This window comes from Strongylocentrotus purpuratus, unplaced genomic scaffold (genome assembly GCF_000002235.5).
Source record: "Strongylocentrotus purpuratus isolate Spur 01 unplaced genomic scaffold, Spur_5.0 spur5_scaffold_12, whole genome shotgun sequence".
NCBI classification, from domain to species: domain Eukaryota; kingdom Metazoa; phylum Echinodermata; class Echinoidea; order Camarodonta; family Strongylocentrotidae; genus Strongylocentrotus; species Strongylocentrotus purpuratus.
In genome coordinates this window covers 10573646-10645734 of record NW_022145597.1, presented here as the reverse complement: position 1 = coordinate 10645734, position 72089 = coordinate 10573646, and the positions used below count along the sequence as shown (strand labels likewise).

The 72089-nt window shown below is 38.2% G+C and overlaps 2 protein-coding genes across 2 annotated transcripts; one reads left to right on the top strand and one right to left on the bottom strand.

Annotated features, from left to right (window-relative positions):
- Window positions 1-20883: 20883 nt before the first annotated feature.
- On the bottom strand, window positions 20884-43200 carry LOC115922622 (organic cation transporter protein-like). The gene is made up of 11 exons (XM_030981805.1): window positions 42746-43200; window positions 30850-31000; window positions 29395-29646; window positions 28626-28856; window positions 27228-27424; window positions 26008-26331; window positions 25441-25575; window positions 24653-24738; window positions 23784-23904; window positions 23096-23168; window positions 20884-22049 (listed from the first exon to the last, which is right to left on the bottom strand). The coding sequence occupies exons 2-11, from the start codon at window positions 30964-30966 to the stop codon at window positions 21837-21839; spliced, it is 1749 nt and encodes a 582-aa protein (XP_030837665.1). The 5' UTR covers window positions 30967-31000; window positions 42746-43200; the 3' UTR covers window positions 20884-21836.
- Window positions 33425-37033, top strand: LOC115918529. The gene is made up of 3 exons (XM_030981806.1): window positions 33425-33777; window positions 34810-35004; window positions 36039-37033. The coding sequence occupies exons 1-3, from the start codon at window positions 33429-33431 to the stop codon at window positions 36824-36826; spliced, it is 1332 nt and encodes a 443-aa protein (XP_030837666.1). The 5' UTR covers window positions 33425-33428; the 3' UTR covers window positions 36827-37033.
- Window positions 43201-72089: the final 28889 nt, after the last annotated feature.

Genomic DNA, 72089 nt, shown 5'->3' with positions numbered 1-72089 from the left:
ACGATGTAGGGCGGAGAAGGTAGGCCGAGACTGTCATCACGATTCTCTCTTAATTTTTCTGTTTATCTCCGCCTCTCTGGCATTAATAATAAGCCTTACTAATCTTATTCACTTTCTCTGGTGTTGACATTCACAAACTAAGCGAAATAACATAATTTGATTAACCAATTGACTACTGGATTCTCACATAAACCTTTGTTTAATATAGGAACCACCCGGCTCCAGCAGGCAATGAGTTAAATTGCGTACTCTAAACCAATGTTGGATGAATCTGGGTGAAAGAGGTATACATGTAAATATCATTTTAATGTCAAGATAACGTGTGACATATTACGTTGAAATATTCCTTTCTTTTTGTATACATACGGTTTACATTTAAAACACGGGTTTCTTCTCAATCGTGCGATAAATGAAACGGTATTCTCAACGTATAGGTTTCTTTAGTTCTTTGGCTTTCTCCTTTTCTTCCTCTCTCGTATGTTTTAAAATATGAATCGCTCTTACTGTCTCCTTCATTCCTCTTCTTCCTCTTCTTCTTTGATATCTTCCTTTCACCTTCTATTTTTTCTCTCTTTTAAACACACACGCACGCACACAGGCACATCACGCACTTTACGTTTCACACATTACAGCCTCTCATCTTTTCTCTCCTTCCTTTTCTTCTTTAAAATCTTCTTCTTCACCCTCTATTCTGTCTCTCTGTCTCTCACACACGCAACACGCACATCACGCACTTTATGTTTCACACATCAGAGCTTCTCCTCTCCCCCCCCCCCCCCCCCGTCTAACTTTCTACTTGTTTCACCGTCTGCCTCTCTCTCCCTCTCTCTGTTCATCTTTCTCCTTCGCTATTTCCTTCTTTTTCCCTAATTAATAACTAATAGCATTTTAATTTGACTACATTCTTTTATTTACACTTGGCCTTTGGGACAAAATAATTCGCCGTCGGACAAAATGAAGTCATTTTAATTCAATTCAATTAATTTTATTTACATAACTCAATCAAAACATGATAAGAAAAAGTTGACATAAATGAATATCAAATGACATGTTTAGGATACAATGACACAATGGTCTCATGATTTCATATTTCATTGTCTAGAATTCTTAGGATGATTTTTGGTTTTCCTGTTGCAATTACAAGCATGATAACTGAGGTACATAACTTATCATTGTTATTGTTATTATCAGTTTTATCATAATGATTGTTGTTATACTTATTCTTAATGTTATTAGTAATATAAAACATAAGTATAATTGCTATTAATTTTCATTATTTCAGGATCGAGTATGATGTGATTGAATATGAATTGTGATGCATCGAATTTTAAAAGATTGATCCATACTTTATTTATCCGCCTGATAGGATTTGATCATCTGAAACCTGTGATTTTGCTGCGCTTTGCTGGGCTGTTATTACCCGAACCCTGCTTTTGATTTAAGTTAAATGTTAATGTAATTAATTTTGTTCTTAATGATACATTTGTGAGTCGATAAGTTGTCGTTTGGATGAGATATATAGAAAACGATCATGGATGCACACAACACATATGTTTTGCCGTAGGGGTAATATATTTTGTTGGGTCGTCCTGTTGTCCGTGTGGTGTTTTTATTTTGTATTTTTGTTAATTCATTTCAATACGGTAATACAAAGTCCGTATAAAAAAGAAGACGACATTGCCAAAACAACAAAGTAATTACAAATTATTTACAAAGGATAATGAAAGCTAAATACAAGTTATGCACAAATTATTTGTACAAAAACGAAATAATTGTAGTGTGGGCCTTGTCAGTGTGACTAAGATAATTATGAGAGAGGAATCTAAAGAACAGAATATAATGAAAATTTAGGGTAGATGGTTAACTCAAGAAGAAAATATAACACTAACATGACATGAAGATAATTGATTGATGATTTTGATATCAAGCTAAATGCTCCTTTGAAAACGTCCTTTGAATTACGTATGGTCTGGCCTGATTTTCAGAAGCAAGGTACTCAATATGAATTAAGAACGAATACGTGTACCTAAACAATGGTGACAATAAAACATGCAGTGCAGCACTATACTCTCAAACACAAAATGCCTGAAACGCGGCATATATAATTCTGCAGACGATTTGACAAGCATGCTCGCCGTTGCCACGGCAACTCCCGCCATTATCATACCTAAAAGCTAAAAAACGTATTTTCGTGGAAATGACACGGAATATATTTGTCCAATGCAGTTTCCCGAGTGATACTTTCATGAATAATGTGCGGCTGTCCTCAAATCAGAGTAGAATGGATTTTTAGCCCCCGGAACGTGTCGGTCGATAATTAAATGAAATGAGAATTCATCACGACATTGATTGCTTAATGTGTTTTCGTGATAGCATAATGGGTGACGCGATAAGCTAAACGCAGTGTTTATGCAGCTCTATTAAACACCAATTCAACGCACCATTGAATCAAATCTCATTTATAGATATATTGTAAAACCCCCGTGGGAAATTGGGTAAAACTAATAAATAACAATATATAAAGAAGTCAGATACAAACTAGAATGATATGAATAATGAATAAAATGATTTAATATAGACAGGAATAAAACAAATTTAGAAGGGCAGTAGAAAAATGGACAATTTTTAATCAAAATTATCAGCTTTATTCAAGGCATATACATGAATAGTCAAATTTACTTGTCTTATACAAGATTGTATATATTATGAAATTGAAGACATAGCGTACAAAATATATGAATAATGTTTAATTAACCTACATCTGCCCTTTGATATAATTATTTTAGAAGCACAAGGCATTTTTTTTGGTTTTGTTTCAGCAAGTAGTCGGTCTGTGCTTATCCAATCTACGTATATCAGATCACAAGTATATAGCCCCCTCCCCTTCCTTGAACATGCTAAATCCTATCTGTGCAGTTTCGTTAAAGCTCAAACAATTTTTCTGATAAATGTAACAAATAAGTCTTATAGCGAATATTTAAGGGGCATTCTAACGTTCCCAAATTTTGTTAGATTCTTTTCTTTCGAATCTCGCGATTAAGTGAGTTTAAAAAGAAAAAAGAAAGAAACAAGATTATTAAATCTATATCTTAAACTCACTAATCGCTGTGTGTCTGAATGCCCCTGTTATAAGAAAGTAGTAAAATAAATTCAATAAAAGTCGTCTCGACATCAGAGATTTGATGAGGTTCTGTCAAGGCAGCGTATTATTTATCCCCTTATTTTGAAATATCAAAAATATTTTGCGACGTAACGTATTAGGGTCATACGCTTCCAATAACACATGAGCTATAAACGTGAATACACGTAGGGCATTTGCTGCGTGCTGTTCCCAATAATTTACACGGTTAAAACACATACAAACAGAAAGGCAGGCTGTTTACTGTTTTATATCTAAATGCACCTTTAGTCACTATTGAAAGATGAAATCTAACTTCTTTGCTATGATGTAAACCTTATTGTCAGTGTATGTTAACTTTTTTTCTTCTTCTAAACCTTGCAGTGAGCGAGCTGTATGGAGCATACTCAGCTTTAACGCTTCAACTTCTCGATGGTTCATGAATTAAATTCGTCTTGGACATCCATTTCTAACGAGTACGAAGTTGACATTGACGATGAGGACTGGTTCTCCGTCGTTACAGAGGTGTACGTTGTTACGATCTACTACGATCTACCGCGGTCTGCTGCGATCTAAGAACGAGAAATCCTGAGGCGTTTTTAATAAAGTTCATCGGTCTGTTGAAGAAGGAGTATGCATCAATATTTGATGTAAAATCTGTTTATGTTGGTGTCTTCAGAATGATACCGTTTTCGAGCGTAAACCTAATTGGAAACCCAAAATGCCCATTGGCAAAGGCGATGGAAAATTACCCTGATTGTTTTCACATATTTCATGAGAAAGGCGATTTGTTAATAGAAAGCTGTTTGAGATGATCAACTTCAATTACTGATTTTAAACGATTTTCGCTTTATGGGTTACCCGGATGGAGAGTTCGTTGTTTTCTTCTCGATCTTGGTGATGTTGATGAGCCGTGATTGAATGAGCAGTACAGGATTAACTGCGCATGCGTGTGGTTAATTTTTGAATTGTGTTGAGTCACGCTGAGAAGGACCCCCGATTCAACGCGGGTCATGTGATCATATCATGAAAGTGAGCTTTCGTTGGACTCATGTCATCATGTTGATATGCAAATTTCTCGCCCTTTCTTCCTCGCCCCCCGCGATGGCAGACCTCGTGTACAATCCCAGGACAGATGTCAAACTGTGCGGTCGTGGAGGGCGGCCTTCATGGCTCTGTGATCCATTTCATATTCTTTCAAGGGAGGAGGGTGAGTGATTGATATCATCAGCAATAGCAATATTTTTTCAAAGATCATTTTACCTTATTAGAAATTTAGATATTAGTTGGAAGTGCTTTTGCCGCTATTGTAATAAATGCCGTAGAAAGTCCCACCCATCCCCTCAAAATGATTATGAAAACAATTATCTCTGAATGAAAGGTACTACATCAGTGGTGCAAGCAATATACATGTGTGTATATATATATGTTTTGTTGTTGTCGGGGGGGGGGGGGGGGGTTAGCAAGTACTTGTACGTACTTGGAACGCATTCATAGCATTGGGAAACACATAATGAGTACTTCTTTACAAACATTCATCGCGATAGGTCAGGAAATTTGTCAAAATGGCTCTGATTTGGCGGATATAATATTTTCTCAACAATTTTCTTTACAATGGAAATTAAACATTTATAGTTGTGCCTCTGCGACAAGTCTCGATACATCTTCGGATCAATTTATCTAATAAATGTATACTCAGTATAACATTCATTCCACGCTTCCATTTGTTATTGAGAGACAATTGTTTATCTCATAGGTATGAAGCGTAAGAATTAAAATACAAGTTGGCATTCAATTCAATTCATTTATTATAAACACAGCTTTGATATTTGATGCTATTTCTTTGTCAATGCCTACCAGAGTTGTAATTTCTTTGTTTCATTTAAGACATCGGAGCATTTTGCTTAAGGGGTTACTGGTCATGTTGGTAACGCGCTTAAGATAGATAGTGTAATATTTGTAATCCATTTAGCATTTACATTTTGCTTGACAAGCCTTTATCATTTCCGCATTACGTAAGGCAAGTTTTCCTATATTCTACGCCAAATAAGTAAAACACTCATACATTTTCACGACCATGCCAATATTATGCCAAATACAAGGTCCATCGAAGATGTAAGCTAAAAGGCAATATTCATTCTTTATCAGTTTCACTAGAAATGCTTGAATAGTGCATTGACATTAAAATATTCCAAGATAGCCATTGCTGCTAGGATCAAGCTTCCGAATAATGCCATGTTTTTACTCCTATTATAACCTTCTTGTCATTAATTGGTGGTCAACAAACACACAATATATATCTGGCTTTCAAAGAATTGTTTTGAATTATGAATGATGTTGTGTGCTTATTTTACTGCTAAAAATTGTGTGCTGACGCTATTTTTACTGCTAAACCTCCTTGTTATTAATTGATGGTAAACAAACACACAAGCTATATCTGGCTTTCAGCGAATTGTTTTGAATTATGAATGATACTGTGTTCTGACGCTATTTCCTTTGCTTCTATTCCCGACTCATGCAGCTGATGAGTTGGACTTTGCTCTGGAGGAAATACGTACGACGACGCCATGTTCCTGTGAGCTAGAGCAAGCTTGCAACGTGACGAACAATGGCTTCACCGTTTCAATCGCCATATTGCCTTATTTACCGTCCACCAGGCAGTGAGGAAGATACCTTATAATTCATATTTACTATTTTTAGATAAACTGTAGATTTACTCTCTAAGGCAGTGCAAATGATACCTTTATCATTCGTAATGGCTATTTTTAAGTATAGATGTACTCTGTAAGGTCAGTATCCTACGAAGTTTTTAAGCTGACAGGTCTTTTTAAAAATTTCTTGATGAAAAAATGATGTTTCATTCACTTTCGGTGAACTTTAAGGTAGCTAGATGATTTTAACAAGAAAGTGAGAATGTTAATGTTGCTATCTATGATTGTCTTCTCTATTATTCATACATACAAATTGAGGCTTGCTCATTTAGACTCTTAAATTAAAAACCTGCTCTTTTCAAGTATATATATATATTCATTTAAAAAAGAATTTCATTCTTCCTCAACATGTTCAATGTAACATACAGGTGTTTCTATAACGCGATTGCAAGGACTTTCGGGGGAAATAGCTTAAGGGCAACTTCAATACCCTAATTGTAATGCCCATAGAAATCATTTTCGATTCTGTTACATATATCACTGTTATGTTCGCACATTTTTAAAGGTGACGTTCAACGAATTTGGGATTGCATTAAAGGGATTGGGTAACTTTGTCTCAGATTCCGAAACAAAATTCTGGATTTAGCTCATGCTGCATGACTTTTACAAGTCGATCACCTATTTGATTATCAAGGTATTCATGATTGGAAATCGAAATCAAATTTTGCGTTTTCCTAACGGTTTTCAAAACACTACAGCCTATTGGAAAAAACGAGTATGGTAAAACTGGTCACTCAACGATTTTTTACTCTTTTGAAGCACTTCTTAATCATTTTGAAGCGCAATTTTTTAGGGCTTCAATATTACACCATATCACAGACACCGATAACACGTATATAGGGCCGTGTATCTCAGATTTAACATTGTTAAACGATCCTTTATCAATTATTGTCAGGCTCGTGGAAACAAGAATGCGTGTCTGGACTTTGACAAGGACTCACTGTTTTTGTTGTTTTTACTTACATCTTGTTTCTTTTAGGGACCCGGTGACGGCTCAGAACTATGCCGATTATCTGCGCAAGAACTCATGGCTGTTCGGCAAATGCGGAGATGACATTGTCATAGTAGTTTCTAAGCAAGATAAACAAGTGAGTAGACTGTAACTTTTTTATATTTATGTGAGTAGACTGTAACTTAAAAGTAAAGACCAGTTTTGGAAGCGCCCCCTCTCAAAAATGAAATGAAAGCTCTTATTACCAATCATGTGAAAGAATATGGTTTGACTAATACGTAATGATACAAATTTTGTCGGGAAACCGCCTACTAATTGATATATTTGGTAAATTATTATATCTATCCGGACTGGATAGATAAAGCGTAGTCTCATATACATCTGTATGTGTACAGTGCTTGTAGCTTTAACATGACTGGGCCAAATTTCTTATCATTTTGATGATTCCAGAACCTTGCAGTACACACCAATACTTACTGTATATACTGGATGATTATCTTATCTGATCGATTCGACAACGTTTCTTTCGCAATGCAATCGCATGACCAGAACTGGTCTATGAATTTAAACAAACATGCGGCCAATAAACATTGAAAAGGGTGTTTGAAGGGGGTGGCAAGAGGGATGATAATTCGTCCCAGTAACAATGTTTTCTCAGAATTTGATATGGTAAATCGTACCACCTTTCCTAGAATTTGTTAAAAGCAAAACCAGGATGATTCTGATGCTAAGTTCTCATTGTACTAAAAACGCCCATTTTCATTTTTATGATGTAACGTGTATGATGAAACGTGTATTGGACTAGTAAAACTAGGTAACCAATCGTACATAGTTAAATATCATGTTGTTTCCATCATAAGAATTAATCAAAAAGATTTTCATTGGATCTTATCGTAAATAAAATTGAAAGTAGTTAGCATAAACCTTACGTTATGAACCATTGCCGAATCAATGATGGTCTTAAGACAATAATTGTACTTTTCCTCTTCATTGTCTTGATTTATTTCACCCGTTCCTAGCAGGTTTTTCTGTCCTCTCCCCATTTTATATATTGGGGGGGGGGGGGGGGGGGGGTGGGGGGTGTATTTTTATTTTATGATAGTTTTCCCCAATTATAGGCAGGGCAACAATCATTGAACTTTTAATCCAATTGTTCATTGTTGATCGTAAAAGTTATGTGTCGACTTTATCAGATCATTTACAATTGTCAAATCGAACATTTATATCATACCCCCTCATTGTCTGAATAAACACATTTTGAGTCACAATTTATTTATACCCTGCTGCTAGTATTTGACGCCTTCTCCATTATGTATACTCTTTTTTATTAACAGGACATTGTCCCTCTGTTAAAATGTCTATTGATGAATAATGTTGCCTTAGAGGCCGCATTACATGAAGTTGCAGACATGCCATTGGCAAAGACGTTGGCCGAGATTATAGAACCATTATATTGCTATCACAAACAAGTCCTGTTAATACATGTACCATTAGTGAAATCAAGATATAAAAATGCGCATTGAATGGTGGTTTCGGTAATGCAGAAGGCTGGAAGCTATTTTCATCAAATTCAAGCCAAACGAATAAAGAAGAAGATGACAAACGAAACAAAGCAAAGAAAAGAAGAAGAAGAAAAAAAATGGCACACGGAAAATGTTCGTGTATATGTTATCTGATATTGGCCATGAACAAAAATGAAGAAGATGTAAGGTCCGTATATTATTTAGACGCTGATATATTTTTCTTCATTTTATGACAAATTAGCGTACACCAACAGTTGTAATAGTATAAGTAAAAACGAAATAGACGGACTTTAATAGACAGCTCCTAATTACAGTTTATCCACTGAAATTCTTTAATATTTTTGAAGGGTTAATTGGAGTGGGTCGGCGGGCAATGAAGAAAATGTTATACAGTCAGACCAGTCGTAGTGGTCACCTCTCTATATAGGCCACGTGCCTAAAGTTGCCATGCATCTTCTCTCCCTCGAGAGACCGAAATGTGTGTTGTAGAAGGTGTTTAAAAAAAAAATCTGTCTACAGTGGTCACTTTCTGCAGGTTTGACTGTATTCATCAGTTTTTACAACTTAAAATAAAAAATCTCCTTTTATTATCCTGATTATTATTATTTTTTGAGGGGGGTGGGGGATGCGGCAAAAAAACCCATTACTGGGACTAAAGTTTTCTCCTAATACAATCACCTGTCTTTGATTTTTTTTTATTATAGTAACCCGTTGCCTACTAGAACTGATCGTCTTGCATTGCAGCTCACGAGAATAGGGGCTTTTAGATTTGCACGTCGACATAGTGGACGTCGGTGCCTTAAAAGGACATCAGACGTAGCAGTCCACTATATCGACGTGAAAATATAAAAGTCCCTACTGAGATTATTCAGTAGTCAAAGGGTTAACCTGTCTGCTTTTCTTGCAACAGGTGTATGCTTCCACTGGACCTAAGGCGGCGTTAAAACTGAAGTCATTGATCACGGAGGACATCTACTCCGACACCAGGCAATACTTCGAAGACGAGGACGTCTTCACCGGGCTGAAGCTGATGGTGGAAAGCTTCCGAGCTGTCCTGCAGGACTCCTACTCCATCACGCCCGACTTTCCCCTGTGGCCCATCGTGCAGATGTCCATCGGCGCCATGTTCGTCCTCGTCTGCTTCTGCAGTATGTACCTGTGTCGGAAGCTGTTTTCGTAGCGCGGACTCCATCGACTGCACGGCCATCAGGTATCGATTCCTGCCCCCTTAGACTGACTGACCTCTAGCACCTTTGAAGTGTAAGGAGCAAGAGCGTGAGAGTCGCATCTCAGCCGCTGGAGCTTAATTGGTGCTATAACGCCTTGTCGGGCGACGACGGACATACACCGTAGATACCACGCCATTGTGATGCGGTTGCTATGGTGACCCATCCGCTGCACCTGAGCTGCGCCCTAGATCGCTACGCTGACACAATTATGGCGTGTTTGGGGTGAACTGCGACCAAGCGAAAAGCACGGAAACGGATTGATTTTTTTAAATCCTTTCCGCAGTGCTAATGCGATCACCATGGAATGAATTCTGTCTAATCGTCCACGGGTTTGTTATGCGGCGATTTCTCATGCAGGTGGGCGCATACTAATTGAACATTTTAAGCGCCTGTTTAGCTGTTCACCTCGTGCTAAATCATATATTCCAATTATCCATGGTGCCTACAAATATTACATTTTCCATCTTTGTATTTTGAGGGACTCGTTATGAATGAGCTCAATGAATCATTAAATTTATGACGTCGGTGCATTATTATTTTGATTCGTAGCATGATGTTGTTCAATTTAACAGATGACGTATTTAGCGGTGAAAACATCTCGCTGCGTGTCAATAAAACGATGGAAAAACAATTTGTAAAAGTATTTAATGATATCAGTAAGGTGAACGTTGCTTCAGAAGATGTCACAGCCTAGCCTAATTATTGAGAGGCCACTGATTGCGATTCGTCACTGTGGAATAACGCAACGAGCTTCGAACTGACATTCCACGAAGAAGAGTTACCACCCAATACCTCAGTCGTACCACCTAACCGACTCCACAGCGACTCAAAGCCGACTGCACAACGAGTAGAAATCGTGGGACCGATTCTTATCTTTTTTGTGTTCGGTTATGGTGTCGGTCTCGTTGCACTGACAAGGGTATAGTACCTTATAGTCTCACCGTCTAGCCGACACCAAACATTTTAAAACCGACTCAACCAACCAATTTTTTTAAGCTATTCGGTTTAATTATATTTGTGGTTTGGTCTGTTTTCGGCCTGTCGTCAGTCCCGTCGATGTGACTTGGATATACTAATTTTCAATGCAATATTAATCCTCAAGTCACCGATTTTGTCGGGTATAAACACCATGACTGGTATTATCATTATGCAAATAATCGAAAGATGTGAATGATGAAATCTTTAATGTGATATATATGTGATATGGTATCTAGCTTAGATAAAAGAATAACAGGGGGGCGTTTCATCAAAATTTGTCCACCGACAACTGTCAGCACTCACTGAATTTGACCAATCAGAGGGCTGGAAAATAGTCGGTGACAATAAAATTGTTGGTGAAAATGATATTAGTCGGTAAAAACCACCAACTATAAAATGTTTCATGAAACGCCCCTAGACTGTCAGTCAAGCCCAACGTCGATTTTTCACTATCATCCTAAACAAAATGCCTTTTTAATATAGTTGATATTCTGGTTAGATCGTCTTGATGTTTTTTCCAGACCAGTGGATGAATAAATGTAGGACCGACATCAGACATATTTGAATGAGAACATTGGCTAAAGGGGCATCTTGTTTGAAGACATGTAATTTCCCTAGTGCCAAAACATGTGGTGCACAATCATGCTTGTGCGCCTCCTTTCGGCAGCGCCTGGCAAATATGGACAACCTGTTATTTTGTATCATGACGGAAAATCAATATTGGACCTTACCGACATTGTCTTATACAACCCTGTTCGATAATTTTTTGACATGTAGCATTGCAACTGAAAATTCCCCAGCGGAATATTGTTCAACAGTTGATATCAGTATACGTATTTGCAATATCAGTATGAAAGAGTCAATATTGTATTCCCATATGTTTAGTGCAATAAAACGATAAATGTACTTTGTTACACCAAATGCATAATTGCACTCGAATAATGCCTGCAAATATTACATGTTACATTGTTAGGTTCGACGCTCGTATTTTATTGATTGACTTCATAGTTTATTAGATGTAGATGAGGAGAAAAATGTCAGTATTTTAACAAGATTTTGTGGGAATAATTTAGTATCTGATATTTACCGTTACTTTCGACCACAGTTTTTGAGACCAGACCAGGCTTGCACACTTGCATTTAGGTCTCAGGTACTGCAACCATTGATCTTAACAGCAACCTTTTTTGGAGTGGGGCTAATTTTGATTATTTTACAGCAGACTGCGGTGTTTAAACCCGTCGCACTCTATAGGCGTCATTTCAATTAGGTTATTGCTTGCTCTGTTGAAGTTTGTGAAGGAAGATATCTCTTACAAAATTCATTGTTATAACGGTACAAATTTGCATTCTCCTTTTTTTCAGCGGCACATGGCGCGTCAAGCACCGCACCAGTCGCTGGCAGAGTCTTACGTCAGACGAAATGACGCATCGTGTGTAACGGGCACACTTGGTGACGTCATCGATTTTTATGACGTGTTTGATGATCAGCAGTAATATCCTAACCTTCTGAAAGAGAGTATGCAATTAGACCTAAATGTATACCAATATAAATTGAAAACTTATGCCAGATATTTCATTAAAACGTGTCTTATCCTTTATAATTGCGTTTTTTTAATTTCCGATATAAGCCAGTGATGCTAGGTTAGGATAGCTTTAGGCGCAGGCGCCAGCACTCAAACTACACTGCTCTATCATTCAATGTGTAGGTCTTTGGATATGGTCCTCCCTTTGATGCGAAAGCAAGACCATCTACAAACCTGGATACACATCATTACCGGTGTTCGTTGAAGAACATTGGACCAAAATTGATCCCTGAGGGATTACGGCGCATCAGTTATGAGGAAATGCATGGCTCAAGACTTAACCATCTTTTTGGCTAGTTCTGTGATTTATGTCTTATTGTAGGTCGATTGAGGTAACATTTCCCTTAAAATGTCATCTTCAGGCCTACTTTATTATGCCGAATAGATATTTGAAGATGTCACAGTGCATTTACCTCTCAATAAATTTCAAACCCATAAAAATACATGAAAAGGCCTGTAGGCATTTGGTTTGTTTTATTTGTCTGAATATGTAAACAGTTGTATCAGTACAAATATGTGATTGATTTTCTGAATAAGTTGATCGTCATGCCTCTCGATAAAACAAACAATTCATCCTCTTTCCGATTGAGGCGTATATATGGACGGACGTATGTCACCTAGAAAACCATTGATCTTGTATTTATTTAAGAGTTTTGGTAAAATTGTGATTTGATCAAGAGGCTTTTGAAGAAAAAAATATTTTAGTCATGGCCGTTTTACGTCCAAATCTTGAGAGCAGGCGTTTTGTTAAATTGAGAGTTGAGTTGAACATCCGACCAAATGAGACACAGGACTATAGAGGACAAACGTTTTCGACTAAATTGTCTCTGTACGAGATTAAGTGTTAATATGTTTGCCATAGTTACATGCCGGTCAGGATAAGCAGGATGGAGATGGTGTACGTAGTACGTAAGTCTATCATTTAGGATTGAAGGGATCCTCTGAACTTCTAAAGAACTATGGAACACCCGCTGCTATACCTCGCGCGGGTGCTCAATCTTTCACATGAAAATCTTTGACTTTTCATTGATTCGTGCCTTTCTATGGTTCAAAGTAGTTGATATCCTTCAGTTTATATACTTCATCTTCAGTTTGATATATTTATTGATATACAAAGAGGAAGGAAGGGAAGAAATAAGAAGATGTAGAAAGACAGGAAATGATAACAAGATGAAGGTAATAATTGAGATAAAGATTAAGGGAGACATGGCAAAGTTGAAGATAAAAAAAAGAATTATAAACATATATTATTATACTTAAAAAACAGTTGTATTTTTTCCCTGAAAAGGGGGATGATTATGATGATGTCTCAAGGTTTGGAGAGCTAATTAATTCCACCACCCTCCTAATTATTGTTAACGGAAATTAATAAAGCATTGATTAACAATATTTAATGATTTTGGAGGATGTAGCTAATTGGGTCACGTCTCATGCTCACCCAAGCAAATGGAACATGACGAGTCAAAACACACATGAGCATACATGCAGGATAGCCATGCCAATGTTATTGATATTAGCATAATATCAAAATAGGTATCCAAAGACAAGCTTGTAGTATAAACACCGGGAGGGTTGATTAAAGTCCCTCGCGTTCTCTCAGGATTTCACCGATGACTCCGGGATCGCTTAATTGCAGTAGACACCACCGTCGCCCTCCCATGAAGATAGTCATTAATCTTCGTACCTTAATAACCACCCCTTCACGGCGGGTGACGGCTGTATCATCCGACTCTTCCCGCTTCCACACCTATGGTCTCTCACTTCCCATCCAGTTTCATCATCATCAAACATTATCATAAATGTTCCCTATGCTACATTTATGTTCATGCACTTTTATAACTAACAAGATCACATAGACTTTCGAGAAACCAACCCACTTAGGGGAAATTTCAATTCCAAATTGTACATTTATATCCCAAAGAAATCATTTTCTGATCATGTAGGACGTCTCGGTGATTTTCCGACATTTAAGTTGGTGATATACAAGACTGTCAAAATTGCCATTATAGGTTGATTTTCGAAAGACTTTGCGATCATGTTTACAAAGACATGAACATGGTGAAAATGGGAACTAAAATTTAACTCCCAGAATGATCCATAGCCCACTACAATTCGCCCCGTGGGCTACAGACAATTATTCCTATTACATAGTATGTAAATTTTATCGGTCGCAATGCATTTGTAAAATCTCTTCTTCCCATAATACTACGAATTCTTCTTTTGAATGATCTCCGACACCCTTTTCCGTTTTATTACCCGTCCGAAAGTTAATCTTTCTCTGCTTCGAATCCTTATCAGTCATATATTCCTTTCCCACATCCCACCCTTCTCATCTCAAAAGGCAAGTCAAATCTCTTTACCCCAGGTTATAAGCTGGTATCACTTCGTCTTCTTGCAAATACAAATGCATTATTGAAAAGATATGCCGTCGCTACAACAAGGAAATGATGTGAGATGTCGTAAATGCAAACAAAATGCTTTCAGGGTGCGTTATGGTTCGCAGGAATCTAATCCTCTACCGGAAAACGTAGCAGACATGGCAGAGTTATGATCTATTAGAACAGGGTTTGTGCATAGTAGGTTTCCCAATTTCAAACCAAAATCAATAATAAATTTGATTCCTTTTCCCCCCATTTTGTAATGGATCAGCAGTCATCATCATGATCATGTACATGTATGTTTAGTTTGTTTGAATTACTGAATTCATTGATCTTGATTCTTTCGTAGGTATTACAGTTGTCATTTTCAGACCGCAAGTTTATGCAAAATGCAATATACGTACATTTATACAAACTATAGTGACGCTGCATTCATGTTATCTAATTGCGTATTAAACTCACTTGTTGCTGTGGTTACCGACTGATTGCGATATAGCAAGTGTATGATTGCTCCGTGGATATATCCGCGTTTGCCACGAGATAAACACTAACGGCAGAGAAAAAATAAGAGGATAAGCAGCGGCAAAATATTCACCCCTACATGATATTAATTCATATGTAAAAAAGAGTAAACAGTTAGGTGAGGGTAGGAATAACTTCAGAATACCATTTTAATCGTGAAGCAGAGCGATAGGGGATATTTTGATTCAATGCTTACATTTGTTTGACTACATATTCGTTTCATATGGGAAAATACCTTAACATTATCATGATATTGTAGTTTCTTTAATAAAAAATGATAGAGAAGCTTTTATTTATCCTTTTTTTTCTTCACTCAAACTATTTAGTTAAACAGGTTATTGTCAGTATGTCTGTTAAAATGTTCACGTGCTTAGTTTGATACACTGTCGTCACATTTTCATATTTCTACGAGTGTAATTTATTTACTTAAATTATGAAGGATGTGAATGTTTCAGATTTGGGAAAGTCCATGATACTGTCCCTTATGTCACTTATGACATCTAAAATTTTATTATTATATCTAATGATTGTATAAGTTGATTAGCCCTTCTTGTTAAGAGTTTCTTTAGACCAAATATGAAGGACAAAATTATGTTAATATATGTTCAGTCTCTGCAATAACTTGTGACGTATGGGATACCAAATGCCATGGACTTACCCATTTATCATAATAATGCAAAATAAAATTTGTTGAAAGGTCAGGCAAATTTTTTTAAAGCAATACTGGACTCAAGAACTTTCTGCCCCAGCGTTTATTACACAGCGCCATCTCAATGTCAACTTATTAGCTGTGCGTAATAATATTGATAATATTGGGTTCTTGTATATTTAAAGCTTATCTGCCATAGTTTACAGGAGGGATTAGAGCGCCCTGCAAGGTCACTGGACAGGTGGTTATCTCATCAACTCAGCTCTCAGTTAACATAAGAAAAAGAGGATCATGGGGACCAATGGTCACCGATTAGGCATTGTATGTTGTAAGAGGGCGCAAGTAGCTACAAGTAGTGCAGTGGGCCTTTAAACGCATTATCTGTCAGACTTGACACTCCTGGCGCTCCCCATTATTTCCCTGGCTCTAGCATGGTACGTGGCCATTACGGCGCTCTAACACCACCTGGGTTGAGTGTGGCAAATGTTTATCGATAGGGACTTTTCGATTTGCAAGACGAGCACGTGGACTGCGACGTGTGACATCCTTTTAAGGCCCTGTCGGTGCCTTAAAAGGACGTCACACGTGACTGCCAGTGCCTTAAAAGGAAGTCACACGTCCACGCAAATAGAAAAGTCCCTAGTGTCTTGCCAACTGAGGACATGAGTGCCGCGGCGGGACTCGAACCGCGGACCTTGTGAATTGTGATCCACAGTCCGGTGACATATCCACTCTACCACGACACCCAATACCTAGTTCCAACTTTATAGCAGAGAGGGGAATCGATGCGAGAACCAACAGCGCAAGTAGGAAAGCGGTGCTACAAGCTGACCCGAGATGGCGTTAGATGGGGAGTCGCAATTATTGCTTCTCGTACAGTATGGCTTTACTACACTGGTATTTAGATTTCTCAGTTCCATCTGCTTATCTTCCAAATACAGGACCAAATTAGTGTAGTACTCGGTGTTGTTATTGAGGTTTTATTTTATAGCTGGCTAGACTAAAATGTTGTTGTATCTTTTCATGTAAAAACACATTCATTATGTAGTGATTTTTATTGCATGTATTTCTTTGGAGATCTATGTCATCTCTTTTGTCGTTATATTTGTATCGTTATTTGCTAAGATCCTGCTTAGAATAAATCTTCTTGTTCATTCTTGCGTGTAGAGGCCAATGAGAAATCCAGATTGTGTTAAACAAAGGAGGGGCAGCCCACCAAAATGTATACATACCGGGATTTTATTTCTTCTAGGGGCTTTTAAATGGGAGGGGGCGGAGAGTGGGGGGAGGGTATATGAAATGATCACACTATGCTAGTGAGTGGTAGATAAATTGGAGGCACAATAGCCTATGTATACATAAGTATGGATATAAACACATGTTAACCATTATGGAAAAGTGTTGTGTTTATTCAGGGTATGCTTTACTGCCCCTATTTATACATGTAGATTTTATTTCTTCTAGGGGCTTTTAAATGGGAGGGGGCGGAGAGTGGGGGGAGGGTATATGAAATGATCACACTATGCTAGTGAGTGGTAGATAAATTGGAGGCACAATAGCCTATGTATACATAAGTATGGATATAAACACATGTTAACCATTATGGAAAAGTGTTGTGTTTATTCAGGGTATGCTTTACTGCCCCTATTTATACATGTAGATTGATTATTTCCTTTAACAAATATGCCTTTAAAATGAATCGTGTAGTATATTCATTGTCATACAAGAATTCTTTTTCTTCTAAATATTCTTCAGTTTATAATGTCATGATTTTATTAAAAAAACGGCATTTCTACATAAACGATGATAAATCACAGCGCTGTGATGGAAAATAAGCCACAAACCTCAGACCGCGTAATGTTTTAGAAGAAAAAGAATACGCATGTATTAATTATGGTGTTTGTAAATTATCAGATTCTGTAAAGGGTACTATGTATATTTTGCAGACTCGAGCAAGATTTGGCAATTGCTAAAAACGCCGACAAGAGACAATAACCATATTGTATACTATTTTATTGGCGCTTCTATTGCGCTTCTATCGTTTTTTAAAAATAATAATGACCCCTCGCGCATCTTAACAAATCACACTGCCTTGAAGTTGAGATTACATTCTATGCAGGGATGGATCTACGGGGCGGGGGGGAGGGGGTGTAAGGGGTTTAACCCCCCCCCCCTCCCCTTGGGCTGCCAAGTGAAAATGTGATGTGCATAGAAAAACGCCATCATTGTGTCCAGACCCACACAGTATTAGTAGATGTTAATAGATGCCAGAAAAACATCACCTACGGGGGTTCAAAATAGCACCCCAAAAAAGCGGCTCGTGGATGATGCTCCGCATCGTCCTTTGGTCAACCCCCCCCCCCCTTGCTAAAAAGCTAGATCCGCCCCTGCTTTGTATGCGATGTTATGTCATCTTGATGACTTCGTTACCTATGCTTTCTTAACATGTGCTGGTAATCTATTGCAGCCGTATGCCATTGTATACAGTTTTTATTAAGCAGACCATCGTCAGATCTTTGTTTTTAAAAACAGTTTTGTAATATATTTAAATACGATCGCAAAGACTCTCAAGAGCTCAAGACATCAAAGGCAATTCGCATTACCCTTTTTTTATTTTAGTGAAATCAGACCCGGATGATGGAAGATGTAATTGTATTGTTCACACATTATTTTCAAGAGGTAAGAAACGATTAGTTTCTATAAATTTCCTTAATTTGATTTTTTGAAAGTTCTCGCGATCTTATCCTTAACATTTATTTGACGAATGTGCAATAAGAAAGTCTACATCGTTCAGAGTTTGGCTACATATCAGATTGCCATTAGTAGCGGCACTGATTATTGCAATATTTCTACTTTGTTAATATTATATTGGGTCACAGTCATTAATACTCTAATGGTATATATACATCTTATTCTTAATATTCTCTCTACTATTTAATCTGTACTTGCTTAATTTTCAATGTTTCTTTTTAATACTTAGTTTTACATTTTGGTGTCGAAAATGCTATTTTGTGAGATACATATTATGTTTACATAAATGACCATGTTTACATAAATCTGTGATTTGTGAAATCTACATGAAAATTGTAATATGGTTCATGTATTTTTAAACCGTTAATATAACCAGGGGCGTAGCAGGAGGGGGCAAGGTCATTAATACTGAACTTTCCCCAAAATATTGGAGGAGGGAGGGGTAATACCCCCACGACGCCCCCGACGTATACGTATAATTAAGTCAGCATTATCTTATGTCCATCGAAAAACGGTTGTACATTGTCACATTTTAATAATTATAGCAAATAAATACAATTTTATCAAATTAAAATGATAATTGATCATCTTGTTGATTTAATTACGCTTCAATTTTTGTTAACGTACAAAAAAAATTCTGTAATAGAATGTGACGTTCCCCGATCTATATGTCTTCTTGTCATCGCCTCAATCACACTTACATTGAAATTTCATTTCTGTTTGCCTACGGTTTGTACTAATGTATTGTTTTGAAATATTCACAATTTTCAGAAAGCATGGGTGTGTGTATGGGTATGTACGTGGATGTGCGCGGGTGTTTGCATGTGTTCGGGCAGGCGGTGGGGGTGGGTGGGGAAGAGGGGGCGGGGGTGTGAAGTGGCAAACAATGCCTGTGATCCCCCTTGGATCTACCCCCCCCCCCCACCTCCCCCACAACGCCAGAGGAACCTGGGTATGCCTTTGCGAGATACAAATCCAGACAGGTTTAATGAGCTGGTTAGCCTGCGGTTGTGGAGAAACATCGCCTTTAAATAAAAATAAACGACGACAACAACAAAACGGACAAAAATAACACTAGCCGGTCAATAACAAAATGAACTTTCTATTTTGTTTAATTCTCCCAAGTAATACCGCTTGCTACAGCAGCTAGATTTATAAGTACACAAGAATACAAGACGCATGATTATTGGGATAATAAATTGTTCAAACTAGACCACAATTCTTTATAATGTTCCCCAGTGATCTCAAACATAACAAAATGTAGTTCTGTAATAAAATACTACACATTATTCCATTTACAGTCACATTAAAGACCTTTTTAACATCATAACATAATAGGAAATGAATAGAAATATACAATTGTATACACATTGCAATGATGTAATTTGAAATTAACAATTGTATACATACGAAACTAATGTAAATTTGAAAATAACTACATGTATGCATATTCCTTTGATGTAATTTGAAATTCAATGATTTTATACATATTCAATTGATGTAATTTCAAATTATATAATTGTATAGGTATTAAATTTAAAAAAATGCATGTATGTTTCGTTGATACCATTCACAAAAATCAGAATTGTAGATTATCATCAGTGATATCCACTTCATACTGGACAATTTTTCTTTTTTGACAACATTTGCGAATTAAGAAAATACACAAATAACTGCCAAATTACCTAACTGGGGTTCTGTCTGAAGTAAAAAATATAAAAACATTACTCTTAAATACGCCTATATGACTAAAATGTAGTGTATGGTAATTCCATACTGTACAAAATGCAAAACATCCATGATACAAATATTCACCCTGAAAAGATATTAAAAACCACTAAAACCATTTTTACATGATAAAAAACGAATGCCACCTATAAGTACTATACTATGCTTGTATTACTTTAAGAATAGAATGGTAGACGAAACCGCGCCAATTGCAGGATCATGAATTTGAGAAATCTGTTATATGGTTATTATAAGTAGATTATGATAACAATAACAATGATAACAATAATAACAAAATATTCAATATCAATATAAATAATACTACAAATAAAATACAATACATGTTTCTTAAAAAGCGCTTAACCATTAACTGCTAAAAGTGCTTACAATATAATTGTATCCCGATAAATGGACACAATCACTATTCTAAACAATAACGCACAGATTTCCCCACTCCTGTGAAACATTCCTGCAAGTCGCCTTTTGATTTAAGATAGTGTAATAAGAAAGTAGATTTTGAAACCTTTCCAAGACCACAATATGTGATTTGTATACGAAAAAATAATAATAAGAAAAAAAAAGCCTCAGATGATAGCACCAAAGAAAAATGACACATACACAATTTCCCTCTTAGAGCAGGGCCCGTCTTATATAGAGTTGCGATTGATCCAAATCAAAGACAAGTCCTCCAATCAATCGCAAGTTTGCATTTTAGTATCTCTTAAGTACATAGTTGCGATTGATATCAATCACAAGCAAGTTGCGGTTAGTATCAACTCTTTATAAGAAGGGACCCAGGATTAACTTTTGATGACTCCTTTCATAACTTAAAGATTTGTTTATTTTTATAGTAAATACATAGTACATTCTAGTGCTAATGCCACATGAAAAAGATTGCTAAACACGACTAGAATTATTCAAAACATTGGACTCAAATAACCGAATCCAAGCTGTGTGAGTAGTACTATATATGTATATTTTCGGTGCAGTGTTGCAACTGTTCCTAATTTTAATTAATATTGGGTCAATTTTCCAAAGCCGCACAGTACTCAATTACTCTTATTTACAACATTTTCAGCCGTTTTCAAATATATTTCAGACAGTCCCTCTAATCATGCAATTAAGTGACAGCTATTCAGCATTATTCTTAATTATGCAAGATGCATTATAAAAATCGAAATCAAATACACGAACCAATGAATTACAATTCCAGGACAATCGGGAAAAACATGATTGAAGGATGATCCTACATTATGCTCCGGTATTTATTGCTTCTAACGTGTTTTGAATCATAATCAAAGATAGATGTTAAAGCCACACTGTCCTACTTGTAGCTACTTGCTCTCTCTATATAGAAACAAATGCCTAATCGGTGACCATTGGTCCCCCATAATCCTCTTCTTGAGAGCTGAGTTGATGAGATAACCACCTGTGCAGTGACCTTATAATCCCTAATATAAACTAGTACAGATAAGCTTTAAGAGTATTACTTGTAAGAGGGTATCAGGTTAGGTTGAGGGCTAGGTTTAGAGTAGGGTATAGTGTTTGGTGCAGGATTAAAGTTAGGTACTCAATTAATCCAGGGAATTGGCAACGGAACAACTGCCGCAGGAGTCTGTGTCGCAATACCGAATGAAGCCCGCGTGTTGGACAAACGTAGAGGGCGTCTCACGAATGCAGCTGTGTTCCATCATCGCGTCAGCGCTCAGCGTCAACTACGTTTCCATGGCCAGGTTTCTTTCACCGGCGATATATGGCGATTCCGCACGGCTTGAGTGAATGGGTTTAGTTTTGTGGAGGTTGTTGCCCTCTTCTAGAGTTTCAGGTAGCGGGCGGTCGAGAGTTTCAGGAAGGAACAAAGCGATGCCTCCGCAAAAGAAGGATGAAATGCCGAAGATAAGAAGTGGACCAGGTTCGTAGATCCTGTTCTATAAGAGGGATAGGAGGGGAGTGTAAATTTGCAACGAAACGCCAGTTTTACATTTAAAAAAAAAACTTGTTTAATAACGGCACGATCGCACAAGCTTTCAAGAAATCGACCTTAGGCAAGTTCCAAAAACTTCGCTTACTACTTTTTTTAAATGTGGGAATATCACAATGACGCCTCATATAATCTTAACGAGATTAATATAGATACTTCGAAAGAGAACCGAGATGTGACGTCGTACTGGTCAAGCTGGTTCCAAACAATTGCATGCGAAACAGAAATGTGGTGATCGCATCAGCTAGGCCCTAACACTGAATTTTCCCTGCTCAAGGCCCGTTGTTTGAATGATTTCGCGGTGAATATCATTCGCAGGCTCTCTTTTTTTAAAACAGTAGCCTGGGAAGCAAGCGAATAAAACGACAGCACTTCGGCTCTCTGTAGGGTATTTAAATTGCTTAAGTTTGATTTCCTTAATTTTTTTTTTTTGCGATCGTGTGTAAAGAACAAATCCCATTGCATTATGTTTGCAAGTTCCAAGGAAAGGATTTTTCTCTCGTTTTTGTAGTTGAATGGTTGGTTAACCTTAGTATAATTTTAATTCAAATGCATAATTCATCCAGGAAAATATAACCACATAAACGACGTGGTTAAACTTCCTATTTAGAAGGGGATAGAACCCTCTAAGTATTTTGTTTATTAGTTTCCTTTTTCAAACGTAATGCTCGTACAACTACGTCTAAGACTTAGTTGTTCAGTTCAGATTATAACTTCTACTAAAGATGATATAAGAGAGAGGACAAAATAGACGAATAAATTGTGTACAATGAATTAAGGGTTCTTGGTCGAGTGGATAAGGCATCGGGCTGTGTATTTCATGGTTCAAGCCCTACCGCAGCATCAATGTCCTTTGGCCTTTGGCAAAATATTAATCTACTATCAAATGGAACACTTGACTTTCAGTGGCTTAGGGTCGCTGGGCTACAGCCAGTGTTAAACAGTAGGATGGATATGTGAGAGAGTATGAATGTAGTTATATTTGGTTCTTACTAGATAAATAACAAAGGGAGCCATGACACCGCCGACACGGGACCAAAATGAGCATAGACCAAATCCAACGTTTCTGGTGAATAAAGAAAACAAGATGGAGTTTAATAACAAAACAGTATACATACATAAATCATCCATATCACGAGTCGTGGTCAAGTGGATAAGTCGTCGGACTGAGGATCAAATGGCTCGGGGATCGAGGCCTACCATGGCACTTATGTCCTCTGGCAAGACATTAATCTACATTTCCCACTCTCGAAGAAGGTGTTAAATTTGGACCGATGGGAAGGAATTCCATCAATGATGTGAGCACTGAAATTGGTATAGCCTAACAGAGCAGGGATATTATTGGAGCACAATGCACGGTGGATTGCCACAACCAATTTTGTTATTGATATCATTGGTATGTCGAACAATTGATTAACATGTTATTCATTTATTTATTCAATTTTTATTAAAATGTATTTGTATCTAATTTTTTTTTTATATTCCTTTTGCTCGAGGGGCCTGTTAGTCAAGTTGGTCATATATTTTATTCTTTGCAGTTTGGCTCCATGTACCCAAATTTTGTAAACTTTATTCAACAGGCCTATTGGGTAAATATTACCTAACTTTTCTTAGAGAGCAATTAAGTTAGTACCAACAACAACAACAACGACAACAACAAATTCATCATTTAACCACCTACCTGATCGACGTGGGGAAGATCTCGGTTCCGTATACGAAGACGGTGCCGAAACTGCAGGTGATGCCGAGCTTCCCGATCATGGCGAAACTAACGATGACGGGCTGCAAGTTCGTACCATCGGCTGTAATTAAATACAAATCATCAGTCAATAACTCTGGCAAAACAAATGACATTTTGAGAATAACAGTACCAATGTGTACAAATTAATAAGAATAAAAAATATACAAAGCGAACAACTGTGACATAGTAGATTAAGAACAAAAAGTCGTCAACAATTAATAATGAGATTGAGATTTAATATAAGGAAACTAATTGAAACAGGATGGGAAAACAACACACATTATATTAGTGGGTAGGAAGTCAACAGGAAAGCAATAGATTAGTCTTTAACACACAAAAGGGTGTTGTGTTATGTGGGCAAAATGTTCTATAAAGAGAACTGTTAAACGTTCTTTTTCGTATAACAGTTCTTTTCAGAAATCTTGCTTAATAACAAATCATGCACCAGTCCTTGGACTATTTTTTGGTGCTACCGTCACCCCCTTTCTTTATATGTCCAGGGGAGAGTTTCGCAAAGACTAAGATCGACTTTAAGTTGGGCTATGGCAGGCCATTCGTTGCTCTCACCATTATGATCTTTAGATAATATTTTTTCCTTCAATAATTAACTATCCACAAATGTAAATTCTGTAGATTTGTAAATCCCTTGAGAGACCAATGCCAATAAATAGTGAAAGAAAACAGTGGCATGAATGACCTGCCATAGTTAAGTCCAACTTAAACTCGATCTTAGTCTTCGTGAAACACTTCCTAAGTATTCCACCGTACAAACCTACAAAACGTATCTGACATCAAGTCTTTATGCTTACCTGATGTTTCCGGAACATAAGCTGTGATGATACAAGCGACAGCAGCTACAAAGTTAGACACGACTAATGTCGGTCGCCTTCCCCATCTACAACAAGGTGAAAATTATCATTATACAATTATTAAAAAACGTTAGCCTTGATAACGGCTAGCAGGAAAACGAAAGATTCACATTACAGTAGAGGAAAATCCGAAAAAGGGTGAAACTTATAAGGCTTCTAATCTTTCAGGGGATATTTTCCCTATGCTGTTCCTACACACTATGTTGATGTGTAGGGAAAAAATAACCATCAGATCGATTTAAATCAAATCACTAACATGAAAAGAATGGAACAAAGTGCATAAATAGTTTTCTTTTATCTTTCCCAGAACTCATCCTTCTCTTTGTTTAAAGATATAGACCAGTTCTGGTCATGCGATTGCATTGTGAAAGAAACTTTGGGGAATCGATCAGTAAAGGTTGATCATCTAGCATATAAGTATTGGTGTGAACTGCAAGGTTCTGAAATCATCAAAATGATAAGAGATTTAGCCCAGTCTTGGTAAAGTTACAAGCACTGTGCACAAAAAGATGTATATGGGACTACGCGATAAATATTTATATCTATTCGGACTGGATAGATATAATAATTTACCAAATATATCAATTAGTAGGCGGTTTCCCGGCAAATTTGTATCATCACGTATGAGTCAAAACATATTCTTTCACATGATTGGTAATAAGAGCTTCCATTTCGATTTTTTTAGAGGGGGCGTTTCAAAAACTGGTCTATACCTTTAATGAACTTACTTGACCAGTGTATACATAATGAGAGTGTATGCCGGTATCTCGACAAGGCCGAGAAGGAAAAAATTGAGGTATTTATCACCGGCAAGCTCACTGCTGTTCAGAGACAATCCGTAGTACACCAGGCTACACATCAACCTGTTTAGAGGGAAGGGGGGGGGGGGGGGGGGGGAGGAGGGGGTAAAGGAAGAGAGAATGAGGAAGAAAGGTTAGAAATAGAAAGGTTAAAAATTTCGGGGTAGAGAAAGAACACCTTTATCAATCGATGCCTAAAAGATGTGACATTGATGGTAGTGCTAAAAAATTGAACTAATTTTTTGATTGATGGATATCTCTTATATCAAGACAAAAAAAGAGTGAACTCTATGTTTTTGGCGAGCGCGAATTCCTCGCCATCTTCAAGATTTCTAAAGAATTATTATCACATAATTATCCCCAAAGGTTTTTTTTAACACAGTTCTTATTCTGAAACATTCGAGCTGAAGTCATAAATTACGAGAACCCACCCCACCCCCTCCCGAAAAAACAACAACACTAGAACCAGCAAATGTGAGAAATAGTAAGATTTACCATTGACAGAACATATTGACTGAGTTTAAAAACAGCCTTTTCTTTCTGAACAGGCCGAACACTGTGGTCAGCGACGATGTCGACGTCGACTTCCTCACGTGATTAACCGCCATATCGGCCTCGCCTTTCTCCGATTCGCCATTCGACATCCCTTCCGTCGACTTCTTCTTGTACGTTTCCTTTTTCATGGCGAAGTCATCGTCCGAATTGGTCAAGACCGGGACATGACCGAGGTTGTTGAATTCCGCTATTTTCTCGACGACTTTTTGCGCATCGCTGGTACGACCCCGGGAAAGAAGCCACCGTACCGACTCGTGGATTAACCTACACAAAATGAAGTGGAATAAATGAATTAGTATGGAATCGGTGAAACGTTGATATGTTTTCTTTCTCCTTCACCTTAGTGTACATTATTGTTGTCGGTTTTGTGAGAATTGTGTTTAATTAACGCTCAATTTGTTTGTCAGAAGGCTCAAGCGACGGATAAGGTTTATGATTCCTAAAATTACATAGGGTATTTTATGAATTATATGTTGCATTGCTCCAAAGATTTGTTATTTCAAGGATTCGTTATACTGACGATTTGTTTTTTAATCAGAATACCATTGCTTCAAAAGTGAAATGAATTTCATTTTCCGAAGGTTCGTAATTCGGTAAAATTCCCTATAAATAAGATACGATGCTACTTCATTTCCTAGATTTTATATTAATTTACTCAATTTCGAATCTTCGGAGTGAGGAGCCTTCGGATTTATGAACATTCGGAAAATCGAATCTATCTAAACATTGAAACTGTGGAAAAACATGATAATTCGGATTATGAACTCTCGGATCAATTAACCTTCGGAATTATGTACCTTCGGAAAAAAAAAACGGCATGTAAAAATGGTAGATACCACAGTTCCCACACCCCCCCCCCCCCCTCCTCTCGGAATTATGAACGTTTCCAAAAACTGACATGTATAAACTGAATAAAATAGTTTCCATAATAAAATCTGTAAACATGTTGTTGCCTTGTATTTCTGTTTATACACCCTCCCTCCATTAGTCTGCTTTTTTATTTATTTTTTATTTTTTTATAAATTTTTGTTTTTGTTCCCTTTTTTCCTCCACTTTTATCGAATCTTGTAAATATGTATTTCTCATGATTGTTTTTAAAGAATATACAAATTAAAAAAAAAAAAATAAATAAATAAATAAAATAAAATAATGGACCTTACCAGTAATAGAATATTGCCAAGAAGCATGGTATGGAGATGGCAATCTGCATCCAGCGCCAGTCTTTTAGGAGCCACGCGATAGGAGCGAGGAGGGTGACGCCTAACCCCCATGAAATATTGTTGATGCACGCTGCCAGTGTGCGCTTCTTGGGTGTGAACATCTCCACGACGAGCACGTACTCGACGATGTTGATACCCTGATCAAGAAAGAGCGGAGAATGTCAATAAACTCTCTGTATCTACTAATTCTTTTTTAATTTAATTTTTTAAATATTTTTTAAATATTTGTTTTAAATATTTTTTATCAGTGCTTCATGAACTATTTTTTGGGAATTGTCGTAGTATGTGGAGATGTCGTGATACGTGGTTCATTTACTTGACTCTCAATTCAACGTTGACGGTTCGAATCCTAGCCCGGGATTAACGTCAGTTAGCAAGACATTAATCCACGTTTGCCACTCTCCACCCAGGTGTAAATGGATACCTGGCTTTTGATGGGGGTAATAATAATTACGGGGCTCTCATGAAGAACAGCGTTGATGATGAAGAGGCTTCCCTTGGTAAACAAAATTATCATTATTATTATTATTGGATCACTTGAGAAGCTGAGCTGATTTATTTGCCGAATGAGAGAAGAGTAGGGACTTAATGGCCGGCTGTACTAGTTCAGCCAGAAAGGATTAGACCAACCAGCTAGCCAGCGAGGTCAATATGGCAGGTGGCTATCTCATTAACTCAGCTCTCAATTAACATAAGAAAAAGAGGATCATGGGGGACCAACAGGCATCGATTGGGGAAGTTTTCTATATAGAGGGAGCTACAAGTAGTGCAGTGTGGCTTTAACTAAACAAGAAACGCCTTTCTCTGATGGGAAACTGACGAGTGCGCATCACCCAATTTCGAAGTACGGGAGGGGCAAACAGAATTGAAATACCCGCTTATAAACAAGGAGTTGTACGTGGGTGAGTTAATAACAAAAACATTTAAATTTTTGTTAAGCACCCCCCCCCCCCCTCCCCAAACTTGTCATTAGATATCTTTGAATTTGGTCGATAAATAGCAAAATACCACTTAGATCTCCTGCTGTGAGTTTTTTTTTATATTCTGAAGTGGAATATAAAAGACGTGAAGGGTCAAAATTACTTCATGAACCTTGCCTGACATATACAAAATGTAATTCTAAAAATAGCTCTCTAAAAAAAGAGAGTGAACTTTCATTCTTTTTTTCACTTTCTTGGGAGTGACGTCCGTGACCACTTGTTTAGGAGTGAATATCGATTGATTTTCGAGTGTTCTTTAAGAAGAAAAGAGTGAATGTTCACTCTATTTTCACTACATTTTCACTCTCCAGAGGAGTTACGTCAGTGATCACTCGATTTTTAAAAGATATATACTTACATTTTCAAACATACCCACAAGAAACCAGACGGAGACGAACGCGTAGTAGTTGTAGAGGAAAGCGACAACCAGTCCACATATTCCTTCCCCGATGAAGGACACGATCAAAACGGTTTTTCGTCCATATATGTCCGATAGCTGACCCGCACCGAACGCCCCCACCATCACCCCTGCAAAGTAAACGGATTGTGCCGTTGAGGGCCAGATGTCTCGATCGCATACGAGGTTCATCTGTAGAAGACATCCGAGCAGATTTGGTTTATATGAAAGAAAAAAAAATGAAATTAGAAGAAAAAGAAACTGCCAAGTATTGGAGAATTGACCTTGAAAATATAGAGAATTATTTTGGTAAGAATTGGATAGAAAAACTAGAAACATCAGAATTACGAATCGAATATCGAAATGAATCGCGGAACGGCCGAAAAAGGCTACTGGTTAGAATACTCCACAGGGAGTGAAGAGTGTTCTCTCTAAAGTGCATAATCACAAGAAAATCCAGTGAACGGGGTAATAATATTGTAAGCACTTGGTTCGGTTAATGGTAAATGGCTTTGTATATAAAAAAAAACGCGTATTATTTATATATAATCATCGTCGTTTTTAATATCATTATTATTATTAATAATAATATTAATATTGTTGTTGTTATTATTACTTGTTATCATCATCATCATTATCATCATCAATATTATTATTGTTGTTGTTGTTGTTACTATTACTTTTATCATCATCATCATCATCATCATTTTTATCATTTACGAACTGATACCTCGATAACTGCAGTTGACTCCTCGGGGTAGATGGTGTAATATTCCCATCCATTCTGACATCCAACTATTTTTGTCTGATCCGTTATCATCTCCCCTTCTTTGACGTCATACATCAGACAGTTCTCGTAGCTCTCGACGCCGAATCTGACAGCGCCATCATCGGTCTCGTTCTGCAGCACAAGCGACTGATTGGGAAAGGTGTTCGGTGCAGGGTTGCAGTGGTAGTATTCCGGCGTGGCCAAGGTAAAAGCCTGGCCAGGGGTTTCCGGCAAGAAAGTACAGAGACAGAGACCAACTTAAGAATGAACATACTGTTAATGATATGTACAATGAACAGAATTTGTCACTGAATGCTACAAAACTTGAGTTGAGAGACATCAGCCTCCCGAATATAACTGAAAAAATAGTTTCATTCATGTCAGTTTATTAGTTTTACTAGCTACTAGTATACACACGGCCGAAAAAGATTTTTTGACCAAAGCAATCCGAGGAGGTTTGAATAGCCATGCCGATCTTTTACTGAGACATGCAAAGATAATGATGACATGATGGAGTCAGATACTAAAATGTACCTTGCAGTTTTCGACAGTTCTTCCATTCCAATTATTTACTTGTTATGAGTATCATCAACTGCAGCAGCTAGCTAGAGGGATAACTTGTCCAAAGTATGAAAAATCTTTAAAATGTTGTACTCGACAGGTATTCCTGTTGGGTTACCTTCTTTTGATTTTATCCTTTTTGGAGGGGGCGGGGGCGCTTGTAAGATTTTTCAAAAGATATATGCGTTGAACGATTTGATAACCTGTTTCCGTTTTTCTTTTTCTTTTGTGTTTGCCACGGGTTATTCAAGAAATGTACCTGTTTTTTATCCAGAATACAGGATTCTTCCCTCATCACCACCAACATCAACGCCACCACAACATCGAATAACACAATCAACACCACTACCATCATACCCCCCCATTACCATAACCAGCACCACCGTACCACATCACCACCACCATCTCTACCACCACCATCACCCTATCACTACCACCACAATCCCCATTATCATCACCATCTCTTTCATCACTATTACTACAACCAACACCACCATCACCACCAACAAGACTCCACCACAATAATCACCAGCACCCCCATTAACCACCAGCCTCGGCATCACTACCACCACCACTACCACCATGACAGTCACCACCATTACTATCACCAACACCACGACGAGGACCACCACATCACCCATCATTGTCACAATCACTACCTATACCATTACCAACACTACCACTATCACCACCACATCGTCACCAACAGTATCACCGTCACCACTATCACCACCACCATCACTACCAACACCATCAGCACCCCCACCATCACTACTACCACCACCATCACAACCACCACCACCACTACCACCACCACCACCACCACCACTACCACCGCCACCGTTTACTGCTTACCCCTGAGAATATCTGCCAGGCAGGGAACCACGTCCCTGATACAGTGATGAGGATGAAAGCCAGAGTCTGGTATTTACCCCAGTCTTTAAGCTCGTGCAAAACATCATCCAACTCCATCCTGATACTCTAAATCGCCAAAACAGCGTCGTCTCTGGAAAAAAATGAATAGTGATAAAGGAGTGTGAAAGGCTGAAAGGTACACTTGAGTTTTGGCTATGCGGTGGTATTGTACATTAAAGTGTCTGGAGGTGCTCAGTTTGTAGAGCAGTGGTTTCGTAATCCGGCGACCCGGGTTCGAAATCAAAGCGATACGCTAGTGCCCTTTGCATTAATCCTCATTACCAGGTCTCTCAGAGAGGAACTAAAGCCGTCGGCCGTCTGGTTGCTTACTAACAAGCATTTATCATGCTTTCTTAGCAGTCAGGTAAAATAAACACCACTGCTACTACAACTGGATTCAGGTGGAAAGGATTTTTTTAAAACCACAGACATAACAAAATGATAGGGGTATATCGTGAGGTTTTGGTATCATTAATCTGATATGAATCATATTTAAAGCTAGAATTACATGGTACCCCAAAAGAGCCCCTTTTTACATAGGACAAGTGCCCCTTTTCTTTTCTAATAACTGTCCTTTTCCTCTATTTTCATCTCTGATGAGTACCTCCTTTTTCCTTCGTATTAAGAACCCCTTCCCATTCTTTTAAATGCCACTTTTCTCCTCTGTTAAGTGTCCCCTTATTTGACAGGTACTCCTTTTTAATTCCGTTCTAATAAGTACCATTTTCCTTCGGATAAATGCCCCTTTTCCTTTTTATATGAGCCCCTCCCACTTTTCAAAGTGCCCCTTTTTACATCTTATAAATGCCCCTATTTAAATCTGATAGGTGCCCATTTACATTCTCGCAAGTGACTTTTCTCTGTTGAGTGTCTCCATTGCCCTTTTTATTTCGGCACGAGCACCTTTTCTTTTCTAACTGTCCTTTTCCATGTTGATAAGTGCCTACTTTTCCTTTCTCCATAACATGCGACCCTAATTCAATGAGACTTAGAGCCCCCTTTTCAATAATTGTCCCTAAACTTCGCTCGCTACGCTCGCTCGCATGTGTAGATGCTCAAAAACAAAAACAAACTTATAAAAGAACTTTCAGTCTTTCTTCGTTAGATTTGGTTTGTTTTTTGTTTTCTTTATAAGATGTAATTTTTCGCACTGGGATCTCACAAACTTAAAATCTGACACACGCACTTAGATCGAGGGACCTGGCCGAGGCCAATGATATTGTTTATACTTTTTCTCGATTTTGGCGGGAAGTAGTTGTGCGATGACTCGAAATAAGCCAGTTTACGGTTGCAGTCTGAGCATGAGCAGATAAAGGTCATTTGTACCAAAAAGGTAAAACCCACAGAGATGAATACTGGATATGCGCTCATGAAAGTTATGTAACATTATTCATTTATGCACCAACGGTACATTCTAAGATACGCAGGTGGAAGTATTCTTTTCAAGAGGGCAAACAAAAGGTATTCACGTGTTGTGGACGAGTGGATAAGTCGCCGGACTGTGGATCACAAGGTCCGTGGTTCAAGTCCCGCCGCAGCACGTCCTTTGGCAAGACATTGATCTACATTTGCCACTCTCCACCCAGGTGTTAAATGGGTACCCGGTAGGATGCGAAAGCTAATGTGGTTAGATTAGCAAGTGTGCGCATGTAAAAATGATGCCTGGCTGGAATACTCCCCAGGGAGTGGAGAATGTGCATACATTGTGTGCGGGTAAGCCTGAATCCAATGACCGGGATAATAATATACTTATCTGTAAAGCGCTTTGTGAGGGCCTCCGGTCCTGAAAAGCGCTATATAAGAACGAGCTTATTATTATTATTATTATTATCTTGGACTTTGGCAGTTATTATTCTAAGATGCTCAAAGTGGAACTTCACCATGTGTAAAAGATCTGTGGATATTTGGGGTCATTTGTACCATGAGCTATCTGTAAACTCCCTTATTATGATGAATCAATCTGTTTGACCTATGCTGAACCCGCCTCGGTTTAAAGGAAATGCGGGTGTCTGCGAATGATTATTTTATGAAATAAATTTTGTTACAAAATGATTTGTATCTAATTCATTTGTTAATATTTTTTTTTACCGAATTCCTTTTGTTACAAAACTCGTACCGAATTAAATTGTGTTACAAAGCGATTTGTACCGAATTAATTTTGTTACAAAATGAGTTTTACCGCATTTTCATTTTGTTACAAAATGATTTGTACCGAATTCTTTTTGTTACAAAATACGTACCGAATTCTTTTTGTTCCAAAATACGTACCGAATTCATTTTGTTACAAAGCACCTTGAGAAACCAAGCGTTATCCTGGCTTTTCGTTTAAAAATCACCTCATTTTGTCACAGAATACACCCAAAACTGAACTTTGTAAACCGGGTTTGTAACAAAATGAGGTGATTTTATACCGAAAAACTAGGGTAACACTTGGCGCCCCATAGTAACCAGCTGGCAGTACACACATGCACAGCGCGCGGTCGATCGCTAGCTTTCAAATATCACCATTGCTGGTCAAAATGAAGTGTTGCATGCATGTAGTATGTGCTCCGCGGCAGTCAAATTTGACGGCTTTTTCCCTCTGTTCTTGGGTAAAATTTCGAGAATGTGCCGAGAGATGGAAACGTCTATCTAGCGGTTATTCAGATAAGGCTAAGAAGGTTTGGTCAGCTCTTGATTTAGCTGAAAACCAGACTCTGAACAAATTTAATGACATCAAGTTTCGATATGGATACCACCGCAAGTGCTACCAGCGATTCACCGATGTTTCGTTGCTGACAGCAGCCGAAAGATTGCTACAACAGCAGCAAGCCTCTAGTTCTACTTCTGCCCAATCTCTCCAAAGTTCCAGTCGAGATGAAGAAGAAGGTTAGTAACGAGATGGATATGTATTTTCAGTTTGATAGGTATAGAATTGATCTCGAAAACTAAATTCGGGCGCAGGCTCGGAGCTCGGCCTCTACTACTAACTCCAGGGAGCTCCGCCGCCCAAAACGCAGGCGGCGTAGCTCCCTGGAGTTAGGCCTCTTCCAACTGGTAGTGCGTTGCAGTGCAGTGCAGTGGCGCGGCACGGCATCTCAATTTCCTGTTAACAATAATGTAAAGTATTACTACTATTTAGGGCTTATTCATGAAGGCCTTTGACCGTTCAACTTCTGGAATATATGACTGTAATTTATGTTAAAACTTGAAGAAGTTTAAATCAGGGCAAAGGCTTTTTTATGGTGAAGTTGAACTAATCAGTAATCACTAAATCTACAAGTGATCTAGTACATGTAAATGACCATCATGTTGTACATAAACAAAGTGTATAGGGCAGCTACATGTTAAAATCAAGTGATGATATACATCTTGTGTGTGCATGTTTTGTGCTACTTGTTATTTTTTACAGACGTGTATCAATCAGATGACATAATGAGATATCTTTATTTACTTCTGACGTCTGGGGACCGGCTTTTAAATAATTTAATGTCACCATCAAAAGACAAGATTCAGTCTAACCAGGCTCTGCTGAGTCCGTTTGCGAATTTGCTATTAATTTTGCGTCTTTTGATTATTGGATTCAAACAGTGCACCTTACGATAAATAGGCATGACTGCTAAAAGTGACATCGCGTGCACGAAGACAATAAAACAAATCTTACACATCAAGGCAAGGAAGAGCAGGTTAAACTTTAAAGTGCTCTCGATATCTGATAGAGAATGATCAACACAATTTGTTTGTCTGATTTAAATGAAATGTTTCAGTAAAACTACAACAACTGTGACTGCACACAGATTTTCATTTGAAATAAATGATTTGATATTACTTTGAAAAATATTAGCCGGGCATTTACATGTATGTTTGGGAATTTAACTCTTAATTTTGTTTTCCCTTTATTTTTTCCCATATAATTCATAGGTGACCAACAAGAGGCCACAGAAGAACCATCAGCAAAGCGTCTCCAGGTGCCGGAGTTACCAAGGGAATGCTGCCTATGCCGCTCAAACCGATATTGCCGGGAAAGGCTTTCAGGCAAGAGGATGAGAGAGAGACTTGTCGCCTGTCAGAAGCTAGAAACCAGCAGTTTATTAAAGAAGGCAGCAAAGATGACTGGTAATTATTTTGTTCTGACAAATTTCTTGATTTACTAAAAACTTAAAAGTGATTCTAAATTTCTAATAGTACGTCCCTGTAATTTTTCTAATGGTAAGAAAAGTTAGATGACTGTAAACAAATTTGGTACCACATTAGATAGTTCATAAGTAATTTTCTTTAAGATTTGACTGTTTTTGCATATGATTTGTACAATTTCTACACTTTCCGAGTTCTCTGTCTATATTTGTACCATTGATTATAAGTTCACCTTTGTAAAAGAGATTTGAAATAAAATCTGTCGCCTTGACTTTTTCCAATACAGTTTGGAATAAAATCAAAGTGAGACATCATTAACAGCTTTTGAAAGATATTGATTTTTATCCATGAACTTAATTCTTATACAGTAGGTTTGCGGGCGCACCATGTGAGAGAGAGAGAGAGGGTTGAGGAGTCCTGAAAAGGGCTCTGACTCGGTAAGCTTTCTTGGGGGAGTGTAGTCCTGAAAAGGACTGTTTGACCCTCTCTCTCTTCTTCTTCTTCTTCTTCCTTTTGAGTACAGACCTCTTTACAGAGTATTATTGTACTATACTGGGGGTGTGTGCAGGTGGACCACTACACCGGGGTTTCCCCCTACTCTTATACAAATAGTGCAGTGGGTTCTTAACATGCAAAGGTAGTGACTCTTCTCTACACGGGGCCTCCATTTAACGTCCTATCCGAGGACGGAGTGTTTTCCACTTGACATAACCTGTGTCTATGAACAAGGGAAGGGGCACGTTAACACACAACGCAGGCTTCAGTCATCCGCTTGGGTGGGAGTCAGACGCGGGATCTTTGGTTCGACAGACGGATGCTTTACCGACTGAGCCAACTCGCCTCTCTCACATGGTGCACCCGCAAACCTACTGTATATCTACATCACCATGCAAGCCGACACTTACAAGCAGCATCTAACTTAATTCTTATTTTTATCCATGAACTTAATTTTCTTTTATTTTCCGTTCCATCCCCCTCCCTCTTTTCCTTTCACCGTTTTCTCGTTCAAACTCTAGGTAATCAAGCATTATTTCTCCAGATCCAGGGCAAGGACTTAGTTGCATCTGAGGCCCACTACCATGCCACTTGTTACAGGGAAGCAACTAGAATCTTCAGAAAAAGACCCAGAGAGGAAGAGAACCCAGAAGAAGCTGCATATCTCATTAGTTATGAAGTATTTTGTAGAGATGTTATTGATGGGAGGATAATTGACAAGAAAGAAATCCTTAGAATGACAACATTATCAGTGATGTTTGTTCAGTGTGTACAGAAAAATCAGGGATTAGATGCTTCTTCCTACAGACCAGACACTCTAAAGAAGAGGTTGCGAAAGTCATACCCTCAACTGCAGTTTGTCAAAGCGTATCTCAGCCTGGAGAGTGAGCTGGTGATGGTTCACACCATTCCAGTACCGGATATCAAAGACTCTTTAAAAGTGCAAGAGATATTCACCTCAAGTGACAGTGAAGATATGAGCACCAATGATGAGAGAAATTTGAGCGCAACTCCAGCGACACATAAATTAGGGGATATGTATTCCACAGCTCGCAGCCTGAGGGAGGAGTGCATGGCTGTTGATGCATCCCAAACATGGCCACCAACCGGAAGGGATTTGTCTCTAAATGTTGCTAGGGACAAAGTACCAGTTAGGATATATAACTTCATAGCATGGATGATCGGAGCCTCAAATGAGCCAGTTGAGGACAGGCGAGTTATTGTACCAGACTACTTTGACAGAAGGATCCTGTCCTTGGCACAAGATATCATCTGTGCTACAAAACAAGTAAAGAAGCACCTACCATAACAGTCAGAGTCTGCCCTGGCGATGACAGTACGTCACACCACTGGCTCTGCAAAAATCGTCAATCTACTCTATGGCTATAGACACACAACATCACACAGGTCGGTCCTAGAACATGACACAGCTCTAGCTGAGAGCGAGATTAAAGCATATCTGCACTAATTTGGCCAGGAGGGATTAGACCTCCCTGCGTGGTCACTGACAGGTGGTTATCCAAATCAGCATTCAATTAACGTAAGAAAAGGGGGACCATAGGGGACCAACGGGTACCGCGTAGGCATTGTTTGCTAAATAGAGGGCGCAAGTAGCTACAAGTAGTGCCGTCCCACTTTAAGAAATCATCCATTGTTCCACGTAACATTCATAAGATGAAATTCACTTTGTTGAGTGGGATAACGTTGACTTTGGCGAAGATACGCGGAACAAACGGCATCATCGTGCAGAAGTCAGTTTACGACAATGCCGACGTTCGCCCTCGACCTACAGGTACACGAACTATGGAGAAGACAAGGTAGCGATCCTTGCAACTCCCATTCCCTAACCTAGCAACAAATTATGGAGGACAGAGAGGGGGGGGGGGGAGTGTCATCATTTGGTGATAATCTGGGAATCCAGGATTACCAAAGAGTGTAGAGTAATTGAAATATGCTAAGAAGTAAATACAGTAAAACCTGCTTTAGTGACCACCTGTCTTTAAAGACCACATTTGTTGTTTCCCTTGAAAATAGCTTCTCATTGAAACATGTACTAAAGGAACCTGTCTACAAAGACCACTTGTTGTGTTTCCCTTGGGCGGTCGCTATAAACAGGTTTGACTGTATCATGTTGTGTTGTTTAGTAAATGATATCAAGCATTTCATTTTTACAATCGAGGGTTTTGTTTTCATGTGCAAATTATCGTATTGTGACATAAACAAATTCCCTCTTTGTTATAATTGGAACTGCAACCAATTATTTGTGTGTACATATAGATTTATATGGACATGATCTCGATACCCATATTTTGTTCATATTGACGATGTTTCATAATGTATGTACAATAATATGTACGTAATGTAATAAATATTTGTTTACATGAACCAATGAATCTTTATTTATTTCCAGTGATGCAATCACTATAGATGTGGAAAGTGTAAACAAGCTGGTGTGATTAAAACAAAATATAGTAATTGCATTTTAGTGATTCTCAGTTAGAACAAGTCTGGATCAAGCAAATACAGAGATATGTTTTTGAAGGTGTATGTTTGTGCAAGAATGGGTGCATGTGTACCTTTTATTAATGAAAATGGCAATCCTACCCTTGTAAGAATTTCTTTTGTATGAAAGCAGAAAAATATAGGAGAAACAAAATAATGACAGTTTGAAGTGGATTGGACCAATAATAAGATTCTGATTCCATTCAATTTTTCACCATTTTTTCTTCTATGTTTTGTCTGCTTTTCCTTTAATGTGGACTTGGCTAACCCTTACAAAATTATACATGGGAGCTTCAAATGAAGTGGTCAATCATAGGATTTATAAGGTACTTGTTGAAGTGTGGGCGTTGCCGGGAGGGGGCCTAGGGTAATTTTTATCTTGTGGGAGACAAATGAAAATAAATTGGGGTAAGCACTTTTTTAAAGCTCAACAGGAGGGGGGGGGGGGGTGTTCACTCACTTTATTCCCTCTTCATCCACCCCTTACAACCAGAAAGGGGGGGGGGCTGGCATAGATAAAGGGTGTCTTTAAAATTCGGAAACACCCCTCTTTTGCCAGGGGAGGGGGGTGGGGTGAACACCTAAAACACCACCCCCCCCCCCCCCTCGATACGCCAATGACAATTACACATTCATTCATTACATTACGCACATTTATTTTGTGGGGCCTTGAACAGGGATAATGACGTCATAAAACAAAACTAGGACGTTTTCAGTGTCTCGTCCCACGGCCTGAAAAACAGAAAACGCGAAACTCTGCAAAATTGCACATGACCTTTTCCTTGGGGTTACAAGAAGTCGGGGACAACTTGATGGCACCTAACCACGATTTATGTTCTCGGAACGGATCTGACATTTGCTGGTAGCTTTTATACGTAATACGTGACGTAAATAATCATGGTATAATAATAAGTCATTGGTGAGGAAAAATAACTTTTTGTAGATATCAAAGAAGACAAGTCAAAAGTTCAAAAGACAAGGATAGTAAAACCATAATCCACATTGACCCGGCTCATATACCGAAACAAATTGTATTAGAATAAAATGAAATCTAAATATTTAGCGAACCCACACAAAATAGCGGTTAAGGGCAGCAAACTAAGAATGTGGGAGTGTAATTATGCGCCTCAGCGGACTTAGAAATATGAAATCAATTAAAAGTGGGAGCCGCGTGTGATGGGGGGGGGGGGGGGGGGAGGGGGGAGGGGAGGGGGCGTAATTAGGTTGCGGGAAAGCTGTGTGACCGCCATGCTCCGAGGTCAATATCCCACGCTATTCATAATTCACATTGAGGGTCATTACTCGTAAGGACCGCTATTCATAATACGAAATCGGGGTCGCTTTTCATAAACATGAATAAGGGGCGCTAGTACAATTTATATTCGGGGTCACCACACATAAGGACCGCTATTTATAATACGAGAAGAGGGTCGCTATTCATGAATTCGTGAATTATGAATAGCGACCCTCTTCCACAGTATTTTAAATAGGGACCCCCTATGACAAATGACTCTGATTTTGTATTATGAATAGCGACCCTCTTCTTCCATTATGAACAGTGATCCTGACGAATAATGACCCTTTTCTCAAAATATGAATAGCGGTCCTAATGAATATTAGTCCTTACAAATGTCTGTCCTTATGAATAGCGAGCGGACCCTCCCCCCCCCCCTAGCATGTGTCTTGGACGAAATAAAAGGCCGAATAATCATTGCCGCTCGGCTATATTGTGGAGCATCTGAACGCTAAAGTCTAAACCGACGTTCCTCCAGAAACAAGCAAGAAGGGTGAGTTCTGGGGAGAGGTGAACACTAATTTGTGAACGTTATTATTGTTATGTCATAAGTCTGGAAGAACATTAGACAAAAAAAATGTTCCCTGAAAAGCTTGGCTCTCCAATTGCCTTCATATTCTAAATATGACAAGTAACAACTAAAAAATTAGGCCCAATTTGTATGTCTCATGTTTGTGTAGTCCCATATCTTTCTGTGTACAGTGCTTGTTACTTAATACCAAGACTGTGCCGAATATCTTATTTTTTTTGATGACTCCAGAACCTTGCAGTACACACTAATACTTCAATGCTACATGATCAACTTTTCTGAGCGATGCCACGTCGTTTCTTTCACGATTCAATCGCATGACCAGAACTCAACTTTATCTTTAAAGCTGCTCGACGGTTGTTTTCAGTATTTAATTGTGTATTAGGCCTATGTTTGCTTCTCATGTTTGCTGCCATTGATTTCTACCTTCAATTCAATGACAAAAATCTTATTGATATGGGACGCACGCAGTTGAGTGATGTCAGTACCCTTCTGACCGGAAGGATTTGAAGGTGCCTTTTGGGTAAATCATTAAAAAAAGACAAGGGGGGGGGGGCATTTCGGTGCGAACGGTCTCCCAATTTGGTTGTACATACTTTTCTGTATGTAACCTATGTCACATTTTTTTAGGCAGCATCGAAACAAATAACAATCAACCAGAAAAATGAAAAGGAAAGAGAAGTAGGATATTGTGAAATGCAAAGCAAAATTATCGTTAATTTATCTTTTCCTCCTAAGTACCTTCTAATTTTGGAGTTAAACTAAAAATGTATTATGGATAAATTATTGAATATATACAGGTCCTGTAGAAAGGAAAAAACAAACACCCCGGGTCACTCAAGTGACTCAAGTTTTCCGCCACTTCACCACAGAGACATTACCGATTCGGCCAATTTGAGAAGCCCATACCTTTATTTGATTGCAACTTAAAAATAACAAAAATCCTTACCTTATAATTTCTTGCCCGGTTTCATTTAAACTGTCGCCAGTATGCTTCCTTGATTTGTTTGCTTTCTTCTAGAGTACTTTGCTATCAAGTTTGAATTCCCTTCACCTTTATCTTATAGCCCGTTATTAAGGAACGATGTTATTAATCTATAACGCCCGAGTAGTATTTGTTTCGTGTAAACATTGACCTAGCTTGCATGCTATTCAGACGCAATGACGGATGATACAAAGAGGTACAATTTACGGGGAGCATGATGGAGACGATGGCTGAGGTATTTACCTATTTTGATGGATTGAAGTTCAAATTAACGAGCATGAAAGATTCCTGAGCATATAGCACGATACAGGGAATAAAGAATGAAAAACCTCATTTTCTTTCTTAAGCAAACAATATGACTATTACATCTTACAAACATGCACGACAGACTGGCAAATATCAGGGCGTATCTAGTTAATGGTCATTAAGTATGGGTGACATTGTATAATCTAATTTTCTATTTAGTTTAAACAAAGACATGTACAGACATGTTACATTCAAATAATAATCAATCACGACTGAACAAATTCAGCCTACTCTAAAGTAAACACATAATTATGTTAGGCACATGGGGAATACGAAAGACGAATAACCAGGGAAATGAAAGAGACGATTGGGGGGGGGGGGGAGAAAAGACAAGATGAAGAGTTGCTATATTTATTTTAAAAAAAGGAAAATTAAATTACATTACCACTTTTAATCGATTTTCAACATTAAACAAACAAAAACAAAAGAAAATACAAACCTACAAAAATACAGCACATAGGCCTAACTTCGATTGAGGGACCCCGCTGCGCGTAGTTTTCGCATTAACCATCAGATTACTCCCGCTTTAAAACTTCGAGTAACTTAAGTTTCCCAAACCACGAGAGAGTGCGTTCGCATATGGTCCTTATTATATCCTTTGCAGTTTTAAACCACGAGCTTGCTTTACACTTCCTGACACCTGTGTAACATTTTAAAATGTTATTACGGAAAATGTTCAGTGCCTCTTGGCTTTGAAAATTGTTGTTAGACGCCAATGCTTATCCATCCCTCAAAACCGGATTTTGGCTAAGGAAGTTAGTATGAGGTCCAAGTTTCCATTTGTAAACGTCATCTCAATCCCATGGTCGGGTTTGACTCAATTAGCAGGCGTATTCATTCAATACATGTACGTCATACTACTTATTTCAAATTGCTATACATAACATATATAGTACACAATTATATACACAACTCAATTATTTTGAATGAATCAATCTTATCGTAATAACCCCCTCCCCTCCCCAGGTAACTAAAACATTCCTCTGAAATAGGATTGAGCTCTTAAAACTATAAATGATTATAAAACATAGCTATACCAAGATAGTGATAAAGAAAATGCAGTCATTACTTGTTCGTATCAAATCACTTCAGAGATTCATAAATCGTATTATTTGAGAAAACATGTCAAATATGTCATAGGCCTTTTAAAAAACAATTAAAGGGGCATGTTCCCCGTATTTCAGAGGGCGTTAAAAATACGTACCCGCTGGCGGACGGTGCTAGCTGCCTATTGACACCAACAGAATACGGCCCTTACGCAAATGGCATGTTCCGAATGCCCGATCAGCTGGCTTGGCGAAGGCAGGCAAGGCCGCGCGTACTTTGATTGACAGATGTATGCAAATGAGAAGTCGATGACTAGAGCAGCGATAACTACACTGGCGGGAACGTGCCCCTTTAATGTTTGTAAAGGTCGAATGAGAATATTTCAAAATATCGTTGAAGGTCTAGAAAATAGGGCTACAATTTGCACCAATATACCAATCCGCATAATATTGGAATATGATATTATGGAATATAACCGCATCTCTTATACACAAACACTCACACGAACACACACGCACAAACACAACACATCCTGAGCACACCCCACATAGCTTACGTAACTTACTATTTCACAGTTGAAGTTCCTCGTCTGACGTTGTTGATGGTTTGGTGTTACTGGAATTGAATCAAATTAAAGCACGTTCCGATGCATACGTACGCTTCTCAGATCAATTAGAGAACAGAACCGTTGTGCGAAATCGACGTCGTTCGCCAATAACGATTAAGCAACAACCAGCAAAAGTGAAACATTCGGTTTTGATCAAAACAGTTGAGGATTTTAATTTTTATTCAGATGTTGATGTCACGATTTCGACATCAACTCACTTGTACCAGCACATCTGTTTTAATTCCATCAGTAAATTTAAAAGAAAATGAGATACGTCTCAGTGCGAATAACGACGTCATAATTACGTGACCAGAAACCAAGAAACAAAGAATAATTGCGGTATGAGAACCTTGCAAAATATCATTCCAAGTACATGATTATATCCATAAAGCAGGCATTCCAGACAACGAAGAATTAATACAAAACAGAATCAAACATTGGATGGCTTTGCGCGGCCCTGATTAACCAAAGCTCCGCCAAATAGTGAAAATGTCATGTTTTAATATCCAGGTCCGTAGGCCTAAATAGTAATCGTTGGAGCTTGAATTGCTTTTCTGCCTTTCTCCAAGTGAGTTCTGCGAAACTTTGAGGGGCAGGCGGTTTATTAGAGTTAAACGGGGGTAAATATTGGCTCGCCCCCAAGACGGGGAGTTAGGATTCATCATGCATGATGTCAGCAGGCATTGGTGATCAAAGGTTAACAGGCGAACAAACTCATACACAACCAACTGTCTTACATCTAATCAATCTCTCAAGATTCTGAAAGAAATGACGGGCAATTTCATGACCGTCTACTCATGCATTGCATATAGACAACCTTTTTGGATTGTCATGAAATATGTCAATGCTACTTTAATGATCACGCATTTAAAAAAAGGTGATACACAAGGCTATTAATGGAGGTGTAGATTGGCAAATACTGATTAACGCAATCCACGGCTTCTTTTGGACAACTGCATATACACGAATGGACTTAAAGATGAAGTTAAGTTCTGGTCATGCGATTGCATTGTGAAAGAAACGGTGTGGAATCGACCAGAAAAGGTTGATCATCTAGCATATAATAATTTGTGTGTATTGCAAGGTTCTGGAATCACCAAAATGATAATAAATTTGGCCAAGTCTTGGTAAAGTTACAAACACTGTACACAGAAAGATGTATATGGGACTACACGAACACGTGGCGTAAAAATCCTACCCCGGAGTTTTACGATGTTACATGACATATTTAAAATATGAAGGCATTTGAAGAGCCATGCTTTTCAGGGAACATGTCTTATCTGATGTTCTTCCACACTTGCATAATAAGAATGATAACGCTCACAAATTATTGTTCACCCAGAACTCAACCTTCTCTTTAATTAACGGTCAGCGCGCGCAAGCGTTCGTGAAACAGACCGAAGTTCTGCTCACGCTTCGGTTTCGCGTATGTTGCACGCAAGTGAATACTGTGGTCTCGTCGTCGGTATTATACCCGATTGGTCCCGAGTCAGGCCACGAGAAAGACACGTAGGTCTCGTCATGCTACACCCCCTTTAAAATTGCTTTTGATAGATTTTTCGGAAAGTCTTTGCGATCGTGTAATAGTATACTCATACTTAGCCTTCTTTACTAGTATTTGGGCAAATAGGTTTCATTTGGTCACAACATTTTGGTCACAACAGCGTATTTTCTTTTATTTTGAGCTTGTCCAATACAAAAGCGGTATTCGCCATATTTGCCCAATTCGCATCTGGTTGGCCAAACTCTCCTAAGAAGAAGAAGAAGAAGAAGAAGAAGAAGAAGAAGATGAAGAAGAAGAAGAAGAAGAAGGAGAAGAAGAAGGAGAAGAGGAAGAGGAGGAGGAGTAGGAGGAGGAGGAGGACGAAGAGGAAGAAGAAGAAGAAGAAATAATAATACTATTAAGAAGAAGATGAGGAAGAGGAGAAGAAGAAGAAGAAAAGACGAGGAAGAGGAGAAGAAGAAGAAGTTAGAAGAGAAGTAGAGAAAGAAGAAGAAGAAGAGTAGGAGGAGGACGAGGAGAAGAAAGAGAAGAGGCTAGAGGAGGAACAAGAAGGGTGGAGCCGCATACACCCCCAACCCTCAATCCCCGTTTGAAGGCTAACACAAAATACAACCTGCCATAAAATTATGTCAACTTTATCCAGGGCCTCCCAGATATAATCCGCCTCCTATTCGGGGAAGGATTCGCCCAATTTTGATGTATTCCTGGTTATTGCGCTGTAAAACCTCTTCCCCTCATAATCTATCGTCTGAGTATGTGACATTAATGACATTGATAATGAGTAGAGTTTAATCCTGAGTTTAGATTTCGCGACATCCCCGTTTACTCAAGAGAGCAATAACTTTTATGCTTGCTTCGACCTCATCCCTCGAGAGGGATTTTCCCCTTTTTTTCTTCTTAGAGGTTTTACTGTTCAAAAGCCTGCCATTCTTTAACCATGACTTTATATTACAAAATTGTGTGAACATAAGTTGTCGCAATTTGTTTTTCTTCTGATGATACCATAATATATTTCTATTTGGTGGATAGGAGCAATAAAGAAAAATATCTTGCTCAAGAAAAATAAGAGCCGTACCGGAGCTCGAATCCACGACCTATGTATTTCCAGTCGGGCGATTAATTCACTCGACTACAACACCTCTGAAATAAAATCACTACAATTAGCATGAGTACATAACGAGAGGAAGCGTGTGAGGTATGGCTCGCCTTACAACGATGCATCAGTCAAAACGGTCGTTTTTATCATTCGTATGACATTTTCCCGCACAGAATACAGCTTTACAAAAATATGTATGGTAATACCAACATAGACGACACACCTCGTTTAGGCGACCAGCGCCGGATCGGATCCAATATATCATTGTCATGCCCCTCAAGGGGAGTTGATGGCAGAAATGAGCATACAACATGAAAACAAACAAAATATACGTCACATCTTGTTATGATTTCAATCACCTGATTCGATTAAGATAAATGGCCATGGTGAAAGAAATACTCCCATCTGACCTAAATTATTCCAGGGGGGTGTTTCACAAAGATCCTAAGTTGAACTTATCTCTAAGTTGGACTTAAAAATTATGGAAAGCCATTAGCATCTTTGAAAACATTTTGTAAAAGTTATTTTGAAAGGCATTAATTGTTTATTCAAATCATTCATACTTTCTATCATCAAGGAGATTTCATGTTCTGGATGTGGAATTAATAAAAAGTCTAAAATACTTGAATTTCTGCTTTTGAATATATTTCATTTTAAGGCTCCAATGGCTGTCCATAATTTTTAAGTCAAACTTAGTGTTAAGTTCTACTTAAGATCTTTGTGAAACACCCCCCAGGTCTCCAGGATTTGAAATTTAAAACATCTTCAAGCGATTGCTATGGCTCTGCATGCCTTGGGGATTATATGTCACTGTCTGTGACAGGATTTTGATATTCATATTTAAACAATTTCTGCAATGAATCAAAGAATTTTTTTAAAACGTTTCCTATATTCTAAATAAACGCCTTTAATCATTGAATTGTAGACTTTCGGTCAGATCATATAGCAAACGTTCATATACATTGTAACTATGAAGGGCAATGGAAACGTCTTTGGAGTTATAATCATTTGAATTATAATACAATAAGTCATTACTTCTTCTTCATCACCATAACAATCATAGCAATTATAACGATTTTTTCGCCGTATGTCACTGTCTGAAACAGGTTTTTGATATTTTTTGTATTCGATAATTTCTGTAATGAATAAAACAAAAATCATAATTGTTAACGTTTGCTATATTAAAAACAAAATTTAATTATTGAATTGTAGGCTTTTATTTAAACGGTCAGAGTTATAGGGGTAATGGACAAATCCTTGGAATTATAATCATTTGAAATATAATACAATAATTCATTACTTCATCATCATACAAATCATAGGGATTTCATCATAATGATACAAATGACAAATGATAATGAGACTCGAACAACGGACCATGATTGTGATGTACATGTTTTGATCTCCAAACTAACGCAAATTACCTTACATTATCATCTCGTATGCTTTACCAAAAAAATGTTTGATATGAAACATCGCATTGAACTGAAATTGAACTCCAAACCAGTCTGAATGACTCTAGCTTCCCTTGGATTATTTTCTTCATGAAAGACTGGAGAGAAAGAAATTACAGACCACGGAAGTCGAAGAGATCTCATCCAATTTGTTGGCGGTTTAAACAGGTGACTGCCCTGAGTCTGTATACCCGCATATATCACGATCAATAACCCACTTCGTATCATTATGTCATTATAAATCATTGATGTTGGAAAGAAAGTGTTGATAAAGAAAATGAAGAAAAAAAGAAAGAAAAAAAATCACTAGTGAAACTACCAGTGGATGCGTCAGATCAAGAAAAACAGACAAATATGTCAGGAGCCTGTCCCGATCGAAATAGCCACCCCTTTCGAAGTTACTGAGAACATCTTACCCATTGCCAGAGTCACCAAAACAGACCCCCCCCCCCCCCCCCGTTGGGTCACCTTGCCCGTATCTAGATGATGTACCGGTCAGAAGGATGTAGTATGGCTGGAATTTACGAGCACAGAAACTGACACAAATTTTAGTCGAAATAAGATGTCAGACAGACCCTTAAAATTGGGAGCAAACAGATTTTCAGAACGAAAAGTTTTTGCCGTAAATTACCACCAAAAACAAAAATGGTCACCTGAAAACATGACACCAATGTGCCCTCACATCCCCCCCCCCCTCCGTCACATAATAGCGAATAGCGCTCACTGACACCCAGGTACACAGTTTTTTCTTTAAGTTCAAACGCGCTGAAATTCTCGGCAAATGTGTGTCTTAACGATCTCGCTGGCGCGTAAGACGACCGCCAAACAAATGAGGTATAGATAGTTCGTAGGAAAAATTATTTAGCCCCCGGCCCCGGGTTTATAGGATTAAATTAATTTGTAGATATTGCTTACTGATATATTTGTTGGTAATTGGTGGCTAGTTTTGTCGGTAATCGGTGGCCTCTACATCCCCCCACCACTGAAAACGGTCTAGCGACGCCCCTGCGCAAGATACGTCACAGGGTTGCCAATTTGTGTTCGATTAATCGTAACTACCTAAATAACAACTTTCTTATTTTCAGCCGGATTTCGCTCAAACTGCACTGACCTATTTTTAATATTTTCTGCTTCAATTAAAACCAACTTAATAACAATTAAGGTGCACTTCCTTTTTAAACAAACCAGCTTCGCTGTCTCAACATGTTCTAGATATAAAGAAAATATGTTTTACATTCTGATCTTCATAACTATGATATTTGGAAGTCTGCCAATCGTTGTTTATCTACTGTCTGTCAGTCGCAAATACAACAGAGAAATGCACGGTTTCCAGCAGCAACGAGGAGGAACGGACACTCGGCAACCAAACCAGCCAAAGAATCCCAGAAATTCATGCGACTAGCAGAAACGACAACGCCAGGAAAAGCGGAAGAACAACAACGATTGGCAGATTCCCAAATATCAGAGGGGCAACATACAACATCCTCAGTCAAGCGAATGTTGCATTCACCCGAAGAAGAACTTGACCCCCGCAATCCATCACGACAGAACTTCATCAATCACCGAACTTCACCAATCACCATGCTACAGCCAGACTTGCCCCATGCAGGTTCAAGTTCTGTCAAATGAAACCTATCCTTCGTTAACTGAACTTGGATACCCATCAGGTCCGGATCGACGACAAAATTCTTCTTACCTTCAAAATTAATGCATCCATGGTCTCGCTCCTCCCTACCTATCTGGGGGTGTTTCACAAAGATCCTAAGTTGAACTTATCTCTAAGTTTGACTTAACAATTATGGAAAGCCGTTAGCATCTTTGAAAATTTAGTTATTTTGAAAGGCATAAAATGTTGATTCAAATCATTCATATGTTCTATTATCATGAAAGATTTCCTGTTCTTGATGTGGAATTTATGAAAGTCTAAAATACTTGAATGTTTTGCTTTTGAATATATTTCATTATAAGGCTACAAATGGCTCTCCATAATGTTTAAGTCCAACTTAGCAATAAGTTAAACTAAGGATCTTTGTGAAACACCCCCATAACTCATAACCACTATAGGCAACCGTCAAGGTATACTCCGCTCCTCCCAAGACATCACGGTGAACAACCTACCCAGATTTCTTCACAACCAACAATCTCTCGTACTTAAAGCCTATCTGCGTTAGTTGGCCAGGCGGAATTAGACCTTCCTGCGTGGTCACTGTAAGGTGGTTATCTCATCTTCAAGGGGTACCGCTTAGGTATTGTTAGCTGTATGGAGGGCGAAAGTAGATACAAGTAGTGCAGTCCCGCTTAAAACAGAAAATAGACGAACTGAACCAACCAACAATCACTAACCTGCCTCCTTACAATTTATCGAATGAAAAAAATCAATGTTTTGAAAAATGGTGCTAAAATTATGCCAATACCAAAGCGCGATGAAATTTATTACAATGAAATATATTTTTGAATTCACTGTCGGGGGCACTTTTGGGCATTTCGGGGGCTAATTCGCCCCGACCCCCGTGTATTTTGTCCCTGTTTACAGGAAATCTCTATGATGTGGACTTCAAAATGCAACCAATAGTTGCAGAATCGGTATGTCCTACTCATCGTCTTAGCAATCTGATTGAACAGTAACGGGGAGTTTATAAACTTTCGGCCAATCAGATTCAAGAAGGCGCTGATGGTAAAATTACTCATATAAATGTTCAAAGTATTGAGACATTCACACACTGAAAAAAATTACCGGCCGATAGTAAAACAGGGGCATTCAACTTTTCTCTAAAGACTGTCTGCACTAGTTTGGCCAGGAGGGATTAGACCCCCTCCCCCCTGCGTGGTCACTGACAGGTGGTTATCTCATCAAATCGGCTCTCAATTAAAATAAGAAAATGGGGGACCAATGTTCACCGATTAGGCATTGTTTGATATATAGAGGGCGAAAGTAGATTTAAGTAGTGCAGTCCCGCTTTAAGGGGTAGCCAATGCCCCCCCCCCCCCATCCATCTTCCGCGGTGAACTGTATGGACAGCCCTTCCTCATGCCGAGGTCTGGATACGAAACAACCGTTCAGATACACAGCTGGTTTTACATGTTCATCGTATCTATTCTAATTGGAGGGTTGGGTATGACGCCGTCTTACTGGATGACATGTTTATCAACATGTTTACTATCGACTCTTAGATTTGTCTTGGGTAGAGGTTAATATTATGATCCATGCAATTGGGTTAATACACATACCTGTCAATTGCATATTTTTTCAAGAAATCGGAGGGTAGTGAAGTTGTAGCGAACCTCCGCCCTCCCTCCCAGCCTCCTTTTTCACCCCAAACTCCCCTCAGTTATATATCCCCTCTCTCTCCCCTCTCTCTATCCTTCTCTCCCTTTTATCCCTCTTCTCCCTCCCTCGCCCCCTCTCTTCCGTTATCTTCCTCTCTCTGTATTTTATTATTGTTATTATTTATTCGGCAAAAACAAAGAAAGTCGTTGAATACAAAACAAGAGTACAGTTGTACATTTGGAAAAGAGTCACATGGATGCCAGGAAAAGAAAAAGATTATTATGTTGCGTAAGATTATATACAAATTCCCCATTATTGCTGTCCGCCATTCTATATCAAATTTTAAAGGTACAAAGAAGTGGTTCCCCTTTAATACCCCACGCTACGCCATTTTAAAACGTAATGCCATGTCCCCTTTTTCCCTTACGTCCATACGTTTGAATCGAAAAGATCCCTAGATCGGAATTGGAAGATCAAATGTGTCAACATGCATTTTCAAATGTTAGCCTTAATTGGCGGATTTAGAATTCATGTGAAGCACGGGGTATCATCTTATCGGTTAACATGCCAAATCATATCATTGTCATCATCCCGGTTAACGGTTGGTTCGGCACGTCTTTTCATTCTCCAGGCATTTGAATTAGAAATCAGTAGATGGTTTGGTATGAACACAAACACATCAATAAACAAACAAAAAATTAAAAAAATCAATATGAGGTGGCGAGGGAGAGTAGTGTTTGGAGGTAGTCCTTCGGACCTTGCTGTCCAGTTGGTTCCGGCAAGCGGAGGCATTGTGGGAGCCTTATAGTTTTTTTTCTTCTTTTTTTTCTTTCTTAAAAGTTTGTAATATTTGTTGTTTTGTATTCATTTACATGTTTGTAATTTGTGTTGTACTATTGCAGGGCCTCCGAGTATAACAGTGTTTTACTCACTGATGGGGTTACCCTGGGTAAATAAAACAAAATAAATAAATAAATAAATAAAATAAATAAATTACCGACAAAAAAAAATGTTCAACTATTATCGGAGGAAAGAACTTCCTTTCTTGAGATTGATTACTATGGATATGTATAGGGTGAGGTGATGCACTCACCTTTGATCGATATTTTAGCTTGCCTTTAGAAATGTCAAAATAATATTATATATTTAATGTATTATAATATATATATTGAAAATGCTTAGAGGGACAATGACCAACGAGATACAGAGTTGAAAATAGTAACACATATATAAATTCGCAACGCTAGGCGGAATCTACAAGAGCATGAATTGAAATTCACAAACGCTTTCGATTTAGTTTTACATGTTTATATAGAATACAAAATATTAACAAGTACAATGATACCCAGTTGTACTCAATGAGGATCAGGTTTATTAAGCTGTCCTATTGATTAACAGTTTATTTTACAACTTTGATTTCCTATTTTCTCCAAAGGATCTATCCTAAGAAAAAGAGTTCAATCTACCTCATTTTAGATTACTCTTGATGAAACTCTAAATTGATTTACCGTTTTAAAATGTTGAAGGCTTTTCCTAAAACTTTCATGACTACTTTTACATACATTGAAAGACAAATTCCTGAACAATTCAAAGGCGCCAGATCAAAAAGAACTTGTAAGAAGAAAAAAAAGGTCTAAGGGACGTGAATAATTCAACCCCGTTTCCCCGCAGGAAAAAAAATCATGACTAGTTAGTGCGGTCGCTTTTTAATATGACATGTCTACTCGTTTGTCTTGCAACGTCTTCATAAGCAGTCAGTCTTCGTTCGCTTTTTAGATCTGGGAATTCCCCTAGAAGGGGCGGCGCCGCGGCGGCATATCATATCTGAACTATTCAAGCTGACAACATCATCCATTATTTTAATCCTTGATTGCTGTTAACAGGGGCTTTACAGTAGGGCCTAATCCTTAGGAGATTAAAAGGCTATTAATCAGGCTCTGGCCATGCTGAATCAAGCTTAATGTGACGCGAAATAATTTGGTAACAGACAAGACATAAAATTTCTTTTTTTAAACGATGTTCAAAATCGAATGTATGCATTTGAAGGAATTCCTGAAAACAAAAAAAAAGACTGTCATTTATTTATTAGTCATTTGTATTTCAGTTTGTATAATCTAAAATAAAAGTCCCAGGAGTTAAATTATGAAATACGCCGTGAAATGTCTACCTGATGTCAACAATTAGACATGAACCTAAAAAAAAAAGAGTTGGAGGTCCCCGTACACAACGCTCTGACACGATTCTAGATTTGTTTTTAAATGGCCTGAAAGCTGATGAATTCTCCTTGGAAAACGATAAATGGTTGGTTGATGATTGATTGAGTATTGCTTTACCTGACAGCTTAGAAAGTATGTATATGCATGTTAGTAAGCAACCACTGATGATGATGATGATGATGACACAGCTCTACCAGACCTGGGACCCAGTCCTTATCCAGCCATGGATGATGCATCAGTTAGCCTAGCAGGTGTAGCGAAATTGTTGAAGAAACTGAAGCCACAAAAAGCTACTGGGCCAGACGGCATCTCTGCTAGACTCCTCAAGGTGGCAGCTGATTAGATTTCACCTGCCATTAGTTTGCTTTTTGAGGCCTCCCTACTTCAAGGCGAAATTCCTTCTTACTGGAAGAAAGCCTATGTTGTTCCCATCCACAAGAAAGGGTGTAAGTCATCTCCAGCAAACTACACACCAATCTCGCTGACAGAAATCTTATCAAAACTGTGTGAACACATAGTGCATTGTGCTGTCATACATCACCTGATCAATCACAACCTGTTGTCAGACTCATAACATGGTTTTAGGAAGCGAAGATCGTGTGAAACACAACTCATCCTTGCCATCAATGACCTTGCCAAAGGACTGGATGATAGAGAGCAGATAGACTGCGTCTTGTTAGACTTTGCCAAAGCGTTTGACAAAGTCTCTCACCGACGACTCCTCCTCAAAGCTGACTATTATGGTATACGTGGCACTACTCTTAAATGGATCGAAAGCTTCCTTAGTGGCCGCACTCAACAAGTCACACTGGAGGGCCAGCGTAGTCACGACGCCAAGATTACATCTGGAGTGCCCCAAGGTAGTGCTCTCGGCCCGCTGCTTTTCCTCATATACATCAATGACCTACCAGACAGTGTAAAGCACTCAACCATACGCCTCTTCGCTGATGACTACATGCTATGTAGACGCATCAGATCAGTCCAAGATTGTACAAATCTTCAGGAAGATCTTGACAGGCTGCAGGAATGGGAGAGAAAGTGGCGGATGGAATTCCACCCTTCCAAGTGCCAGACTCTGAGAGTCACCAACAAGAGGAAACAAATCCTAGGCCTGTATAACATCCACGGGCATGACCTGGAATTAGCGAGTTCCGCCAAGTATCTTGGAATCAACATCGATCAGAAGCTCAACTTCAATAGTCATGTTGATACTACAGTCAAGAAGGCTAATTCTGTGACAGGCTTCTTGCGACGGAACTGCAAACACTGTAGACGGCGGATCAAGCAGGCCACATACTTTACATACGTCCGACCAGTGGTGGAATATGCTGCAACAGCATGGGAACCACACACACAGCGGAATGTCAACAAGATTGAAATGGTCCAACGAAGGTGTGCTCGCTACGTCACCGGTGACTTTAATCAAACCTCCAGTGTAATGGCTATGCTTGAAAACCTGAATTGGCCATTGCTACTCACCAGACGCCTTCACAGCCGCCTTGCCATGCTGTATCGCATCCGTTTCAACCTTGTCGACGTTACCTGGCAGTCCTTTCTCACTGAACTGACATCAATAACAAGAGGACATGGATCTCGTTTTAGGACATTCAACTGCAGTAGTCAGACCTATGCTTCTTCCTTCTTCCCCAAGAACCTGCAAGGACTGGAACAACCTTCCACAGGACCCAGCCCAATAACCCTCTCTTGACGCCTTCAAGGTCTTATTGAGTGGGATGCAGATGTAATGTCTACAAGACCGGGAATGTTTTTACTTACACATGTATATATGCACCTGCACAACAAGAACAACAAGTTAAAATGTGGAATAACAGGACATGTGAAAGTCTCCACATATACACACAAAACCAGTGCGATTATCTTCATCACCATGAAGCGGCACTTAACTGGAATGACTAGGTAATTAGGAGTATTGCCATCACAAAAGGGCACTAGAGCAACGACTTGGTTTTGAATCTGGGACATCTATATCACGAGACCACTGTTCGTCCACTGAGCCACTTTTTCGTTGAAAACTCCTCATTGTAGTTGAAACCGCTTCCATAGCTTTTGTCAGATAGCAAAATAATTTGTCCAAATAATTAACGACGTCTGTGCCACAAGATGGCGTAAACACATTTCTTTTCCATTCTCAAGATCGGAAGATTCCGATAGCCGTAATCAAAAGAGTAGGGACTCTTAGATTTGCACGATGGAGAACGTGGACTGCCCTTTTAAGGCAATGTAACGTCACTGCCAGTGCCTTATAAGGACGTCACAATGCCTTAAAAGGGCAGTCCACGTTCTCCGTTGTGCAAATCTAAAACTTCCTAGGACCGAAGTGTTATAGTCATATTCGCTTGTCATCTAGCGTAATTACTGGTTCCAAAATCAGAACCTGCGCATGAGGTTCACCGCGAAATTGCTCAAGCAACGGACTGCATGTGACGGGGCAAAGTCAGTGTTTGGGGTGGTGCGATTACGACACCATCGGTTTAATAGTACAATATTTTGTGGAACCAGCAACCTTGAAAACTTGGCCAGTATGACATAATAGCATTTCAGTACTCTATAAAGCGCATTGCAAACTATACGACCTCACTACGATCCGAGTTTGGAAGAATTTGCAATATCATTTGATACGAACATTCAACATTCTAAAATCTTAGTGATCGATGATTTGAAAAGTTATGTAAATTTCAATAGATTTCAAGCTTCCTTAGATTAGGAGTGTCAAAGTCGACTCAGAATCGTAGTGACGTCGTACCAAATAGTGCGATTGTCTACGATATTGAGCCGATTCGGCCTTTTTTCTGTTCAAAAGGCTAAAATGCACTTAAATTCAGGGTGTTAGGAGTCGTATCAATATTTAGAACCTAAATCAGGAAGATCATCTTTGTTTATATTTCAATAATTAATTAATTAATTTTTATTTGAAAAATCGGATCGCTGGCAAATCGTATATTGTGGCGTCAACAAATGACGACACCACATTCCCATACTTAGTTTATAGGGTCTTATTATTATGATCATATTTACAGTACCTCATAATATACAGTCTTGGGATTTATCCCATGAATCCCATAACGCCTACATTAAACCAAAAATATTGATATAATTATTCATAACCTCCATTATAGAGAATTTCAAAATATACATTTTTTAATGCTGAGTTTTTTGTTTTTGCCAATACTTCCAAAATCAGAGCGTAGACATGTCTATACAGCGTGCGAAGGGTCTAAAGCGTTGGCGTAAGAGGTAAAAAAAATTGGAATAGAAATCTATTTTGTTCATTAATGTTGATTATTGGAGGAAACAGTGCACGCTCTAAAGAAAGTTATGTTTCCTTCAAAAGAACGGATGCTGCGACAACTCTTCCCGTGACACCATCGTATCTTTATTGGGAATCAAGACAAATACCCGTACTATTCCCTAAACAAGTAAACCTCTAGAATAACTTTCCATTATCATGCTTATAATGACCGTTTCACCCCTTACACATTGCTATAATTACCCTCAGACAAGTACATTCAGGTGATTGAATTAGGGGGTACATCATCGGTTTAGCTAGATGGATGGAGCAATAAATACATTCCGCGTTATCTTTTTATCAAAAGCACTGTAAACCTTCCCCAATTTAGGAAAAAAGGATGACGTCCCATGACAACATTTCCTTAAATTCTTTTTTTAAAACATCACCTGTATTGTGCAAAGACAAAGGGAGGCACAAAAACAGTGCAGATTACACGTTCCATCGAACAATCCACATGGCAACGTAAACTATACGATGAAATACATATTATTATAACATAACATATATGGATATTGATATAACGCTGATATCCGCCAGGCTCTGACGCTCATGGCGCTGCACATATTACAATCACGAACATATCACTTTCTGAACTAAAGACAGTACAGGTAAACTAAAACAACACAAAGTATAATGCCACAAGATTGCAATTGTCATAATTAAATAGCACTGTTTAGAAAGAGATGGGTTTTTAGAGCAACTTTCAAGTAATGGAGCGCTGTAAAGCTACGAATACTATTAAAGTGGTAGGTTATTCCAAAGGGACGGACCAGAATGAGAATATAACATTGAAACATAAAATATACATAACAGTTATGTTTAACCAATGGATCATAACAAGTGTAAGCTAGGTTGAAGTAGACACTTCCATCTTTTTAAGTTCAATTCAAGACTGAGATTATAAGTTTGCAAAGCTTAATTTAAGATATTGACGTTTGAAGTATAGCTGATGAGTCCTACATAACTGAATAAAACATCGAATTGCATTATTCACTGAGGAAATGAAGAAGGAAGGTGAAAACAAATAGATACAAATCGAGAAATTGCAGTAGGTAAACGAATAAGGATAGAACAACAATCAGGTTTTAAAAATGCTGTCCGCCAGTAAAGTGAAAAGGCCGAATATGAATATTTCACTTCTTAAAATTAACTTTGAGAAAAAAAATCAGAGGAAGTTGGAGTTTTGCTATCAACCGAGATGAAAAATCTAAAGTTGATCTTTAAATTGCATGCGCTCTAGGTAAATTACGATGTAGAGCAACCATCTGATACAATGGCATAGCCTTCCTTGATAACAAAAATTATACAAAACGCCGCTAATTATTTATAGGAATTATCATACGCCGCTAATAATAATTCATAGGGATAACAACTCTGAAATGCCGTTTTTAATTACCTGAGTGTTCTTGAAAGCAGTTGGCTAGACCTTCCTCTTTCGAACTATAGACAGGTGGTGGTTTCAAAAAAAGAAGAAAAAAGCCGTGAAGGACGTATGCAAGATCGATCAGCAATGTCCGCAGAGATCCAATATGTCACGTCGAATAAAAAGGAACGGATGTATTGGTGTGGTACCTACCACCGAATTAAGTTAACGACTGAAAACAAAAGTTTGCCAGAGCCTTGGGCTTTGTCCAAACACAAAACAAAACAACGATGATGACACATCTGAAAGAAACCACAACGTGAAAGTCTGTCTCAGGAAGCAGGTGCCGTTGAGTTGGAACCTTTCGAGAGGATCTCGTTGCCGTTCAGAGCTGGTTGGATGACGAAAGAACAGTATGTTGGAAGCCTTCAAAACATTCGAGAGTTTATTTTTGCCCTAAGAGGTGATTCAATCAGGATCAATTAGATGTGAGGAAGTCAGTACGTGCCAGGACGTTTCAACCCAGAAAATTTGGGATCATAGATGACTGATAGACAACACAAATATGTCCAGCTCTCTTCCCAACGATCATTGCCAAGTACAAGATGGTTCGTAAACTTCACAAAGTTTCTTGCAAGAATAAGAAGGCGTCAGTCCTTGTCACTCGACCATGTTATGCGCGTTACGTGACAAATCTATATAATATATTTAAATTATACTGAATTATACTCCTCAATCGCTCATCATCGCTTCAATTTTTGACGAAGCACAACTTGGTTCATGATTGCAGTTAATCTATCAATTGATTGTACATTAAACTTCGGAGGTATAGGCCTAGGCCTACTTATCCGTTCATCGATATGAGGGTCACAACGGATGGATTAATTAATTAATAATCGCTAATAGAATCCAAATTCGATGATGAAAATCCGCAAGAACTGACCACGAGATCCTACTTAAGATGAATCAGTTCCACCAGGTTTGAAACGTCCGCCAAAAAGTCATGCGATGATGAAATGTTCTTGATCGTCACCTCACCTTCCCCTTCAAACATCTGCCGAGTGGTGGTTTTGTTAAAATATTTGGAAACGAGTAAAACATCTAATACGCGGACAAGTTCCCAGTGAAATAAGATGACCGCTTCGCGTGTTTCTCTATGCGCTAAGACGCAGAGGAATGCTCTTTCTCCTCTGGAATCCTTCTCCCTATTAATCGCGAGTGCCTTGATGCAACTAGTGATGAAGCCAACAATACAGAAACCAATTTTCTCACTGCAAAAGAAAAAAATTAGGATGGGAGTGCACGCGCGCTCAAAATTTGATCGCGCTACAATATTTATCATCGAACCATGTCGATCTCTTGTACTTTAGGGTGTATTTTACGATTTGTTCTCGTCTTTTTTGACAGGAAGTTATTCTCTATTATGACTGTGGCAAGTAAAATTGGGTTAAATGATGTCTCAAGGTAAAAAGGGCGAAGCAGGAAGTACGGTATGTTGGGGATGGGGGAGGGGGCGATTGAAAGCATTTAACTGTATTCACTGGGTGACTTTTTTGTATCGTTATGTTTCACTTAGTGTATGACATGGAGGGCGTGTTCAGGGTAGGAGCACGCGCGTGTGTGCGTGTGTGCAGGGGGATGGGTGAGTGTGTGTGAGCGAGAGAGAGAGAGAGAGAGAGAGAGAGAGAGAGAGAGAGAGAGAGAGAGAGATGATGATGATGATGATGATGATCATGGGGTATGGGACACGAGCATTTCCATATTTCCATTCCTCTTTATCCTTTTTATAATCTCCAAACAATGAAACGGTTTAATAGGAATATAATAGCGTCATGACGCTCTTTAATCATTACATTACTCATGGTAAACCTAACCGCAAAGTTTCAAGGAAACATTTTAACGTTGCTTTATTTTCCTTTGAAACAGAATTGATATAAACTGTTTACAATTCAAATTCAAAATAATATTCTATTCTTATTGAGGGTAATTCTTCCCCCTCGCTGTTTTATTTTTATCGTCCGTTTTCTTCCTTTTCTCTTCTTTATAATCTAATGTTTATTCTAATTTTGCTCCTGTCATTTTTTTTATTTTGTCCACCTTCTGTTCTCTGCAATTTTCGATTTACTAAAGTCAATAGCTTTATCTTACAGCCTACCTTATTATGCATTATTTATTTTGAAAATACAGGCTTATCAAACTTCTGCGACAAAATTTGATACGATGTGACATATTTCATTAAACACGAGGTCATTTTTAATGAAGAAAAGTACAATTTGAAGTCTTGGAGACAGCCTTGAGTGAGAAAAAAAAAGAGGTTTTCACAGTGTTTCAATGGACTTGTCACATGTTTTAAGTGCTTTTTTGTTGGGAAGGGGGTGCCGGACAATATGCCTTTGAGAGTGTGCGCGCGGGCGCTCACCCTACGAATTTGCCTCCCCCCCCCCAACAAAATAGTTCACACTATCGTTACAACTTTATTTCGGGAAGCATTTACCCCTTTCCCCAAACCCCTATAGGACAATCCCGGATCTGCCTTAAATGATGAATGATGCGACAGAAAATCATCTGTGAAAAGATATTTCCTCATACCTACCTTACAAAAATATGTTGACATTTGAAACACATAATATTTTTCAACCTTCTACAATTTGGATATATCATTAATCATCATGTCATCTAAATAGGACGTAATGAATAATCGGGAAATGAATCGAAATGTTCCCTTACAATACAGATCCTTCAACTCTATCAAAATTAGGCTACAAAAGCCATCCGATATAGGAAACCCGCCCCCTTAATAATAATAATAATATTTAACAAATCCTTTCCAATAATAGTGCCTTACACTTGATAAAAACGAGACAAAGTGCACGAACTTACTGTGTGTGCGAACCATATTATGGTTTTATTCGGTTGTTTCTTTTTTTTCCTTACTCAATATTTAAATTCAACGCCTCTCATTTACATCCAGAGACTTCTTATAGATTGCGTTACTGACTAATTAATTATGTCATTATAAGTCTTTAATATCAGTTTTCTTATGTATAACTGATTTTGTTATAAAACTAAAGATATGGCGTAAATATTCAATACTGAATGAACGACATTAAACAATTACCAACAACAACAACACATCTCATTTACATTTTGTTGATTTTTTCTTCTTTTTCCATTTTATCCCTTTTCCTGAAATCAGCTTGTTGATGCACAGAATATTTATTGAGGAGGGGGGATCGGGAGGGGGATTCTTCATTGTACACAATTCCGCTCCGAATGCATCTTTTCTTTGAACACCTAACTCTTCATGACGATGACGATTCGTTAGTGATGATCGGAATAAATCACTAGTTGATGTTCGATATACAATATACAATTCATCCTGACTAATGTCTTTATCACACGGTTGCCAATTGTCTTTTTCTTTTTAATTTTTGACGACTCTCAACACACGTATCATTACTTCATCTTAAATACCGTTTTTTGACAAAATCGTCGAAAGGGAAACTGTAACGAGAACCATCGAGATGTCACCTTCGACTTCATAAGGATCACATCACTTATTATTTTTCATGTATATTATTTTTAGTGGTAAAATGATCCGATTTCACTATCCGACCGTTTTGGTTAATGTCTTAAACTTGAAACAATGAGCTCTTTGGCAAATTCATTTCCTCCACATTTCAAAATTCACGCATAAAATAAATATGGCCTAGATTACAGGTTTTGGAGGCGATAAAAAGCACCTGTAAATTTGTCATGGATAGTTATAACCGGTTTTTATGGGAGTGGGGCGGGGGGGGGGGGGGCTCCATATTCATTAATCAATCTTTAAGAAGTAGCTACAAAATCGAAACTTAATCTTATTAATCTACTCAAAATTAAACAACAAAATATAGCTAAATAATAGTAACTTAAATGTAATAAAAAGAGTGTGATCTAAACAGAAGTTGTGGTGGGGTGAACTGGGGCTTGTGAAAATATTATTAAAAAAAGAAACGCTCACAATTCCGTTTGCCGGGATCACTTGAAAACCTTATTTATTTTTCTCTTTATGTGTACACTGTGTTTTTCCCCTCTCCAAACAATATATATAAATATGATTTACATGTATTGTATTAATTTATTAATACACACAGAGAGCTATTAAGGGTATATGCTCCTTAATATTGACGTAAGTGTCACGGGATACTGTTTAATGCCTTGATGTCACTCATGTCATTCGGGTTAGATTGAGTTCAGCCGTTAAGCCCATAAATTCTTCTTTTTATCCCCCATTGATGTCTATAAAAAACATATATAGCAGACACATACACAAAAGGGACATAAATCATGGTTACTTCACCCATAAAAAACACAATACGTGCCTCGGTGATTAAAGTCAATTCTTATTGTCTGAGGCGATGCTGAGACCTTTGTGAGACTCAAAGTGGAAGTTTCCTGAACATATAAATAATAAGGTTTCAGAAAAAGTATACAATTGATCATTTCTATAGAAGGGGGAGGGGGCAGTGAAATGTCTCTCCCCTGACGACGTCTGTACTAATGTAGCTGGCATTTAGTGGGTATATCAAAAACATACTAAGAGGAACACTGTCTACCGAGATCCAGAGCGAAAAAAGTATTTAACTGATGAGAATAATAATATTAATAATAACTGACAAGAATAAAAGTGAGTTTTTACATTTTCTATTATATATAGCCTATACACGCAGCCCAACTGTGATCGCAAGTTCCTTTGGGGGAGGGGCTGGGGGTCGGATAAACAGATTCGGTGAAAGTATGAACAAATTGAGATAAAGATTAAACAAAATTTAAAATTATAATTAAAAAAACATGAAACGTAAATTTTAAGTTAAACCTAAATAAGAACAAACATCTCTTAGGAAGAAAAGGTTATTTGCACCGGGGTAAAAGTAGATCAAATTATTTGTTTATTGAGCGATGTTTAAAACATATTACGTTACAAAAAGTGACTCTTTTAAAATTCTTTTTGATATCCAAAGAATAAATTGAAAGATGATTTACCGATGGCCTTGTTTTCTCGCATCAAACTACTAGTAAGAAAGGTGCCATTCCCCCCCCCCCCCACCCCTCACCAGCTCCCGCTCAATAGCTGGATCGACCAACGCTGCGCAACGACTTACTGTCAACATGTATATACATTCAAGGTCTTCATCAATCTATCAGGCTTTCGTTATCATTTCAAAAGAGTATCTTCAGCTAAAAAGGATTCAGAAAGTTGAAATTTCTTGCTTTATCCTCCCCCATCTAAAATGTTTAAGACGACTGAAAAAGATACATCATGTTGTTGATGATATTTGATGCACAGTCGACAAGCCAGAAAAGATGTCCTTATCAAAGCCCGCGTATAATTGGTAAAAGTCGACTTAAATACATAATCAATTTTCATTGTATTCTAAATGTTGGTGTTGATGTTGAAAATAAAACACGAACAGAAAGTTGTACGCCTATTGATGCTGAGGTCTTCTTGAGTATTAGTAAAGTGTTCTAACATACTCCACTCGATAACTGTGAGGAAACGCAAATTACAGGCGCCATATATATCAATATTTTTTGTTTAAAGATTGGCATTAGCTGCAAAATCGAAAGAAAACTAACCCTCTTAAAAAGGGAATTTAAAAACTAACCAGAGAGTCAATATCATTTGCAATTGCGTTAAACTTCAACTAGGGGAATACAGCAGTTAGAGAGAAGTTTGGCTTCTGAGGAGACGTGAAATAATTTGTGGGCGTTTTTATCGTTATATTGTGCAAGTGTGGAAGAACATCAGAATTAAAATGTTCCCTGAAGAGCATATGGCTCTTCAAATGCCTTCATATTCTAAATATGACATGTAACAGCTTTCAAATGTGGGCCTCATTTTTATGCCTCATGTTTGTTTAGTCCCATATACCTCATTCTGTGTACAGTGTTTGTTACTTTTACTAAGACTCCCTGCTGGAAAGAACACACTCATTCACAGTGTGAAACACAGTGTGAATCACACTGTGTTTCACATTGTGAATCACAGTGTGCGCCACACTAGTTGGGGCGTTTTCACATTGTGGTTGATTCGTTTCACACTGTGGTTCACATTGTGGATAATCGGAAAAGGAAAGAACACACTCATTCACACTCATTCACAGTGTGAATCACAGTGTGCGCCACAATGTTAAATTGGGGCGTTTTCACATTGTGGTTGATTCGTTTCACACTGTGGTTCACAGTGTGGATAATCGGAAAAGGAAAGAACACACTCATTCACACTCATTCACAGTGTGAATCACAGTGTGCGCCACAATGTTAAATTGGGGCGTTTTCACATTGTGGTCGCGTCGTTTCAAAGTGTGGATAACCACATACTCATAATGTGACCACGCTTTGAATCTTTAGTTATTCACACTGTGAACCATACTGTGAAACGACGCGACCACAACACTTATTCAGACTCATTCGCACTCATTCACAGTGTGAATCACAAATTTCTTATCATTTTGATGATTCCAGAAAGTTGCAGTACACACCAATACTGTCTTGTATGCTATAATATGATCCATTTTTTCTGATCGATTCCACACCGTCTCTTTCACAATGCCATGGCAAGATCAAAACTCAACTTTATCTTTAAGGTTTACAGCCGCATGAAAATGTAAGTATCCCAGTGCTGTTTACAAAGAAATTAAAAACCTTTTTGGAGGTACACTTAAACTCTGCTGAGGCTTGAAATTGTTTATGTCGCCACAATGACGAGCAATCCTGCCCTAATGGAATATGTTTATAAGATTTACTGCAACCTTGAAAGAAATGGTACAAGGATTCCCAACTTCATCCTCTGATCTCGTTGAAAATGTTTTCGTTCTTCAAATACAGAGTAATCACAAACGATTTATTTTTTATTTTTTTTTTGGCTGAAAAGAATTCTAAATCAAGCGGTCCGTCACCACATCGTCATTCTAATATTAAATTTATCCGCCCCTAGCCAGGTCGGATTTCCCAACGATCAACGTCTCCCGCAGAGGGGCGAGTTCAAGCGGTTGCCATGGTTACGAGCACTCTTCGATGAAATATCCATGACCTGCCTGTCTTCATTTGGTCCAGGGTTGTTGTCTGTCATAAACCGTCGGGGAGCCACAGGGGCTTGGGGCACGTGCCCCCAATAGAATTGTATTTAACACAAAAGAAGAAGAAGAAGAAGAAGAAGAAGAAGAAGAAGAAGAGAGAAACAAGAACAACTAAAAAAACACAAATTATACAAAACAGAAGCCGGGGAAGAAACAAGGGAGAGAGAGAGAGAGAGAGAGAGAAAAAAAGAGAGAGGGACAGAGACAGCGACGGAGAATGAGAGAGATAGAGAGAAAGAGAGAGAGACAGAGGGTAGGGATGGTGAAGTACGTATGTGAAAATTAGGAAATAAACACGACAATAGCCCCCCCCCCAATACACACACCCTCCTCTAACCTTTTCCCTTGTTTATTCCATTGCTATTCACCGTTAAAGAAAAAAAACTGTTCTAAGAATCCAACCCCCCCCCCCCCCCTTTAGCGACTGGTCATCTTCAGCTCCACCGCTGGCCACGACCCACGGATTAAAGGGCACGAAATAACCATGCATATAAACATATTATTTTGGCAATTGTGGAAAAGCCTGAACGAGCGTTCAGAAAGAAAAATATTGCCGTGATCAATCATTTACATGTACCTGGATATATTCAAAGTGCCATAGAACTTCGTACTAAGAAGGAATTTCCACATGTTCCACAACATTGATTGTATTGATTGGTTTCTGACAGAAAGAAGTTTCTATCTTTAATTATTTTAAAATGAAGTGACTTACAACAACATTTTCGGTTTTCAGTGAAAGCTTGCAACAGTTCCTGTGACCAAACTTGAACTAATATTTAAAAGAAAAATGGAGTGATCAATCATCTGGATATTAAATGATTCCCGGCAAACATACATTCAATAGATGCCCAAACAAAGCTCCAATATGTTCAAAATGTTTAATTTGATCGTAAGATCTTAAATTTCTGTCATGACTTTGAGCACAGCTTGCATGTCCTTATTCAGTGTTATTCTTTCATTTTGTAGTACAGATGCATGTACAAGCCGTTCTCTCAAAACATAACAGAGTTTTTCTCCTAATAAGTTGACAATGCACAAAAGTTGCCCTTCCTACTTAAATTCGTTCTTTCTGATTATATTCAATGCTATTCTTTCATTTTGTAGTACTTGTACAAGCCATTCTCTCAAAAGATAACAGAGTTTTTCTTCTAAGGGGACAATGCATAAAAGTTGACCTTCCTACTTAAAATGCGTTCCATCTAATTCTATATTGCTCGTTGCTACGGAAGTGTCACACTAATATTCATTTTTTTTTTTTTACTTATTCTCTCAATATCACACAAACCCGATAAATCAATCGCTCATCCAAAGTGCCAGGACACGTTTCATGAAATGCAAAATAACGATACGAACTATTCCCGCAGGTGTATATTGTGTCATCACCGAAGGTCATAAATCATAATTTAAAAATAATAAAACAAGATTTTTGTTTAACTTGGTTTCTATCGTCGCACCTGATGTCCTGCAGAAATGCAAATAAAATGGATATTATTCTATTCTTTTTCATTCCGATTCGTCAAAGATCCTGCGTGTATAAAGGTAATGTCTTTAAAAGCATATCATTTTAAAAACGAATGGTTTGACGATCTTACACCCGTCGTTTCTTATACTGATTCATCGTAAAGATACATCTATTACAATATATTATAACAGAACCAAAAAATAAAGTAAAAAGAAAGCGCAATACGACAGAACCAACAACCCAACAAACAATGACAGAATAAAACGCAAACTTTCCACACACAAAAAAACGATCAGAACAAAATAGGGCAACAAGAATATTAATTAAACAATTCCTTGAATAACGGACAAAAAAAGCATACCTGAAATAATCAACTATTTTTCGCAGCTAAATTCCCCCCTCCCCAAAGTTGTTCATTTTTATTTGGTTCTGACTAGATGATAATAAACAATCCTTTTTTAAAACCATTACGTGAGTTGGTAAACCGGCAACACATAGGTAAAACGAAAAATATTGATACATATGTCAACATTTCGAAATGGCAAACAACTGTCATTGGAGTATTAAAGAGATTCCATCTTAATACATCTGTTTGTCAACAAGTTTGACGGAGCAAATGACAGACGGAAAAATAGTGGAATGTGGGGCAAAATATTTCGATTGCTGGTCTAGATTCTCACGGAGGTGCACTTTCAAAAGTTCAAATATGAGGGCTTTAAATTGGACAAAACAATATCATCACGAAACAAACTTACGCTTCTTACGCTTCTAAATGTCCTCATTTCAAATTAACCCATAGCCCAATGAAACCGGATGGGCCCTGTATTAAGCCTATGGGGATTAGAGAATTCAGTAGTCAAAGGGGTAACATATTGAGGCAATGCAAAGTGATTTTATACAGTTTATTTACGTGTGTTTGTTCTATGTTTAATCTAAATACCATTATATAATTATTAGATGAGTTTTGTAGATTTTTATGGTGATTCCATTCCAGTCCACCCGGTGTGGAAAAATAAATATTTCCCGTCTTCCTATGTTCTTCTTCATCATCATCTTTTTTCCTTCTTTGGGAGTATTCCGGCCAGGCGCCATTTTACAAGCGTGCCAATCCAACCACTTAAAAATTTGCATGCTATCTGGTGCCCAATTACACATGGGTGGAGAGATGCAATGTAGAAAAAAATGCCTAGTTAAGGGGCACCAGGTGCCGTGTCAGGGATCGAACCCACGACCTCTGCATTTTAAGTCAAGTGTTTAAATCACTCGACTACTCGACTACTGCTCCTCTATACCATACTACTTCAGTTTAGTGTTAAAGCTTAAGACCAGTTATGGTCATGCGATTGCATTGTGAAAGAAACGTTGTGAAATCGATCAGAAAAGGTTGATCATCTAGCATAGATGAACTGCAAGGTTCTGGAATCATCAAAATGATAAGAAATTTGGCCAAGTCTTCATAAAGTTAGAAGCACTGTACACAGAAAGATGTATATGGGACTACACACACATGCGTGACACGTGCATTTCATATCTCTCAATAGGCGAGAGATACACTAATTTACCAAATATATCAATTAGTAGGCGGTTTCCCGTAGCAATGTTTATCATCATGTAATATTCAAAACATGTTATTTCACATGATTGGTAATAAGAGCTTCCATTTCATTTTTTGAAATTGGGGCGTTTCCAATACTGGCCTTTACCTTTAACTTGTTATGAACCGTAGTAATCAACGTATGTCATTTTGGCATTTACGGTATCGTACTGGCAATCTCGCTGAACAAGCCTAGCTTTTCTGAGATTCCTCTTTCCCCCCTCTCAGTTAAATCAAGCATATAAATATTTTGTCTTATTTCTAAACTGAAATGTACTCTTTAAACTTATTTTATTACATACATACTTATCAGTATTTCGTTACTTGTTTAATTATTTTGTAATATTATATATTGTAATATTTTTTGGTTCATATATGTCATTTTAACTTGTGGATATTTGAGTGGGAAAAAAATAAAATAAAATATTGTTAGTTCAGTATGGGATGGACAGATATTACCATACATGTTTTCAGTCATTGTCTTTCACTGCTTACTAATTTGTCACTAAGAGACATGTATTTGGGCAAAAAAAAAAAAAAAAAAAAAAAAAAAAAAAGAATATTTAGAAAGGTAATACGTGCTTCATAGCTTGATATAACAAAAAACAATGTATTATAAAAGCGATAAAGTGCAATGCATGCGTTACGCGCGATTATTTAACCCATAGAGATGGCTTCGTGATTTCTCTCGAGATTTTGATGCTTTTTGAAATTGAAAGTGAGAGGACAATTTATTCTTTAAGGTCATCGATGTGTAATGATACATGTACATGGTTTATTATACAACACCAGTTGCGCAACCTATCAACTGTAATTTGCTGAAAAGATAGTAGAGATAATATCTGATGTCGTTTGCGACGGAGTTCAAACTCAAGGTCGAGTGTACTATGAAGGGTGGCTAGTTGTCCAGAGGCGTGTATATCTACACATTAATAAACGGGGAGGATTGGGAGGGGGGGGGGGGCATCCGCTGTTAAGGAAATTGAGGGGAATGACATTGACATGAGCAGCCTACATGCCATAGGGATTCCGGGGGAGGGGGGCCGAGGTGCGCCCGTATCATAATTTTGATGGATACACCACTGGTTGCATTTGGGGGGGGGGGGGGGGGGGGGGGGGGGGGGGGGGGGGGGGGTGGGTGAATACAAATCAAAAGTTTACTGACATTGCGATGTGTTACCTTGGTACTGGCGTTACCAGGCTTGTTCCAGGGCAATGAGAATGACCTGTGAGTCATGTCGCATTCAATCCCCCCCCCCCCCAAAAAAAAAAAGAAAAAAAAAGAAAAAAAAAGAAGAAGATATACTCGAAGGGCAAGATTCATCTCTCTCTCTCTCTCTCTCTCTCTCTCTCTCTCCCTCTCTTTCCCTCCCACTCTCTCCCTCCCACTCTCTCTCTCTCTCTCTCTCTCTCTTCCTCTTCCCAATATGTCTTTTCTCACTTCTCTCTTTTTCTCTTCCTCTAGCCAGTCTTCAATCTATATTACATATTATAATCGCATGTTCTCTCTTACTTCTCTTTCTCTTTCCGTCTTCCCATCTCTTTATCTCACATGTCGCTCTTTCTCCTCCTCTCTTGCTCTCTCTTTTCTCTACATATTTAATGAGGTGAGTTGGTCCGTCTGCCTGCCGAACAAAATATCGTAGGTTCGAATTCAACCTAGGCTGATGACTGAAGCCCTTGGTGTGTATCAACGTGCCCCTTCCCTGTTTCATGGACACTCCGTCCCTCACACAGGATGTTAAATGGAGGCCCCGTGTAGAGGAGATTCACCACCTTTGCAAGTTTTAGAACCCACTGCAGTATCAGTATCAGAGTAGGGGGAAATCCCGGTGTAATAATAATAATATTACGCTTTTATATAGCGCTTAAAGGACAAGTCCACTCCAAAAATAACTTACTCTCAATAAAAGCAGAAAAATCAGACAAACCATTCAAAAAAAGTTTGAGCGAAATCGGATCACTAATAAGAAAGTTATGAATTTTTGAAAGAGTATGTAAAACTATGGAACAATGAGAATCACAGCACAACTTGCCAAGATGGTTATCAGTTTGTGACGTCATGTCCTCACAACTTATCAATAGCTTTATATAGTTTAATCCTATTAGTTTCCCTTTTTATCCCCCAAAACTTGATTTCCCCATGCCTTTGCCCAGGTTATATGATTTGTATCATATTGCGTGCACGACATTTCCCAAAAACTTTTATGAATTTTGAAGAATTTATACTTTTTTCTGAATATTGTATTTCATAATTATTGATTTTTATATAAATAGTTTATCAAAATTCATTTTTTAATGATTTAACTGGACAAAAATTACTCTTTATTTGTGCATCCACACAAAAACATATTACTAACAATCTAACTTGGATGCTGGTGTGAAGAAATAAGATTCTTAGGGTGAAAATAGGAAATTTATATTATCAATATAAAGAAAATAGGTAGTGGATAGTGAGGACCATACGTCACAGATTCATGAGTGAGTTGCCAATTTGTGTAGTGACTTTCAATTTATTTCATGTCATTAAAAATTCATAACTTTGTTATTAGTTATCCGATTTTGCTCAAACTTTTTTTGATTGGTTTGTTTGATTTTTCTGGTTCTATTGAAAGTAAGTTATTTTTGGAGTGGACTTGGGCTTTAATACAATTGTCTCTGAGCGCTTCACTATACTATTACCCCGGTCATTGGAATTGAATACTTTCCCGCACACACTGTGTGCACAATCTCCACGCTCTGGGGAGCATTCCAGCCCGGCGTTACTTGACGCTCAAAAACTGTTTGACCAACAATAAAGGTCGCAACCTACCGGGTACCCATTTAACCCCTGGGTGGAGAGTAGCAAGTGCTGGTTAATATCCTTCCAAAGGGTATAAGTGCCGTGTCGGGATTCGAACCCTCGACCTTCGCATCTCCAGTCAAGCGCCTTAAACCACTCGACCACGACACTTGATCCAGTGCAGTGGTTCACCTGCATAGTGCACACCCTTAATCAATTATACCGGGAGGAGAGACTGGAGGGTTAAAGGAATCAGTTCGCCTCCAGTTCACAGGTGACGCCAAATACTTAATAATCATGATAGTTATATTTTGTAAAAAAAACTTTAAAAAAACAAACTATATCCCTATTTCTAAAAATAGTTTCAAATCATACTCGAATTTACTTTGATATAATAAATAAGAGAAGATGGAGAGAAGTATGAATTCCACAAAATTTGGGGTTCTTAAAATAACTTTTAAGCCACTAAAAGCCCTTTGCGCTGTTGCTAGTGGTTCTACTCTAATTTTGAAGAAGAGGAAAAGAGCCTCTGCGCAAATTCAAGAAATGTTAGAACATTTATTTTCTTTGTAGCAGTAACGGGCAACAGCTGTGCGAGAGTACACTAAAGTAAACAAAAAAAACTGGAACATGCCTGAGAATATAAAAGCAAAAACTATTTCCTGTTAAAGGATGTTCACAGATGCTCAGTTCAGGATGTATCCGATGTCAAGGTCAGAGTTGTCTATCATCATATTAACTCAAATATATTTACTTTCCTTCTTCATCTTTCCGAAGGTTCATAATTCTGAAGGTTGATAATTATAATAATGATAATATGTCTTGTTTACCCAGAGTAGCCTCATCAGTATTCATACTGTTCTCCCTGAGAGCCCTGCAATCATATGATTACCAAAATAATTTAGAATCCCGTATCGTTTTTTCGGAATTACAAACTATTGGAATAACGAATCCTATTTCATTTTCGGAATTATTATGGTTTGGGAACTTTGTGTTTCGGAATCGTGAAGCTTCGGAATAAACGAAACTTCAGTAGTAAAAACGAACGTTTGTTCAGACATGTAAGGGCCCCATTTCCACCGAACTCCATCCCGTTCCCTACCCCTCTCCAATTCCCTCACCACAGTCTGATTTAAAAAGGTCGAGGTCGAGTGGTTTCGATCCCTGCACATTAACACACATTCCCTCAGAGGTGTCGCAGTCATGGGTGTCGATCCCGGGGGAGGGGGGGGGGGATGGGGGATATATCCCCCCAATATTTCAGGTGGGGGATGGCCTGTACAATCATTCCCCCAATAATTCACCCTAAAAAAAAAAAAAAAATAAGAGAAAAAGTTAATGGTTATTACTCCCAAGATGACCATCAATATTCACATTTTGCTATCTCATTTTCATAATACATACATATATACGAAGTAAATGAGACAACCGTATATGAGACAAGAATAAATTGGATTCTCACTCATACGGCTTCATCAGGAATTAATGAATTTATTCAATTTGTTCAATCAACAGCATCATTGAAATGCAATGCGCCATATGCAAAGACGCAGCGTTAAAAAGCAACGAGCTAAATGTTAAGCGCGAAGCGCAAAAGTAGCAATCTGCAATGCACATCAGATAATCCTGGACAGTGTAAACGTAGATGAACTCTGTGACGAATTCGTGATGAGATCGGAGACAAGGAGAAAGATTTTCGGACATTAGTGTGACTTATAAGATAGTTCACTAGTTGTAATGTTGTTTCCATTCACCCTTTTTAAAATTCACGTCATTGTATCTTTATTTGTGTTTTTTTCACTCATTTTATTTCCTGATATTTCCTAAAACATTTTTCATTTTTGGAGAAAGATTATTATGTCACAACTTATTTTTGTTTCATTGAAAATCCGATGTAGGCCTACGTCACTGGCGTACTGGTGGGGAGGGGCTTGGGGCGCTAGCCCCCCATAAAATCCAACCATGACTTATTTTCAATTTCATACAAGTGATTTATAAATAGTAATATACAATTCCTTTCCAGAAGCTATTGCGACGAGCACTGCCGGGAGATAACATGCTACCCACCACTCGGGATGTGCATGCAAAGATTTGCGAACGAACGTTCCATACGTACATCATGTGGGGAAACT

What these genes read in the sequence shown, in the direction of transcription:
- LOC115922622 (XM_030981805.1), bottom strand. Translation starts at nt 30,966, where the DNA reads ATGGAGTTGGATGATGTTTTGCACGAGCTTAAAGACTGGGGTAAATAC. An exon ending in CCTGGCAGATATTCTCAGGG is followed by an intron (nt 29,647 to 30,849) that starts GTAAGCAGTAAA and finishes ACCCCTGGCCAG; the next exon opens with GCTTTTACCTTGGCCACGCC. An exon ending in ATTATGTATACACTGGTCAA is followed by an intron (nt 24,739 to 25,440) that starts GTAAGTTCATTA and finishes ACCTTGTTGTAG; the next exon opens with ATGGGGAAGGCGACCGACAT.
- LOC115918529 (XM_030981806.1), top strand. Translation starts at nt 33,429, where the DNA reads ATGAAGTGTTGCATGCATGTAGTATGTGCTCCGCGGCAGTCAAATTTG. An exon ending in CAGTCGAGATGAAGAAGAAG is followed by an intron (nt 33,778 to 34,809) that starts GTTAGTAACGAG and finishes TATAATTCATAG; the next exon opens with GTGACCAACAAGAGGCCACA. An exon ending in GAAGGCAGCAAAGATGACTG is followed by an intron (nt 35,005 to 36,038) that starts GTAATTATTTTG and finishes TTCAAACTCTAG; the next exon opens with GTAATCAAGCATTATTTCTC.